Source organism: Anoplophora glabripennis, unplaced genomic scaffold (assembly GCF_000390285.2).
Source record: "Anoplophora glabripennis isolate ALB-LARVAE unplaced genomic scaffold, Agla_2.0 scaffold26, whole genome shotgun sequence".
NCBI lineage: Eukaryota > Metazoa > Arthropoda > Insecta > Coleoptera > Cerambycidae > Anoplophora > Anoplophora glabripennis.
The window spans coordinates 5518-77606 of record NW_019416261.1 but is presented as its reverse complement, the minus strand read 5'-3'; the positions used below and the strand labels follow the sequence as shown (position 1 = coordinate 77606).

Here is a 72089-nt window from a genome sequence, read left to right as displayed (position 1 = left end):
TTATTCTGTACACTATGTAGTACTTTAGGAAGTAGGAAATTACCTCTAAACTCATTGCACATTAACCTCTGTTATTTGTACTTGTACTATTATTAAACTTTCGACAGTTCCAGAAAAATTACTTAAGAACACAATTTTATATCTATTGTTATTGAATTATTAGTTACACTCCATTTAACTGTCATTTTTACTTGTACCGACGACATATTTTTGATAGTTCAGGAGATAATCTAATCGCTCACTACTTATAGTTCAGGGAAATTAGACAGAAAATGGCTATGTTAACGAAAAAAGTCTTAAATTTTTGTAACTTGACAGGAATATTCTTCTGAAAGTGAGAATTAAAGTAGAACAAATTTCTCTCACCTATCGTGGTAGGATCATCCCCTAAAAATTGAAAAATCACCCCTAAATACGATTAATCCAATTTATTTGCTGAATTTTCGGAAAATTAACGAGAATAATAAAATGTTTGCAACAAAACATGTTCTATTCATTTTTGTCGTGATATGAATAGTATTCGCGCCAGTGTGGCTGGAAGACAGGGGTAAGGAGGCGCGCATCGCCGGGCTTGTACCTATCGTAGGTTATGCACATAATTTACTCGAAAACTACTGGCACTACGTGAAAAATAGAAAGAACTTAAATTATAAAGCGGTAAATTAACTACAGAATATACATATCAATTACATTTTTATTTTTTACGTTATTCGCCGAGTTTTTTTCATCTCAAGCTCCTTTCCACCCTAGAGGTAGAGCTGTTCGCGCGTTTTTTTAAGTAGTTTTCCCTATAGACCTAAATCCACTGTAGTCCAATTCGGTTTATTTAGAATAAAGGAATTCATAATGTGTCAACATCGACGTCATCGCCGTATTCGTTAATCTTTTGACTAAAAATCATGAAGAAAACTTTTCCATTTATTCATGTAGGTATCTATTTCTTGTAGTATATTCTTAATTTCTAAATTCAAAAACTTATATCCATCACCAATTTAAGACACACTATAATCTGACATAACATAACCTTTTCTGACACTATCGGACACTGAAAAGATATTCCAATAGTGTGGAACTTGCTCCCACTAAAACCGCTCCTGTAACTATATGGTGCAATTGTTAACATAATATTGGATAATTGGATATATGTCTGAAATTGCCTCCAATTACTGTCACCTCCTCTCTTCTTCTTGCTTGTTGTGATGCGGAATCAATCACATTACACCTACATACACCACCCCTGTCTATCAATATTTCTGGCCACAAACCTTGTTCCACTTTTCTTTCCATTATCCACATATCGCAGTCAAATATAGTGTGCAACTCTGGCAATAAATAAATTCATGCTTTGATTTACTGATATGATAAAACCCGTACCCCGACTGTACCTTCCTCAAATAGCAATCAACCCATCTCTTAATATTCCTAATTAGGATCTTTCTCCATTACCCTGCACTTTCATTCTCATCCAATTCCCTTTTCCCGTTCTCTATCGTAACTCTCTTTTCCTCCTCTCTTGCAGTCCTCTTTCTCCTGCGCTGTCTGTCAAAGCGCCTCCATCTCTTCTCCACTAAAAGGTGAACTGAAATAGCCCCAAAAAAATAACTAAGCCACCACCGTTGACTCCGTCCTATAGACACACATGAGCCTAAACAAAGATTTTCTTTTGTATTCATCTATTATCTATATCTTCCGATTTTCATCCCGCTGTGCTAAACGGATGCCGCATACAAGAGAATCGACGACACGCCTTGGAGCAGCACTTTTCTCTTGTTATCCAATGAACCGCTCATATTTGGCATCAGTCCTGAAGAAATCTTCCTGTCTTTCTATTTCCTTCTCCAGTCCAGTCTTAAAACCTCAAAGGTTTTATCTCCAATATTCAGGAGACATATAGAACGAAACTTGCCAATCCTACCTTTTTCCAGGAATCTGGTACTCCCATTCCCGTGGCAACTGCTTGAAACTATCCCTCCACTACCTTTCCCGCTTCTTTCGGTGCCTCCACGGGAACTCCATAAATGCCCGAAACCCTTATCTATCTTTATATTGGCCAGCGGCTGTCTAAGCTCGTTTGCTTTGAAAACGTTATAGGTCTCTATGATGCACGTAAAGGCGTAAAATACATATGCCTCTTGCTTGCACAATAGCATGCAAGTAGCTTGCAGGAGATAGCTCTTTGTATGTGTATTTATTAAAAAGCATGCCTGTAGAAGGCGCGCTAGTAAATTGCACATCATTTGATTTTTTGGCATGCAATGTGAGACGGGGGGTTTCAGGGGAGTTCCAGCTGCATGTCGGAACGTGTCTACTTGCTACCTACTGACATGCCAATAAGCCATATACTAACGAGGCAATCCATTTTACTTGCAAATGTATCAGCAGTGTGCCATCCGCCGACATATGCCATTTCTTAGCATACAAGTTACTTACCTATTTTACTGGTATGTTTATTTCCGCCTTAACTGTTATGGCATCCCGATTAGTTAACAAAGTCTTTACCGATATCGAAAACACCGACCCTAATATTAACACTTTGAGTTGAGAAAACGTAATGACACATGAAAAAAAGGCTATAACTTTTTAGGGGAATACTCGGATGAACAAATTTTATGTGCAATTCCATAAATTTGAACTAGAATTCATTTTTCTTAACCGTTTCTAAACATCCTCTATACTTTTTAATACGATATTTTACAATTACCTAAGTAAACTGAGTGAATTAATTTAAATATTGTAGTTATTATCATAAATAGATTGTTATCGAGATATTTTAACCACAAGGCTTTCCGCATTTACAATATTAATCATGTATAATTTGTTACGATCTCGTGCTGTACGCTGATGCACTAAAGGAGAAATGAGGCAAGCGGATAGCTTTGTATTAATTTACGTACAATAATAACAGTTAATCTCCTATTTTAATACGCAAAAGTTTACCGGCTTCCGATAGTTGCGACCATTTAAAATATTACTTCCAGCTGAATAAAAGTGTAAGGACGTCATATACTGTCCCGTTGGTGTTTAATATTAACATATGCATCGCTCTGATAAACATATTATAGCAAACGCAATATCCATTAGCATGCACTGTGGCTGAAACTAATAAAGTTCTCTTTAGTTTGAATAAGCTTTAGGGATAACAGACTCATTACTAGTATGTATTTAGTGTCGGTTGATAAATATAACGTTTATAAGGTAGCCACTAACTCTATTTTCATTAGAACTGTATTTGTTTATTTTTCATCAATTTTAATAAAAATTTTATATAATTTTAACAATAAAAATAGTTCGAGTAATATTTCTATTTCTCATAGAGCGAAATTCACTATAAACAAGCAATTATTATATAACGATAACATGAAAGTTTTTTTTAAATGTGCTGATATTTTCCTATTTAAACAAAAACTATAATGTTATTTACTAGTAATTTATGCAGCAATATATTTTCCAATGATTTTCATTGTTCTTTTTCCCTGATGACAGCATAATAGCCGAAACTGGTAGGAAAGAAAATAAAATATTTGATACTGAATTGAGAAGGACTCTAATTTACCTCATGAAAATAAATTAAAATTGGTAAGTTCATTGGAAGAAAGCTGTTGCTGATCTTGAATTTGAACTTAACCGTGACTTTAAAGGTTAATTGAAGGTCAACTTCAAAATTTTAAATGGGACTCTGGGAATGGATCCGACAGAAAATTTTACGTCCGGATGTGATCTCAACTTTGACCTTGCTGTCAAGGTCAAGCTCACAGCGAGTTCAAACGATTCGTCACCCTTGAAGTAACTTCGGAACAAGACGTTTGTCCCCAAAGTCGATTGGGATTTTCATCAAGGTACTCAATCAGGACCTCTGCAAATGTTTTTAAGCATGTTCGAGGTCATGGATCAACGGTCTTGGATTTAATCTTGAAGGTCACTTAACAGTTGACTTTGTTTTACAATATGAGTACCTGTATTTTTGAGGTTCCGACATGAAATGAAACAAAGTCAAGGTTAAATACAAGATCACAGATCTACGGTCCGGAACATCCTTAACAACATTTGTAGAGGTCAGTTTCTGTAGTCGATCTTTATTTGCCCTTGAAGGTAGAGTTCAAGATCAAATTCAAAGTTATGACTGAGTAACTTGATAAAAATCCCGTCGACTCTGACACGAATCATTTGAATTCGCTGTGATCTTGACTTTGACCACAAGATCAAAGTTGAGATCATATCCTGACGTAAAATTTTCTGCCGAATCCACTCCCAGGGTAACAAATAGAGAGTCCCATTTAAAATTATAAACTTGACCTTCAATTGACCTTCAAGGTTACGATTAAAGTCAAATTCAAGGGTAGCAATCGCTTTCCAACTGAACAGCTTTCATTCAGGTCATTCTTGGATCGGAGGACACGTGGTATGTACACCATAGAAGATGTTTATGTGTGGTATAATTTTAGTACCTACTCATTGAGCCAAAAGGATTGATCAAAGGTTTTCTTTACGTTGACACTCAAATTTGAATAAACATTAGCTAATAACTAAAGAGTGTTCAAAAACTATAACTCGACAATTCGGTAGTCCAGCTGAAAAAAAAATTAGGATTGTGTAAGGAATGAAGGGCGTTTAAATGTCACACTTGTTTGGAGACCCTGTAAACACATGTCATTAATTTTAAAGCGCACTTTCACTCATTGATATATCCAAAAAGGATGTTATTCTTTTGGCGAGGGTAAATCTATGATAAAGCTTATATATTAAGGTTCAATGTAAGTAAAAAAAATGTACGTATATAGAAAAAGTTATTTGCAAGTAAATAAATTATATTAAAAACAAAAATGTGTATATTCGTTTTAGTAAAGAAAAATAATGACGCTAATGAAATACACCTTACAATCTATTCTTCTGGCATTGATTTAATCGTTCCATCTAATTGTTAAAATATTTCAGACATTTCGCGGACGTCATAGAAACCACATTCGAGTGAATGAACCATGACCATTCAAAATGAGTTTACAGTAAAAAAAGTGACAAATCTATAACAAAATTCGAAAATTAAAAAATCTCTTCAACAAACTGTTTCTTTTTTTTCTTTAACAAAGCCGTTTCCTTTTTATTTCATTGCCATAAAATAGAAGAATTTTTTTCAATTATTGAAAATTAATCAACCTACACCTACCTATTTGTATTGAATGTAATAACCTCGTTTTACAAAAGTATATGTAATCGATTTTATTAACTAATTAGATTTCTTCTATATAATCAGTAACGAAACATCAATCTTTATTACCATACATTATCTTTATTAAGGTGTTTTCAATACAATTTTTTCCCTTTAATATTCTAAATAAGATAAGATATTTGCATAAAACATATTTTTTTGCTTTTAATTTGGAAAATTATATTAATGTATCAGAAATTGTTTGATACATTTTTACAGAAACCTCAATGATTATTTCTTTAATAAAATATGTCACAAATATGATTAAAATCCAAAAAAGGCTACTTTAAAGCGATTTTCAAATTTGTGAGCAGGTAGACTAGGTATTTTACAAAGCAGAGAAACTATGGGCACAAACAATTTTTGTAAGCGTAATCTTATTTAACAATTTCTGTCATTTGATGACTCCTTGGTAAATTTGATTGGGTAACAATTTCCACAATGGCTCGTCGATTTGGGCTTCTTGATGAGGGACATATCTCTCCATTCTTCAGAAGAAACTAAGAAAGTGCAAATTCATTATAATTTAATTTCTTTTTATCGATTTATTAGTTTGCTGCTTAAAGCTAAGGAAGGAAATATTGGGTTCGAAATTAACGACGAAATATTTGGATAAATTCAATATTTTCTTTCAAAGAGTCAAAGAACTGGTGCGTGTAAATCGCCGATTGACTGGCAGAGAAATTGCAGAAGAGGTTAGCATCTCAATATTATTTTAGAGCAAAATGATCTTAATAAAAGTTGTAGAGGATCAAATTCTGAACAACTTTTTTTTATAATTTTGTTTTTATATCTAATACTTAAACGAGTTACTGCGCATTATATGAAAAAATTTGCCCCGGTTGCTTTGTTGTTTTTTTAACCTTTTTTTTACAAAGAGTTGGCAACAGTGAGAGTGGGGCAAACGGTGTTAGGCTGTCATGTGTTAGCTGACAGGTTGCATCAGTTCATGAGAGTAGATACCTTGCAGAACCAAAAAAGAGCATGCTCCAGCAGAGCTTCTAAACCTTATTTCATGCCAATTCGGTATACCCTGTAGAGCAGCTTGTGGTTGCCGAAAAGCAGATTTGCGTTGCACCGTAATGTGCAAATACTGCGCTGGAGAGAATTGCGATAACACACAATCATTGCCATTATCTGAATTTGGAAATGACGATATTGATGACGACCCTGAAGACAGTACATTACGCACGCAGGATGATAGTTCAAACATCGATCCGGAATACGTTTAGGAAGAGATGAATTCACATGAGCCTTCCAGGAAAAGAGGACGATTAAACTGAGTTGATGTTAGACCCCAATATACCTTAATAAAATCGAAAAAGAAATTTATGTGCACAAATATATCAATGCCTGTTTCTCAAAGATATCATTAATTAGTTTAATTTATTTATAATTTAATTAATTATCATTACACCACTATTACAATTAATTATTTAATCTTATAGTCTCTTCAGCAATGTTTGCCGATATTTGGAAAGTAACAAGAATATGTCCTATACTTAAAAGCGGCGATCCTGCGAATTTGAGGAATTATCGTCCTATTGCAATTTTGTCCAACTTCGCAAAGGTTTTCGAGATGTCTCTATATACTCTAATCTTTAGTATTGTCAAGGGTTATATTTCTTCAAATCAACATGGATTTGTTCCGAGACGATCACGGTAACCAATTTAGCTCAATTTACTCAGTATACAGATCATATAGATAACAAGGGGCAAGTTGATGTGGTGTAGGTATACAGATTTCTCGAAGGCCTTTGACAAAGTTAGTTATGGCACACTTCTTAATAAGTTGAGTTTATTTGGCTTAAACGATAATCTTCTCATTAAATCCTATCTTTCTCAACGTGAACTATATGTTTCATACAACGGATTTAAATCTGACAATTTTATAACGACATCTGGAGTACCCCAAGGGTTAAATTTAGGGAGACTTCTTTTTATTTTATTTACACAGGCCAACAAGGAAAAAATTCCAGAGATCAGACACTACGTTTCCGAAGGCATTTGCCGCGCTGAATCCGAATCTGGCTTCAGAATTGCTCCATCACCCTAGGTTTCCGAGATATTCTAACCTAAAAGTGCAAAAAACACGTATTTTTGCTATTTTCAAGGTTATGTAACTTGGCGAAAAATTTTTTTTCTCAAAACTGAAAATATCATTGGAAACTACTATCTTTCCCCTTCAAAACGCATTTTTTTATTTGTAAAAAGCTTTATTTTTCGCGGAGATATCGTCGATTAAAGATGATCAGTATAGCTACCTTATTACCATGGCTCGAGCTATAACACAATATCACTAAGCGCTACGAGCCTTAGAGGGCTCGCAGCGCTTAGTGTTATTGGGTAATAGGGCTTGAAGTTAACCTTCCTGACGATTAGGGCTCACAGCGCTTAGTGTTGTGGGGTTATAGGGCTTGGGATTAACCTTCCAGACATATAGGGCTTGGGGTTAACCTTCCTGACGATTAGGGCTCGCAGCGCTTAGTGTTATTGGGTTATAGGGCTTGAAGTTAACCTTCCTGACGATGAGGGCTCGCTCCGCTTAGTGTTGTGGGGTTATAGGGCTTGGGGTTAACGTTCCTAACAATTAGGGCTAGCAGCGCTCAGTGTTATGGGGTTAGCCATGATGTAATAATATAGCCATACTGGTCATCTTAAATTGACGATATCTCCGCGAAAAATAGAGCTTTTTCCAAATAAAAAAATGCGTTTTGAAGGGGAAAGATAGTCGTTTCCAATGATGTTTTCAGTTTTGAGAAAAAAAATTTTTTCGTCAAGTTACATAACCTTGAATATAGCAAAAGTACGTGTTTTTTGCACTTTTAGGTTAGAATATCTCGGAAACCTAGGGTGATGGATCAATTCTGAGGAAAGATTCGGATTCAGCGCGCCAAATTCCTTTGGAAGCGTAGTGTCTGATCTCTGGAATTTTTTTTTTTAATTTTTTTCGGCCTGTGTTATTAATGATTTATCTTTGTCTCTAAAATCTAATCATCTATTTTTTGACGACGACTTGAAGTTATTTCTGAACATATCTAATTTAGAAGATTGTTTAATACTGCAAGAGCAGGTAGGTCTTGTAAGTAGATGATGTGAGAATAATCAATTACCTATTAATATAGATAAGAGTAAGGTCTGCTCATTTACTTCCAAAAAAGAGCCGTTAATATTTAACTACACCCTTGAAAATGCGTTACTGGCACGTTGCGATAATGTTAAGGATTTAGGTGTAATATATGACAATAGACTGTCCTTCACTAATAATACAGGGTGTCCGGTAACTACGGGGAAAAATTAAAGGGTTATATAGAGCAGGTCAAACGAGTGCTAGTACTTCATATAAACTTTTTACCTAGGTGCCATTGTTGAGGAGTTATTGTCACTCAAAGTAAGAAGTTGAAAAATGAATATTGCTCATAATTTCTTAAGGGTTATTTTGATTAACTTGAAATTTGGGGGATCAAAGCAACTCATTCAAATGTATCTTTGTACATTTAAAATTGAATCAAATATATTTTATTATACAAGGACGGTCGAAATTATGTTCTAAAATTTACGCAAATTTGACAGAGCTGTCAAATTTAACATTTCGCCCTCGCAGGCTGATAGCCCTGTTACTTTTCTATAAAAAAGGTATACCTCATGACTTCTGAAAAAATTAACGGTTGTCAAGATAATGAAATTTTTGTATTTTGTGTTTTGTGTATATATTTAGTCATTCAAGGCAAACACCAGCAAAGATTCATAGTTAATGTAATGGGCAGGAGTAATCGGTAACCAATTAATAGGCCCCTTTTTCTTACCGGATAGATTAAACGGTGCCCGATATTTAATTTTTTTACAACATCTACTACTAGAAAATGTACCATTGCAAACAAGACAAGAGATGTATTTCATGCATGATGGGACACCGCCCCACTTCAGTCGTGAAGTTAGAAATTGCCTCAACGTAACATTTGGTGATAGGTGGATTGGGCGAGGCAGACCACACTTATGGGCACCTAGGTCACCAGGTCTTAACCCCCTTGACTTCTTCCTGTGGGGTTACCTAAAAGAATTGGTGTATTCAATTTCGGTTTATACAAGAGAAGAGTTGATGGCAAGAACAGAACATCATTGTAATGAAATTAAACAGAATCCACAAATACTATTTAGAGTGCAACAAAATAATCTTAAAAGAATAAGGAAGTGCATTGAACTAGATGGAGGACATATCGAGCATTTACTGAAGTAACATGTTTTAATCAATATGTTTCATTCTTAACTTGTTTTTGTTGCGTTGTGTCCCCAGTTGTGGCTATACACAAAATACAAAAATTTAATGAGTTGCTTTGATCCCCCAAATTTCAAGTTAGTCAAAATAACCCTTTAGAAATTATTCATTTTTCAACTTCTTACTTTGAGTGACAATAACTCCTCAACAATGGCACCTAGGTAAAAAGTTTATATGAAGTACTAGCACTCTCTTGACCTGTTCTATATAATCCTTTATTTTTTCCCCGTAGTTACCGGACACCCTGTATAAATGTAATTATAAATGCGGCTAATAGAGCTTTGAGTTTTATAGTAAGAAATTCAAGTTACGTTACTGCATTGAAATGTCTGTTTTACTCTTTAGTTCGTTCTAAATTAGAATACTGCAGCCTTATATGGTACCCTTACTACCATGTACATAATAACAAGCTTGAAAAAGTTCAACGGTCTTTTCTTAAATTTTTAAGCTTTCGAATTGATGGTTATTATCCAAATAGAGGATATGAACATAGGCTGCTGCTAGACCGATTCAAAATTCAGTCTTTGCAGACTAGAAGAATACTCTATCTTTCTTATTTAACCTTTTTCATGCCAGTGTTGACTCAGCATATCTATTGGGTTCCTTCAATACACCAGTTCCTAGACATGGGTCTCGTACTGATTGCATGTTCTATTGTGGAAATGCTAAAACCAATATACCTCTTAAATCTCCCATCTATGTCATGGCAAACAATTATAATTTAATATCTATGCACTGTGATATAAACCACTGTAACATAAATAATTTGTTATCTGTAGCAACTGAATTTTTTATTTACTGATATTGTAGAACCTATTTTGTAGTTCATATATCTATTTGTATTTATTTAGAATTATGATTTTTTATATTTTTAATGTTTATTCTTGAATGTCTATACTTTTTTGTCCTGTNCCGTAGTTACCGGACACCCTGTATAAATGTAATTATAAATGCGGCTAATAGAGCTTTGAGTTTTATAGTAAGAAATTCAAGTTACGTTACTGCATTGAAATGTCTGTTTTACTCTTTAGTTCGTTCTAAATTAGAATACTGCAGCCTTATATGGTACCCTTACTACCATGTACATAATAACAAGCTTGAAAAAGTTCAACGTCTTTTCTTAAATTTTTAAGCTTTCGAATTGATGGTTATTATCCAAATAGAGGATATGAACATAGGCTGCTGTTAGACCGATTCAAAATTCAGTCTTTGCAGACTAGAATAATACTCTATCTTTCTTATTTAATCTTTTTCATGGCAATGTTGACTCAGCATATCTATTGGGTTCCTTCAATACACCAGTTCCTAGACATGGGTCTCGTACTGATTGCATGTTCTATTGTGGGGATGCTAAAACCAATATACCTCTTAAATTTCCCATCTATGTCATGGCAAACAATTATAATTTAATATCTATGCAGCGTGATATAAACCACTGTACCATAAATAATTTGTTATCTGTAGCAACTGATTTTTTTATTTACTGATATTGTAGAACGTATTTTGTAGTTCATATATCTATTTGTATTTATTTAGAATTATGATTTTTTATATTTTTAATGTTTATTCTTGAATGTCTATACTTTTTTGTCCTGTAATTGGAACATTTGTTCTGTTGGGCAATAAATGCATTATTACTATTAAATTCGATGAGAAATTAAAAAACGGAAATATGTACATATGTACAATTGAGAAAGTTCGGCCTACAAAAAAATGAAACAATCTGTATAATTAAAATTGACTTTAAAATATGAGAAAATTGATTTGGTGTGACTATTATTTTTTGCATTATTGATAATTATCAGAGCTATGGAATGTAGCTATGGGTACCCTGTATAAAAAGAGAGTGTACAGAAGATATAGAAATATAGTTTTACTCCAGTGTATCTACATAATCTGATCATCGTTATACAATCCAATCGAATAATATTCTAGGATATAAAGAATAATAATTATCATATTTTTGCCGACAGAAAAGGCGAAATTCATCCTACTCTCAAATTTCACTCGGTGCATACCAATGAACCGCTTAGAAATACAATTTTATATAAGCTGTCCTTTCTCTGGACAATCGCCGTACACTTTAGATTTGGCCGGCGGTGAATAGGTTTCGAATAAATAAATTAACGAGCTGCATCAGACCGACAGCAGATCGTCCGGTAAAAATAAAAGATGCATTCCGGGTGATCAGGAGGAACAAGAGAGCCCGTTCGAGCGGTGAGAATGCAAAAAGAGGGGACCGTTCGCAGGTATACAGTCAAGTTCTTGTATATTTCCAACATATATGAGATTTAAAGTGAAAGACACAGAAGGTGGCCAGGCAGTGTTAGTGAGAAACCAGACAGTTGTGCAGCAACACGATGGCCGGGATTGGGCCCATTGTTGCATTTGTGATCGCCCTATGTTTTATCGGTGAGTGGCCAGCTTTGAGTCCTTTTACAACGGAGCTTTTGTGGCAGGATAGTGAAGTGCCTCTACTGAGACGCCGAGAGTAACGTTTTAGTGTTTCTGGGCTATTGTTTCGGGCATATTCAATACTAATGCTTCGCTGAATAGATTTTAGAAAATAAAAAAGCAAATTTAGAAAGTACAGAATAATAAAAAATTGATTTTGTTATAAATATACAGGGTGTTAATTAAGTATGTACAATAAATTCAACAGACGATCATTTGAGTGATTTTAAGACAAAAAATTCATATAAACATTGTTCCGCAGATGCTTCGTTTTCAAGATACAGGGTGTTAAACTTTTGTAAAAAAATTGCTATATCATAAATATCTTAAATACCCTTTACCCAATTTTGTTGTAATTTGGCAGTGTTACCTGCTGTGTTAAGGGGTTAAGCTAATTTAATCCTTACATGATTAGATTTGTTAAGTCCAGTGACGGTCCCGAGCGGTACCTTAACGAATATTTTTGACAAAAAAATGTACCCCATTGACTTTTTTGCCATTTTTATATATTTACTAAAAACACAACTTTTTTGCCTCTTGAATGTTTTTCGTATCTTGATTAATTTTTGGAGATAAAAAAAATAAAATCCACCTAACTGCATATCCCAGAACCACACAAGAAACATTATTAAAAATATTTGTTAAGGTACCGTTGGACTTAACAAATCTAATTAAGTTAGGGTTAAATTAGCCCCTTAACACTACAAATAACACTGCCAAATTACAACAAAATTGGGTAAAGGGTATTTAAGATATTTACGAAATAGCAACTTTTATAAAAGTTTAATGTATCTTGAAAACGAAGCATCTGAGAACCAATGTTTATATGAACTTTTTCTCTTAAAATCACTCAAATAGTCGTACATTGAATTTATTGTACATACTCAATTAATACCCTGTATATAAATAAAATACGACGATAAAAGATACATGTTGATACTATTAACGTAGTAAGTAAAAAACGAACGAAATCAAATATTTTTTATTAAATAGACACTAAGAATGTGCAGATTTAATAACTTCCAAAATTACGAATACTAAACTTATTTTGATCTTTTTCTTAGAGGTATTTTTTTTTGAAAAAATTGTTAGTTTCATGTTACTACTCTTAGCTTAGCCTTCTGCAACATTTTTTTTATTATTAAGAGCCAATTACTATGCAAGAAAGAGCGTGAGTAAATTGTCTGTGCGAAAAAAGAAGCAAAACTGACCCTTTTTCGAAATTAATTCGGAAAAAATAAATTGGGCAAACAATACAATAATTTAAATAAATTAACTTATGCCAAAAACTGTTACATATGTATATATTTGAATGAAAAATAAATAATAAATGAATCTTATAGAAATTGGTATGGATTATGAGAGGTGTAGCAAATATCAGATCAGATCCTAACAAATTCAGCCAGCTTAGTATTTGTAATTCTGAACATTTCCCAAATATGAGTATTTTTATGATCCACTTAATAAAAAAAATGTTGACCGTCATCTGTTGTTTATGTACTGTATTAATGGTATAGTTGTAAATCGGGGCACCTTGTATGTATGGACTTCAATATACCTACATTTTTTCAGACGTAAAAATATTTGTTAAACGGTATAAATGTCAAATTATTTATTTGCAGACGTTAAAGTATGGGCATTTTACTGGAATCTATTTTTTTAATTTTAATATTGATTATAAATTGTTTTTGTTCTATTGGATATTTGTGACAAACTGAAAACAACAATTTTTTAAGTAAATAAACTTTTACACCAAAAGAATCAGTCAAGAATTGATTTTATACATTAGTAACTCTAACAATATAACCACAAATATCTCACACTGAGAGATTATTTATTTGAATAAAAAATTATTTTTATATGGCAAAAACAAGCAGGCAAGAAAAAACACTAATCAAATAAATAAAAAGATAAAAGGTATGAAGATAAAAGTAAATAGAAATAGAAAAATTAACTTTTACTTACGCAAAAAGTACATGGAATATTTACGTATTTTTGAATAATACATTTTTCATATTGCTAAAGCGGCCTTCCATTTATAACACAATTTTTTTATTTTAACAGTTGTAATAAATAGCAACAGAACAATCTAAGTAAGTTCGGAAATGTTCACTGTATTGGTATATTTTTATTTTATTTATTGATAAATTACAATCAGCTTAAAAAATATTGGTGTTCAGTTTGACTTATACTAAAACTTTCTGTCTTCTTAACTACAATAAGTTAAGATCTATATTTTTAACAGTATTTGTTATAATTGTTTATAATATAACGATAGTTAGTGTTTACATTACTAATTCCCAATTTGCAAGAAATAATATAATGAAGTATGTTTTCTTAATTTTTTTACAAAGTAATTATATTTAAATCTTAGCAGATTATTATAATAGTTAAATATTTATAGAAAGTTAAATTCTAGAGATTAAAGAGAAAATTATTATGGGTATAAAATTAAATAAACATGCATTAATAATAATATTTTCTTTATTTTCCAAACTTAAATATAAAAATAAACTATAGAAATAATTACAGATTATTAAAAAGTAATTATATATTCAGTGTATGTATATAATAATAATTGTCTTAACAACATTTGCAATGTTGACAAAAACATTTTATTAATGATAATGAACAATTAGTAATCTTTAATTTAGACTCTCTCCAAAACTATTCAAATAGAAAATTAATATAAAATGATTCTATCGACAAAAATACAAAAAGTTGTTTTACCACTGTGACATTTCAACATTTAATTAAAACCTAAATTATAAATTTTGCATTTCGCACACTTATTTAAGTAGAAAATAAGATGATCTCACAAACTTTTACTGGATCTTTGATCTAAGACTAAACAGTTTTGACATATTTAAAAGCAAATTTAAAGTTACGTAACTTCAAGTATTTCCGTAGTTTTTTGCATAACACACTGCACTATTTCCCTAGTGTAGAATGCTGGCCTTCTGTATCCAAATTTTACATTCCAGCAATAAATTTACGTTAAGGAACATTATAAAAATTTTGTGTTGTTTAACTTTGTCTAACAATATTTTCTAAACATATTTAACATTTGCAACGATCTTAATTATAATATTTGCAACAATATTATTTAACAAACAACGTTTCATATTACACAAGAAATATGACTTCCTACTTTGGATACCACCTATTAGATATGTTCTATAGCATTACATAACGCCCATATGCATATGTCTAATCATATTTAACGTGGGATGATTTTAAAGATACCTATATGTATTTGTGCATGCGAATAATATTGTATAAATATTACATTATTTTAATTTGATGGTACTTTTACGATTTGATAAGAAAAAGTATTTTGTCCTTTGAAAGAATAAAAGATAAAAAAATAAGGAGAAAATTTTAAATAATATACCTACATATTTTTCGAAACAAGTTTATCCAAGTCTCAATGAACGAAAAGATAATTTTTAATACCTAAATACTTTTATTAATTTATTCAGTTAAAGCATCCTTTAGACTAAACATTCTGCGAACATCTTGTTCTATTAGAAGTTTGCCTGAAAGTCTTGGATTAATTATTATAAAAACGGAGCCTTTGAGATATACGTTCATCATGTTTTATGATTAGTAGCAGCAGTTATTAAATATTGTATCTAATTATAAACAAAGAACCAAGGACATTAAGATCATTTATCGTTCTTATAATGATTGCAAATATTTAATCTGTGCCTCACCATAAGAAATAAAACGTTAGTAACAAGTACATTATTTATTTATTAATTAATTTTTAGTGCATAATTATTGTTTCAAGGAATAGATGCTAATGAATCTAATGCATTTTTATGTTATATACTTTTTCTTTAATAAATTGATAAATTACGTAGGTAACTCAATATTAATTTTACCCTCTCGAATATATCTATTAAAACATATGAGCTACCTCAAAGTCCTAATGTGAATCAAGTACTATACACGGTGATTCATTAACAATGGGAAAATCGAAATCTGAAGATACTACACGTGAAATGGTGACCATTGGCGCAAACATGCCTTATCCGAAAGTTGATAGTTTCGGAAATACAGGGTGTTGAAAATTAAAATTTTAAATGTTTTTTTTTTGCGATTATTCTGAAAATATGCAGGTTAGGAACTTGAAAAGTTGAATAAGATGCATGTTGTAATTTTAGCATTGCTCATAGAGGGCCACTTACGACCAATTTTACCGAAAATTTAGTTAATAACTTTTTACCCTGTATGTCTAACATGAAACTTGATTCAAAACCTGAAAGAGCAATCATTTTTCCATTAATTATGTACCCTTGTTTCATTTCGGTATCTCGATCTGTTTTTGAGAAAAATCGATTTAACAAACACTATGTTTTGATAATATGAGAAATTTAAAGCGAAACAAACCAAGTGTTTCTTCGTGTTATTACAACAATTAACAATAAAACAAATAAAATACGTAATTATAATTTAAAGTAGTTATTCGAAGAATCCACCGTTGACACTGATACAGAGTTGTGGCAAAGAATACAAATCGCTGCCAACGAAGTCAAACGCAATCCCAATAAGTTGTTTCAAACTCGAAGATCTCTCAGAAAACGTTGTGTAAAGTGTGTAAATGTCAACGGTGGATTCTTCGAACACTGACTTTAAATCATTATTACGAATTTCATTTGTTTTATTGTTAATTGTTGTAATAACACGAAGAAACACTTGGTTTGTTTCGCTTTTAATTTCTCGTATTATCAAAACATAGTGTTCGTTAAATCGATTTTTCTCGAAAACGGATCGAGATACCGAAATGAAACAAGAGTACATTATTAATGGAAAAATGATAGCTTTTTCAGGTTTTGAATTTGAAGTTTTGAAATATACAGGGTAAAAAGTTATTAACTAAATTTTCGGTAAAATTGGTCGTAAGTGGCGCCCTCTATGAGCAATGCTGAAATTACAACATGCATCTTATTCGTCGCCTAGAAAAATGTAGTTTCACAAATTTTCAAGTTCCTAACCTACATATTTTCAGAATAATCGCAAAAAAAAGATTTAAAATTTTAACTTTCAACACCCTGTATTTCCAAAACTATCAACTTTCGGATAAAGCATGTTTGCGCCAATGGTCACCATTTCACGTGTAGTATCTTCAGCTCTCGACTTTCCCATTTTTAATGAATCACCCTGTACATATTCAGTATTTACTGAATTTTATTTTAAATTATACCAGTGAAACAAGAAAAGTTTCCAACAAAATTATTTTCAGAACTACTAATTTTCAATAGTCAACATGCCAGTTTTTCTTTAAGAAGAAGCATACTTTTTAGGAACCCCTTTTTGATTTTAATAAGCTTTTAAGAATCCCAGCTTGAACTTTACTACTATGGGTATTATTGAACTATACTTTAAGTTAGAAAATGGTCAATAATGTATTTTTGCATACGCTTTGTCAAACTTAAAATTATCTTTTAAAATAGAGTCAAAAGATATTTGAAATGATGTTACTCCTTTCATATTACTTAGAAAATAACTTATACAAATTTTCATGCACCCATTGTGTAATTTGTTTGTTGTTTTGATATACGATTCTACACAATACACATAGTTCTTGTTCTCTATGTACTTCATTTCAATGTCATTGCAACTTGAATAAATTATTTCAGTTTCTTTCTGTATTCTGATTAATTGTTTATTGATTAGAAATAAGATACTATTGCAGCAACATTAGAGAAATATACTTCCAAATTGGAATAAAAAAAATGAAACAAAATAAATATGCATAATTTTCTAATAGAACATGTTGGGAATCGCTATCTTCAGGGTAGCTATACGCGCAATGTAAACCAACTATGCAGTGTTGCGAGTGTTACAAAGAACTCTTAAACTGTAACTTTTTATATAAAATAAAAAGTTAAATTAAATTAAAACTTTAAGTATTTTTTTAATGTCTAAGAAACTGAGGAATGGACAACTTTTCACTATTCTTGTGAACCACCATATTATTTCACTTCAATAAATCAAAATATTTTAATAAACATTAAATCAATCAAATGAAGAAATTCCTTGAAAATAACAAATTGACACAAATACGCTAAATCATCAATTGAAACCTTCAGAGAAACAATAAATATAGCAGCAATGTTATAACATTTTGTTTTTTGTATTTTCTAATAAATACACACGTTGACTACAATTTACAAAGGTTTACGCAGAAGTATGAAACAGTTGGAAAAAATACAAAGGATGGAAATAAAAACTTAGTGAGCCAAGTACGAGGTCTGTTTAGAAAATAACCGAACTTAATTTTTTTTAACTTTATGATTAATTTTATACATTATTGGTTCCTGTATCCTTCAAAGTACTCACCTCCCCTACTCACACACTTTTCCCAGCTATGTTTTCATTTCGCGAAGCAGTCCTGGACAGCTTCATTTAAAACGGCCTTTAAAGTCTGAGGAATTTACTTTGATGTCATCAATAATCTGAAAACGGCGTCCTCTCTGCACTGATTTTTATTTTGGAAATAAGAAAAAATCACAAGGATACAGGTCTGGCGAGTAAGGAGGATGAAAGAGGACAATAATACAACACAAACCTGACGAATTGACAATGCTGAGTGTGTAGGCGCATTGTCATGGTGCAAGAACCATGAGTTGTCTCGCCACAACACTGATCTCTTTTTGCGGATTTTTTCACGTAACCATTGTAAATCGCCTTGATAATAGACACAGTTCACTACTTCACCTTGAGGCAAGATTTCAAAATGCACAAATGCAAATGCACAATTCCATTAACACAATGCATAATTCCATTAAAGTCGAAAAAACACTGAACATCAGTTTGACATTGGATCGAGACTGACGTGCTTTCTTGGGTCGTGGAGATCCTTTGCCAATCCATTGTGATAATGGAGGTCAACAACCAGCAACTTGGTCGTTCTTTCCCAGTATGCATTGGAAGCGGTGTGCAGTGGAGCTCAGCTCGATGTTATATATGCCGACTTTGCAAAGGCATTTGACAGAATTAATCATAAGATTCTCTTGCAAAAACTTTACAGCTTTGTTTTCGATTCTGATTCAATCTTACTGTTACAGTCATATTTGTCTGAAAGACAACAATATGTTTTTTATAATGGTTATGGTTCTGTCCAGTATTTAGCGAAGTCGGGAGTACCTCAAGGTTCAAATTTGGGCCCACTGTTATTTTTGTTGTTTGTTAATGATCTTACTACCAGTCTGAGCTGTCGGAAACTGATGTATACTGATGATTTAAAAATGTTTTCAAACATTACCTGCTTAAATGACTTCAAAGAGAGATAGCCAAAATTGAAGCCTAGTGTAATAATTAAAATGATTTATATCTAAATGCTAAGAAATGCGATGTTATTAGCTTTACAAAGAAGAATTCAACTTATTGTTATAAGGTGGAAGTCATCAGCTGAAGTCGAGGGCTTTCCTGGTCGAGAATCATCTTCAATTGACTGACGAGCACTTTTAAATTGTGAATTCGTAACATAGTGTAGGACCCAGAGCGTCATTGAAATTTGAAACGATTCCGTAAAAGTGTTCCCCAGTTTCACGCAAAATTTTACGTTACATCGTTGTTACAGAAAATAGTACATTGCAAAAATCGTTCACCAACACTTAAACACGTTGCACTCAAATAACAATATCACGAAAACTAAATGAGATATCAACTATCTAAGAACATATGGTTTCAGAGGAGATTATGCGCAACGCAATGCTGCTAACCGCATATCACTAAATATCTCAATTATCGCGTAATTCAAAAAGTTCGGTTATTTTCTTAACAGACCTCGTACAACGAATTGAATATCAGTTCGGTAACCAGCAGACGCAATGTTGATTTGCACAGCAGTTTTCAAAATGGCCATGTGAATCAACAGATTAAAAAAATATATATCTCTATACATATATTTATAATTTTCAAAAATTATTTTCTGCAGACTCATTTAGGTACATGACTAATTATACCCGTAGTTAAAACATTGCAGATTTACAAGAAAATCCGAGAAGTGGATGTTGTTGTACAAAAATCTTTTCTAACAACTAACTCACTGCAGGTTATAAATACCCGAAAATAAAATTATTTGCTCTAATTAATAAATTTTCACTTTCGTAATTGCTAAAAGTTAATAATGTATACTGACAGCAAATTAGGAAGTCTATTAAAAGGATGGAACGCAATTAGTTATATTTATATTATACCCCTGCTATATTTTAAAACCATATCTGAAATTGGACTTTTTACTTTTAACAGCATTAAACTTTATTTCAAAATGCTGTGACATAATTTTAATAATCCCGAAGCCAAAGCTTCTAACACATACGACAGTGATTATCACTCTAGTGCTTCTATTTTAATCAACTTGACGACTTGATGCAGCGAATGCCTATTTTTCGTAATGTAACTGATTGAAGCTCTGCAAGACGAAATTGTATAACCAATTGTATGTACGTTTCCCTGTTCCCAGTAATTCGAATCAAAATACAATGTTGGTTCAGCGAACTTCCTCACACCGTCTATTGCACGCCAATTCTTATTTGAACATGGAATTATATCGGAAAATATACGAATTTGAAAGAAATTCAATCGGTTTTTCAATATCAAATATCACGTAAAGATGAAACGGTAACAAGAACTTCGTAAAATAATTTAATACTTAGATCTCGGCATATATGGTGTTAAAAATAATGTAAACAATTATTGAAGCAAAAAAAAAAATAAGAAAAAACTTCATACAGTGTTAAAGTTTACGATAGAGATCTGAAAAATAGATATGGTCCGCACTCATCTTCATTTTTCAAATCACTATTTGCCTAATATTTAGCTACATACCTTTATAATATGTTGCCTAGTACTTTGAAATTTATTGAAAGTAGTTATTAGAGTAGAAATTACAAACTTAAATGTAAAAGTGTTTCCGGTCCTATATTCATATAAAATTTACATTTTTTAACACTGGTTTTAAAATTGAATTATTCATTCATCTTGCCAAGGAAAATATTTATACCACTTATTCTAATAGTAAATAGTGAACAGATCTCCAATCATCAAAATCTGGTGTCAAATACACCCAGATGACAACATTATATCATTTAATTACTACTCCAATTTAGAGATTTGTTAATGTCTAAATTCTTTCTTAATCAAATTTTATTTTTTACTCTGAATCCAACAATCTCCGAGAATATTCTTTAATAAAAAACTGTCTTTCAGTTTTGTAATAGGTATGGTTAATAGCCTTTTTTAGTAGTGACGTAACTTACGCCAAATAATAGGCTTATGTACTTTAGACATAAGTACCAAAAAAATGTCTTCTTTGTCATGACCCTAAATATAGCGATGTTCTAGCAATATTAGAAATATTTAAGAAGTGTCAAACCCCAAGTGACAAACTAAAAGAATTATAGAATTTACATATTTAAATTTATAGATTATTGACTTTTATAGTAATTAATACATTAAAATTATATCGATGCTGCTGAGCATGCGCATTAAAGATAATTTCATGTAAACGAAGTAGCCTCGCAACAGGAAATCATTCAAGGAATGTTTGGTATTGGTTAAGAGTACGTCTATAATAAACCACTTCACGAAAAAAAAAAACACTCGAAAACACACTGACATAGCACAACATCAAGAAAAACATTAAAAATACCTTGTAGAACTAGAAAATGCCAAGATTAAACAAATTAGGAGAAAATACACTAATGATAACAGCGATGAGATATTAACAACATCTCAACTGCGTATGAGGCTATTCTTTTCGAGCATCCGCATTAGGAATAACAAGACTAATGTTAAATTTTAACTTTACTTAAATTTAGGAATATTCTTTTATATCGTTTTTTGTAAGTTTAAGTAAAATAAAGTCATTTGTAGTTATTAATTTTTATAGTATGTAATTGTACACAAAGTTCAGATTCGGTCTGTACAATTTCAACTATGACAATTTGTTGCTAAATATGTGACGTCACACTATATATATAGTCTATATTTTCAATTTCCAAATCTTCGAAATATGTTTAAAATAACTTCGAATTTAACAAGAAATTATATTTTCTATCTTTTACAAATTTTTTGTTAAAAAATATTTTCAGCTTTTCTTTACTGCTGTTGCAGTGACAATTAGTATAGGAAAAAATAAAAAGTTAATTGCTTAGAGAATACAATAAATTTGGAGATAAAAGCAACATTTCATGTCATTGCATTTACACCTGAAATTTTATTCAGTTTTTGGTATAGGTATTTAGTGTATTCTAAAAAGTATTTGTTGACGTTTTACTGTCATAACTAATTGCAAATTTTCGAATATAATGAAAAAAAATTGTATGGTCGCATCCAGGTCCAGTGCGGTTGGTTTGGCAGAGGCAATCCATTTGCTTGGCCACCTCGTTCTCCAGACCTAATGCCATGTGATTTTTTATTTTGGGGCTTCTTAAAAACTTTAGTGTACAGAACACCAGTGGCAAATTTGAATAAATTGCAGAACCGCCTATTTCAATCAATACAGCAAATAACACCAGAGGTGATACGCAACTCCATTACAGCAGTAGCACAATGTGCTTAAGTATGTTTAACAGCAGACTGTGGAAATTTTTAACAATTGTTGTAACTCGTTTGTCGTAATTGTTTATCTAATGATTGAAAATTGAAATTTATAAATATATTATATTTTTATTATTTTTGGATATTTGATACTGCTATACCTCGAAAAATACTGGTTTGATTGAAAAATCATGAAGACACTTTTTTATCACTTTATCTAGCTTAATATGATCCCTCAGTCCGTGTCCGCGAATTTTGTAACAACCTGTATAACGACATAATGTTCCTATTTGACACACGATGAAACAAAAACTTGTATTTTATGTTGAATTGCATATGTTTGCACATTTTACACATGTTGCACATGTTTGCACGTTTTGCACATGTTTGCACATTATGCACATGTTTGCACATTTTGTACATGTTTACACATTTTACATATTTTGAATTACACATTTAGAGACATGTGCAATTCAAAATTTGCAACCATACCTCAAACATATAACGACATGATGTTCCTATTTGACACACGATAAAACAAAAACTTGCATTTTATGTTAATTGCACATGTTTGCACATGTTGCACATGTTTGCACGTTTTGCACATGTTTGCACGTTTTGCACATGTTTGCACATTTTGTACATGTTTGTACATTTTGCACATTTGGCATATTTTGAATTGCACATTTATTTAGAGACGTGCAATTCAAAATTTGCAATCATACCTCAAATATATAACGACATAATGTTCTTATTTGACACAAAATCTTGTATTTTATGGATCATATATTACCAAAATTAAGCCCAATTTTCATTGCTTCTCCACCAGTACGGTGTAAATAATTTCCTGAAATTATCAGATTGATTCTTTGACACGGTGCAATTTGAAAATTAGCAACATCTCTTTTATACGTCACGTTTAGTTCAGTCGCTCTATTTTAAGTTATTGAACTGTATCCCATCCTGCGTTTATAAACAAAAATGTATGTTATGACATTTCGTTTAAGTCTGTTAGACACGTCATGCTGTCCTTTATTCGAACTTGCAATAAGAAATTGCAATTTCTCTAATTAAATTTCTCCTGTGATTTGCAATAAGGTAATTTAACGCTATTTGCATAGAAGATAACAAAAAATATAGAGCAAAAAAGCATATCCCTTTCACGAGACAGCAATTTATCGCAGGTAATGCATCTGATCCAAGTATTACTCACAATCAGTAGTCTTTTAGATTGTTTACCAGATGAATTAAACTTCTATTTTTAGCTGTTTCATTATCTATTTAAGTATCACCAGCATCAAATAACAACTAGGTATATTAAAATTACATTTTTTTTTAACGATCGTTATTGTTAGAAGCACAGTTGTGACTTGCTTACCTTGATTCACTGCCACTAGATCTTTCTTTAAGTAAGTGGTTGCTAGAATGTTTATTTGAAATTAGCTATAAAAGTAACATGAAAATATGGATCAAGTTCACCACTTGCACATTTTACATTATAACAGTTTGATATTCATATCTGTGTAAAATGTCAATCCTAAAACAAACCCAAATAGTAACTATCATGTTTTTGTTAAAAAAAAATGGCAACAACGAAGGTAGTTGGTTTTATCTACAGAACCATCAAGCCAATTTCATTGCAACATCTTTATTATTGAAACTTTTTGCGCTATATAAACTATGCTCGATTATTGAGGCATAATTAAACAAAACGTACCTACAATAATTTATAAAATTTGTTTATATTACACGCAATTTTTTGTAAGTCAGAGAAAGTACGTTATGGTAGAATCGATGACAAAATCGAACGGTAAGAAAATGAAACAGGGTATCTAAATTTAGATGAACGGTTAAACGTCGTGGCATAAAAAATGTTATTTATAGTGTTAGAAAGCAAATATTCTCCTCACACTAAACTTGACATTTACCGTTGTCAATTTGAAACAGAATAAATTATTGCAAATTATTATTTAATCACAGTTAAGAATGACATTAATATAATTATAAAACTGGATTAAGTTATGTAAAGTTGTTCTCCCAGCAACAATGTAATTAAATTCAAGTCTTGATGGTTATTTAGCTGATTTGCTCGTTTGCTCATTCAGAAATAAATAAACCTGAATAGAACCCAACCAGATTATAAAAAGTACGTTCTTGTAATTAAATGATGATTATATTGTGCAACAGATAAAAATAGACATTCATTTTACGTCTACAAGAGTATCATTTCTAAAACACACATCTTTTGGTGTATTTATATACATTCCTCAATAAAATAGGATAAAGTGAACAATAGGTACTTCGCAAATTGGGACATTGTGTTGATTTATGTTTTAGGAAATTATAAAAACGATTCAATGGGGGAAAATTGTAATAAGTAGCTTATTAATTATAATACCGACTGTAACTTTTCTAATTTACAAAATATTTTGAAAATATATAGATTTATTTAATTATTTATTTATTTACTCATTTACATATTTATTTATCCATTATTTATTTATTCATTCATTCATTCATCCATTCATTCATTCATTCATTCACTCACTCACTCACTCGCTCGCTCCCTCACTCACTCACTCACTCACTCACTCACTCACTCACTCACTCACTCACAACTCACTCACTCATTCACTAACTCTGACTAACTCTCACTCTCTCACTCTTTTATTTATCTATTTATTTCAGAATTTTCCTTTTATGACAATAATACATTATAAATTGTATGGAAATACACAAACTTAAATCTAACAACTAATTAAGCTAAAATATTGTGTTTTATTTCTATGAATTTGATTCAGATGTCAGTTATTTTTACAACAAAATTACAAATCCTTAATTCTTTAAAAATTTCTTTGCGGGACTTATTATTTGGTATCCCAACAATACTGCTGCCTTTTATTTAAAAATGGTATAAATTTTCGAAATAAATACGTCAAAAAAGATTTTAAAAGTGGTATTTCCAATTGACATTTATACAGGGTGTTTCTTAATAACATGCTAATATTTAAGGAGGCTATTCTTGGGTCCATTTTAAGAAAAAAACTTCATATGAATATATGTCCTAAAAGTTTTAACTTTTGAACTACAGGCTGCTAAAATTTTATGAAAAAACATTTTTTTATGATAACTTTAGTATTACCTATCCTAGATATATTTTCAAATTTGGTACACGCCTTCTATTCATCGAGATGCATTTTCTGATGTACAAACAATTTTATTATTTTTGTTAGTGGCGTCTGTACAGGTTTTGTATTGAATATTTTTGAAGAAAAATATGTTACGCCACTGCGTTTTCTTAAAGTAAAAATCATTTTTGAAATCCTCATTCCTTTCTGAGCAAATGTGGTGTCTTCAATTTTTTTCGCATCAAAAAAATAAAATTCATTCATTTGCATCTCATTGGACCACTTACGAGTAAAAAAAAAAGATTTATGAAACTTTGAACAATAATTTATTTACGATAATAACTATTAAACGTTGAAATTAAGAAATTACAGTAATCTACATACATTTTGGTATGGTAAAAGAAAATACCCTGGCGTAACATATTTTTCTTCAAAAATATTCAATACAAAAACTGTACAGACGCCACTGGCAAAAATAATAAAATTGTTTGTACATCAGAAAATGCATCTCGATGAATAGAAGACATGTACCAAATTTCAAAAAATATCTAGGGTAATAGGGTGTTATCATAAAAAAATATTTTTTCATAAAACTTTAGCACCCTGTAGTTCAAAAGTTAAGACTTTTAGGACATATGTTCATATTAAGTTTTTTTCTTAAAATGGACCCAAGAATAACTTCCTTAAATATTAGCACGTTATTAAGAAACACCCTGTATATTAGGTATCTCGTATTTAGTCTAGTATTACTAAAATTAATCTTAAATTGTTACACTTTTTTGTCCGTCTTGAAATCGTATAACATCGAGATAATTATATCAGACTTTTTTCGTAAAATAGAAGAGAGTAGTAATTTATGGAAAATTTAAAGACGACTCCGAAAATATTATGGTTGCTACCGTAAAGCAGTGGCGTACTATTTTATTTAGAAAAATAATACATCGATACCCTGTATCTCCGACACTGAAGCATGTAAATTTTAGGAAAAGCCCTCAGATTTTGGACAATGTTCACATAAATACATGTGCCCAATTTCAAATTATTTCACTTACTAGTTTTTAAATTATTTAAAAAAATTAAAAATATTTTAGTTTAACACCCTGTATCTTTTTAACGAAGCGTTCTAGATAAAAACTTTGTAGGAAAGACTCCCCTTAAAATTCACCAAAGAATACCAGGTTTAATTTTTGATCACCATTTGTGAATCACCCTGTATAACTACATCAAAATTTGTAGAATTAATTCATACGATTTGTTAGAAAATATTATGGATTATCATCCACATACATAGTCAAGTGTGCTAAAGACGGTGTGTGCTGAATAGCATTTATGTATGTACAAAAGAAAAAGAATGCGACTCAAGATCAATCCTTGAGAAACGCCCATTCTCTAAACCCTCTGAGCGCTCTCTACTCTTTCCACTTGATCGAATTGCTGCAAATTCTCATTGTTGTTTGCCTTCAAGGAATGTGGTACTCAATTTAAAGGTGTTCCACTTATATAATAATCGGTTAATTTAGATAATCTTAACTTGTGACCGAATACCCTGCCCTCTCTCGTATGAAGTCTGATATTTTATTAAGATGGGAAGATACACCTGAAAACGTCAATATAGCACCCTAAAATTCAAGATGATGTTTTGCTGTTATCTAAACAACAATAGCCGATAATGTTTGATAAACCATAATAATTTTCTAAAAATTGCGGATTATATCGGGTGCCCCGAAATTAAGGCAACAAAATTTGGTCACAGATTCTTAAGACAAATTTAGGGGACCCGTATTTTTTATTTTTCTCAAGTGACCCCCTTTTTCGGAGTTACAGCCCCCTGAAATCCACCCTCGAGAAAAATATTTTTTATATCTCGGAAGCCTGTTGTACGAGAATCACTAAATTTGGTGCCATGTGAAATATGACGGTGATGTCCTTTTTGGCGGGGAACCCCTTTAAGACACTTTTTCGTGGGCCCCCTTGTCTTTGGAGCCAAAAAAATTTAGTCGCATTTTGATTTCTTAAAAATGATCAGTCCGCTAGAAGACCATTGGATTTAGAAAGAAGGGGGCACACAAAAAGTATCTTAAGGGGGTTCCTCGCCAAAAAGCGTGGCACTATCAGGTTCCACATGTCATAAAACCCCTGTGTACCAAATTTAGTGATTCTCATTCAACAGGGTTGTGACATAAAAAACAAAAAACTCCAAGACTCCTGTAACTCCAAAAGAGGGGACCATTTGGCAAAAATAAAAAATACTAATCCCATTTTGTCTTAAGAATCTGTGACCAAATTTTATTGCATTAATTTCAAGACGACAGCCATTTTTTAATGCAAAGTTCCCGATTCAAATAATAAATTTATCATAAATGTTAATGGTTCAACAGTAACACTCACTGATTGTTTATTTCTGAAACTTGCTACGTTATCAGAGACAAATATACTTTTGTTTTTATTTTTTTTTTAGTTAACGAAAAAGAGACACAAAGCAGAAACCCATTGTAACAATTTTATTTTAAAGAATTTTTGAAATCCGCATGTAAAAACTTTTCTACAGCAATTACTTGTAAAGAATTTCACCGCGGACCCAGATTTTTATTACGGCTTGGAGAAACCATTATCAACTTTCTTTTTTCTGATGGGTTTTGAGAAAAAGTTTTAATGTAATAATTATTAAAATTTCTATTATTTCGTGACACCCATTAACATGTTTTCTTGACAGTGTGGAATGTTGGCGTTATCACTAGGTATGGAAATTAAGAATTAATTTATTTCATAATGTGAATTTTATATGCCGTTTCGCCGTTTCGATGAAAATTGTTTTATGAGATATTATTTGAAACGTTTGTTTTTCAAGAAACATATTAGTATTTATCAGAATTCTCATTTCATTCAGTATAAAATTATGCATAAGAAAAAAAAGTGTTGATATAAAAATAAAAATTTGAGTCCATAATGAAATTCTTCGCAAAAATTGTTATAGAAATGTTTTTATAGATTTAAATAACACAAAAGTTACGGAGTTTTTCGGTAGATTTTCGAGACTATATTTGTTTTTTTTTTTCAAAATGTCTCGGAAAGGGAAAATACTATAACCGATCTGGCACTGTAGTAATAGCTATAGAGCCTTCATAAATGATTACAAGCCACGTGACCAACAATTTTGTTTGGAACAGTAATTTTTTTATCTTCACGTTAGTAAATAAATTTGGTAAAATTAAAAATTATTATAACAAGAAAACCAAGATTATATTAATCCACAATATTCTGTTTCGCCGGCTTGTGATTGGTGTAATTTTTCACGAATTTTTCTATCCAACGATCGTATTTCTCAAGCGTAGACGTAACGGTTTGTCATTGTTCATTGTAAACGAATCATTAATATTGCTGACGCCAAGATTAAAGGCTTTGGCATATAGGACGCGGACTGTCGCGGCGGGCAGCGTTCGCGCGATCTTTGTAGGGAGAAAGCGATCTATGATGCCACACAGGCCGTGAAATTCTCGTTCTTCCTGTTTGTGTTCACAATGATTAGCTCTGACGAGGAGCAAATTATCCTTCTCTTTGCTCTAAAAAAAAATAGAAAAAGAAAAGACGTTGTTGGGTGCATGCCATCAATAAGAAAAGAGAACAATATGCTGACCACCGTCTCTGTATTGAACTGCAGTCGCATGAAGATAGATTTTTCCAATATTTCCGCATGTCAAGATCGTGTTTGAGGAAGTACATGATCTTTTAAAGCTAAATATTGCAAAATGCACCACGAACGCTATAAAATCTGTAAATCAGTACAAATGTATCGCTTGTCGGCACGATTTAAGTAAGCCCGCCTTCAGTGTGACTGCTAAAATGCATTTCTGTGTAATATAAAATGCCCGCTTTCCGCCGCGATCCAAGATCGCTGCCCGCTGCGACATACCGCGTTCTGTGTGCCAAAGCCTTTAGGGATTTTTAATTAACAGTACCAGCCGCGCAATGTTGGTTACCTAAGCTCAGCGCCAGCGGTCACTTGGCTTGTAATCATTTATGAAGGCTCTGTAGAAAACACTTTTCCCAGTTAACAGTTTATCTATCACTCATAGTATAAAATATTTCAATAAACGCATTACTAAAGTCACCCGACAGGTGAAAATAAAACTTATAAATTTAGAACTGTTGGATAAGTTCAGGAAATGACCAATTATTGGAAACTTGAAACAAAATTGTTGGTTTTGATAAAAGCGCTACTAATGTTGCCACAGTTTTTACTTTCAATCGTGAATATTTTACAAAAATGGTTATATGAAAAAAAAAATTGTTTTGCTTTATCCTAAAGATATTAAGCTAATTTAGACAAATTCAATTTTTATCAAATGAAGTTAAATATTCTTCAATTCCAGAGAAAATAATTAAAAAAATATTTCTCTCAATATAAATTTTTTTGAACTCCATTGAAACATAAAAATGTGCTTCCTAAAAGCAGAGTAATTCTGGTCCGTACTGCATAAGAAAACCTTGACGATTTTTTGTGAACAAAAAAGGCCACTTGCCATGTGCGTGTTAATCAGCTACAGGTGTGATGTATTACTTGTACCACAAAAACACTCATTCATTACCCGGAATTTCAACCGGAATAAGTACAAAAATCCCCTAAATTCTACAAGATAATTAAAAGATAGGATATCTAAGATCCTTGTGTCAAATCTTAAACTGATCTTAATTTTAATGAGATTTGAAGGTTGACCTCAGAAAACCTTATCTTTTTTTTTTACTTACACCAAACGTTCTTGCGTCATATTATAATTAACATTTCTTTTTCTACACTTTTTTGTTCACTCACTTTCAAAGAGTCAACATATATTACACATAATATGCTACTTGATAAGAATAAAATATGTTAGGATTAAGCAAATATGCTGATATGCACAAACTGAGACTAAATTACAACTGAGAAATTTTATAAATTCACATTTGAACATCTGTAAACCCCCAATTTCTCTAAAAGGGAATACTTTTTTCTTCTGTAATAGTCAAGATTCATATTTTTAAAGACTCAAAAAAATATGTGAAAAAAAATATGAAATAGTGATAATCACCCCTTAAAACTACATTTAACCAAGAAAACTATATAGTCCTGACGGTATCTGTTTCAAACTCACCCATATTTGGGTGAATAAAAAATATTACTTTTTAGGGAATTTTTTGGGGTATTTAAATTAGGTATAGAACCTTCATAGTTGGCTCAAGAAAACTTCATGTTATGTAGAATCATCACACCAAATTTCATCAAAATCGGTTTGATAGATTTTGCATAATAATTTTGGAATCCAAATTTTGAAAAAAAATTAAACCAATGTTTAAACAAGCGCCAAAGCTCTCCTAATTGGCGGATTCGAATTTTTCAAAGTGCGTTTGAAAGCTTGAGAGCTCTTCTATATGTGATTAATTAAATTTTCAAGTATCTAAGGGCCTTGGTTTTTGCTGTGCAAAATTTTGAAAATTTGCAAATTTTTTTTCAGAATTTGTATTGCAAAATTATTATGCAAAATCTATCTAACCGATTTGATGAAATTTGGTGTGATGATTCTACATAACATGAAGTTTTCTTGAGCCAACTATGAAGGTCCTATACAAAATTTAAAGACCCCAAAAAAATTCCCTAAAAAGTAATGTTTCTTAACCCCACTTTTGACGATTTTTACAATAATAATCATGATTCATTCGATTTGGAACTAGTCATATTTTGTAAAAAATTTAATTACAAACAAATTTTTCCTCTTCCATTTTCGCCTAAAATCAACTCTTGAAATGATACATAGGAAGAAAAATATGACATTTTTCAATTTTTTTTAGCATATTATGCCGCCAAAAGTTAAGTCTAGGTTTTTTTTTCATGCGCATAGAAAAATTTTCATTTCTAGTGATACTTGAAAGTCAAAAAGCCAAAATTTTCCGTGGACATAAGATTCACCCAAACCAAAACAGATACCGCCTAGTCTAATAGAAAGAAGTGGAATTTGAACAATATTGATTAAATTAGTTTGGATTATTTCGAAGAACTTTTACGATATTGCAACAAAACATAATGTACTCTATCATCCCTTCCTTAAAAGTATATCTAACTTATCAACTTTTAGAGAAAAGTTTAGAGTGTGAAGTAAAATTCTTGTCCAAATTTTAAGTGGGTCATATGTTACAAATTAACGAAAAAAAATTGTAAAAATGTGTCCAGAAATGCTTCGATTTCTATATACAGGGTGTTCAGAATTTTAAGCTGCAAAAATCAGTCACAGGATGCCGTGTAAATTATACGTCATTTCATTCATAGATAACTTGTTATTTGGTTAAGAAAAAATTTTATTTTCAAAATAATTCGATATTTTGACACTTTTGACGTGGTGGAACAATCTGAAAACGGTGCATTCTAGCAACATGTAACAAATATAATATGTTCGTAAAGCTGCTAGTACTCTACACAGTGAGTCACATTTGATGCGACTTAGAAGAACATTGAAAGCGAAGATAACTACGTCCCCTCTTGAAATTCCACCCCTTATGTAACAAACATGTGTCACACATCAATAAAAAATTAAAGCCAAATCCGTAGTCAAATTTGAAAGAAATCGTCGTTTTTTTGTAATTGCAAAACCACCATTTTTTTTTCAAACTGCAACACCCTGTATATCGAAAACGATACGTTTCCAGAAACCTGTTTATAGAAACTTTTTTGCTGATTTGTAATATAGAATCCACCGTTAGAGTTTCGCTAAATACTTTTTTTTACACCCTATGCAAAAAGGTTCCCTTATTGGAGACGCGATTTGAAAATAATGTATTGCACTATTCATTCAGTTCTACTTATTAGGTATTAATTTATAAAAAATGTTATTTTTAAACGTTCTTCAACAAATTTATGTTTTTGTTAAACTTCATCCTCCTTATGAGGCACTCAGATAATCGGAATCAATAGCAGCAATTAACCAGATTGCGTAACAAACCATGTTATAATTAAACATTTCATATAAAGTCGGTGCATCAAAGAATTACGCAAAACCTTGTCGGATTTTAGCTCGACGGAGAGCAATTAAAAATGAAGGATGTGTTCTTTTTTTGATTGTAAATAGTGAAAGTATGTTAGCAACTCGACTACTGATCTGAACTTCTAAAGTAGGTAAATATGTTTGTATTATGCGATGTTCGCTATGTAAATAATAGTCGATTTCATGTAGCAGTTTTATGTTGGTTTCGGTCCTAATTACTCTGGATGCCAGTTTTTGTAGGTATGTAATTACTAATTACAATTCTGACATCGAATTTCACGTGAACGAAAATCTACACCGATAAATTACAAAAATGTATGCCATCTCGTACATTGTCATTGATCAATAATAAAATAAATATTTTGACTCCCATTTGAAAAAAAATAATATAGTCGTCTCGTGCTTTTTTCCAGCTTGGTTTCGTGCTATGAACAAATCTTGGTTTACTTAATTGTTTTTTAATACATAGATTATTTCTTGAAATCAGCCAATTTCTATCTGTCTCTATATCTTTTTTTTTTATTACCTTACCAATGAAGCCAATTACACAAAGACTATCTTTTGATTCTAATCTAAAATGACTCAATATAATGAATCGTTAATTTTATTCAAATTCAAAAGTCTGCCTTTCCAAAATGTACCTCTTATTAAGGGCACCATATTCATTAAATAGTGTTTTCCACAAAGACAAATAATTACAAACACAAGCTTATCAAATAATAGGAATGTTATGTCATGCCATCTGGGTATTTTCAAAGACGCCGCAGTAAAACGAATAAACAGGTGCAAAAAACGATCAAACCATCTAGGTTTTAGGTACTGAAATCTACGAAAATACTAATTGTTTTATATGCAACTCCACATGTAAATATTCTTATAACATTTACTTGCTTAGTCCTACATATAAAATTGTTTACTTTTATTTATAAGAACGTGAAAATAATTCTTAAAATGTGGGGTTAGGATAACAGTTTACTTTTTGTTTTCGTTGAAACACCAATATATTCACTTTTCATTTCACTCACAAAAAGCTTTGAGAAAACCATAATCCTTCAATTATTAATTCTTAAATTTCTATTGATGTCAAAGTTTATAAAAACTAATGCAATTTGCACACGAAGAAGAGTGAGATTTACTTCAAATTCTTCAGGCACTATTCAAATTAATTTAAATAGTGAATTTTTAAGCTTCTTAATTTTTACTGAATTTAGTAGTACTCTTGTACAAAGTACTCTTTGCGAAAGCTGATAAGTTGGTATTTCCACTAAAACAAAAAAATAACCAATATCAACTTTTTCTACAGAAATATGAAAAGAGCTGTTTATAACAAGGTCCGATAAAAGTGATGAAGAGCAAAATTTGAAATAAATAAATTCCCTCGCTAATGATACATATAGTCCGGGAGTTAACGACAGAAATTTCCGGGTTATTTTCGCGAGCTTCATTTTTTTTTATGTGTTATGTGTGTAATATACAGGGTGGTCCGAATTTTATGCAGGAAACTTCGAGGACAAATAGATCTCTTTAAAATAATAGGAGTTTGCCTTATAAACATAGGTCTGGAACGGCCTCGTTTTAGAGATACAGGGTGTTGAAATTGTTAAAAAAAATTGATTTTTTATTTGTATCTTCGGAATTTATTAACCGATCTCAATAAAATTTGGTACAGATAATATATGATAGTGGAGCTTGTATTCCCTAGAATATGAGCCCTAAAGGTTCAACCAGTGGTGTACAACTGGACAGGGGTCACCCCCTTTTTATGAAAAAAACTACGCCATTATATTTTTTACAAGTTATTGTAACGGATTTATATTCTAATGCACTAAATACGTAAAAAAGGTAGCTTGATTTTTTTCCCTAAGATTCACCATTTTCAAGTTATTCATACCAATACAATCCCCTTGTGGTAGACACTTCAATCCATAATATTACAAGCATATCTATGTTTATGCTTAAAAGTGCAATTTATAAGTACATCACAAAATTCTTTCCATATCACCTGTGAGGTAGTGTTCCTGGGGTGTTTTAGTTTCCCCTGGAAGCCTAATCTTTACAAATAACAACAATTTAAATCAAAATAATAATGAAAATTCATTTACCAAGCAACAACAATTAAACAAGAAACAAAATTAACGTTACGTATTTACAGCAATTGTTCAAAATGCGAACTACCCACATTCATACATTTCTGACATCTTCTATTAATGGAACTAATTGAAGCTAATAATTTGTGGTGGTTTTCGTTTAATTCATTGCACCTGTCTTCTATTCGCTACAGTAGTTGTAGTCTAGTATCTATTGGAGTAGAGTAAACTTTACTTTTCAGATAGGTAACCCCAAACATAGAAATCCAGGGGGTTTAGATCTGGCGATATGGCTGGCCAAGACAATGGACCCTCTCCACCATTATGGTTGACAGTGGCATTTGGTCTTCTGCTTATCCATCACCCCATATAATTGTCATTAAGCAATTCTTGTATTATTCTCCTCAAGGAGCACTATCCATTTGTATCCAGCTATTTTGTCGTATATTTAATGGAATATCCTCTAATAATTTAAATAGATGGTTTTCTAGAAAGTTTGGAAATGACTGAGAATTTAAATGGGTTGGCAAGAAGAAAGGTCCACATACTTTATTACAAATTATTCCGAGTCATACTTTCACAGAAAATTCGTATTGAAAAGATTTTGTCCGAATTTCATGAGGATTTTCTGACCAAATATGCAAATTGTGAAAATTCACCACCCCTCGCCTTGTGAACGCAGCCTCATCGGTTCAAAGTATTTCTGGTAAGAATTCTAATAACCACTGATAAAAATTCAGGCGTCTCTCTTCAGCTTCCGGAAGTAAATTTTGCACAGGTTGTAAATGCTACGGATTTCTGCCATCCTTATGTAGAACTTTTCAAATTTTCGATTTACTCACCCCAATTTGCCGAGGCGTTCGTCGTGTACTTAGCCGAGGATCGTCGTCAAATGCTCCTAAAATTTCATTTCTGCGCCTTTTATTTTTCCGTCGTGATTTTCCAAATATTGTTTTAATCCAAAAAGATTAAAGCGACGAGTGTAAAGAATTTTGTTGATATTCTTACAAATTGCACTTACTTTTAAGCATAAACATAAATATTCTTATAATATTACGGTTAGAAGTGTCTGCTAGAAGGGGATTGTGTTGGTATGTTTATCTTGAGAAGGGTGAACTTTAGGGAAAAAGTTCAAGTTACCTTTTTTACGTATTTTGTGCAATAGAATATAAATCCGTTACAATAGCATGTAAAAAATACAGTGGCGTTGTTTTTTTTATAAAAAAGGGGTGATCCTGTCCAGTTGTACACCACTGGTTGAACCTTTAAAGCTCATATTTTAGGGAATACAAGGCCTACTATCATACAATATCTGCACTAAATTTTATTGAAATCGGTTTCCGGAGATATAAGCAAAAAATCAATTTTTATTAACAACTTCAACACCCTGTATCTCTAAAACGGTGCCGTTCCAGACCTATGTTTATAAGGTAAACACCTATTATTTTAAAGAGATCTATCTGCCCTCGAAGTTTCCTGCATAAAATTCGGACCACCCTGTATACTACTAATATGAACGTCTGCCGACGCACCCGCGCGACAGGTGGTTACAGGAGGGTTACAATTACAGCAAAATATCAACAACAAAAATGTATAGCCGCATACGCGAAACTTATTGTACGTATCAGTTGAAACATAGAAGTTAAACATAAGAAAATATCGCCGTATAACAACGATCGTCTTTCAGGCCGATAAAGATTCAGCTTCATAAGCTTGGCAGACGATCTTTATTATATCTTATTAGTAACAGACTATTATTTTCGTGTTTGTTGCTATAAAAAGAAGCATTTCAATTAATTTCATCAATGCGGATATAAATTTTTTAAATATTTTTTTGCGCTTACTTATGTGGGTGGCAGACGAGTTTTGTTGTGGAATTTAGGTGGCAGACGATATTTTCTAAACTTCTTATGTTTCAACTGATACGTACAATAAGTTTCGCGTATGCTACTATACATTTTTTTGTTGATTTTTTGCTGCAATTGTAACCCTCCCATAACCCCCTGTCGCGGGGATGCGGTGGCAGACGTTTTTATTACTATTGTACGTTACACGTATAACGCATACAAAAAAAATGAAGCTTGCGGAAATGGTGTAAAGAAATCTGTCGTTAACTCCCGGACTAACAGGTCAAACATCTCTGAGATCCCACGGTGCCGGCTCGAAAAACAAACACTCAGCTATTGAAAGAAAAATGTTCTTTGTTTTTTTATAGCAAACCATGAAATTAAAATAACACCAAAAATTACATGCGTTCAAAAATAGAAGGGAGTGTTTCTCAAAGTGGAACACACTGTATAATACGGATAAATAATGAAATCTATATAAGTTACATTATTTGTAACATATAAAATAGAACTTTAAATAAGCCTATAATTTGTTATTTCTTTATTTATTTCTTCCATTTACCATACGGAAAATTAATTTACAGGGTAACAGTTGAAAAGTAAATACATACTTGTAACAAATATAAATAATATTAATAACCTAATAATAAACAAAATAATACATTAAAGAGACATATGAATAAAAGAGGAACATTTGATTAATTAATTAAGATTAAGATTAATTGATTCAATATCGGTAGACAGTGCTGATTGTTAGTTATTAATGCTGACAATAATAATAATAATTAATTTAACATCAAAAACATATGTCGACTTAACATATTGGTTCTAGGGGCTACCGAATAAAAGTTTTATATTAAAATTTTAGAATTATACGAAAGATCTACTAAACATCTCAGTCGTAGAAGATAAAAGTCTTACGTAGCCATTAGAGTGAAGAGAGTCTAAACTAGATTGAGTTTACGTTGAGTTTTACCACATATGGCGTTTCCAAGTAGGTAACATGCAATTTCAACGAAAATTGCTACATAATTTGTGTCTCGAAACTACTAGCCAAGCGGTTGCCGTACCCACATCTGTTATATCTAGGGTTTCCACATTTTAAGTCCCTCATAAATTTAATTGATTGTTAATTTTTTCTCTATGGAAATCCATATATTGAATAAGAATAATAATGAAATACGAGTACATAAAACAAAATACTTTTAATAAAGGCAAAATTATTTAGAATTAAAAGTATTTTGTTTAAGTATTTAAATTTTCTTGAAATTTTATCATATTACGATTTTATTATACACTCTGGTGGTCTATACAGTACGTCCATAAAGTGACATAAGCTCAATAACGAATTATGTTTTTTTTGTATTCCTGGAAAAAAATGCTAGAACATATTAACTTTTATTTTCAATTTTTCATTTTCCATAATGATTTCATATATCTAGTGGGTCACTTTGATGGCGCAAACTATAAGAGATAGAAAAACTGTTAACAACAAAATTGTTTAATCATTAAGATAATGACACCAACAAACCTGCTATAACTTTTACGATTTTCGACATATTTTCAACAAAAGCACACGTTGCATTATTTGAAAATCTTTAATTGCTACATTATGCAAGCTTTTATTTCAATTTTTCTAGAAACCGTCAACAACGGCTTGCTTTATGAGCACCATATTATTTCATAAGCGAAACGAAAATAATATTTTTAACTTTCCAACAACGTTTAAAACTTTAAAACTTTTTTCAGAACTTAAAACAGGTAACGTATGATTGAGGATAATAAATTTTGATACAATAATGTTGAATGTCAGCATTAATTAATTATTGTTTATTATATTATTATTTCATTAAATATCATTTAAGGTGACTCTTGTGCTAAAAAGTATGCGATATTAACAGACTTACTGGAACATAATAATTATTTGTATTATTATAAGTTTTTCCGTCGTGGTATTGATTTTCCGCTTAAGATACACTGTTGGAAAGCTAAATATGCTCTATTCGTTCCCTGTGATACCCATAAGAAAATAAGACAATTTATAATAGTTCAAAAGTTGACAAAAATTCAGATTTAAAAATATCTTGAAAACCCAAAGAACTACAATCGATGTATGAGCACCATCAAGTTAGTAACAAAATGATATCTCTTTTTTAAATATTCGTGTGAAAATTAAAATGTCTATCTCGGTAAATAGTTTTTTAGTTTTATTCATTTATTTACATACCAATATAATTTTTCTTTGTGATGTTTTTTAATAAATACCTTTTTACATATTTATTAAAGTATTGAACGCTCAGATTTTTTTAAGTCTTAAAAACAAACAATTAATAAAAGAAAAATATATAACAAATTCATTGGAACACTCTATAAAAGAGCTTTTCGGGCAGTATAAAAACATTTCTTTCTATGTAAAATAAAAATCCTCATTGATGATAGTTACATCCCGTAAACATAAAGTGATTATAAAGGAAAAGGGCAATTAAAGTATAAGTCTACAGACGTACTGTATAACTATTGCCAGTATATACAATTGGATAGTTAATCATATGTTAAATAAGCCGTCTTGTTGAAGTTGTAGATACACCTGTTCTGGTTTACATATTAAAAAAATATAATGTATACAGCGCAATCTGGTTTTACCACAAATATTTAACTTGAAAGCAATAGTAGGACATACCTACCATAGTAATATTTATAGATAATACGTAACAACATACTTATATTTGATATAAATTATTATTACAAATTAGGCAATGAATTCTAAAAATAACAACAAATTTATTATTTATGAGCAAACCATTATGGTTACTGGAAATTGAATTGATCTCGATACGACAATATAAACAGAATCATTTATTGATGATCTAATAATAGAAATAAACAAATATAGATGCACTAATGACAGAATCTCGAGTGGGTCTACATGGCATTTTGTCATTATTGTGGGACGAAAATCATATTATATATTATGGCGAATGCGTTGGTTTGAAAGGGGACTCAAATTTTGGTAATGTATATTAAATTATCGATTCGATTGGAAACCAATTTCTAATGGCACGAATCATTTGCATTTACGAAATATAATTGCCAGTAAACAAAACTGTAAAATTTTATTAGTATGATTACTTAAAAGTATTTTAACCCATTTCAATTTTTATTGTTCAAAAGGTATTTCCCGAAAACATACTTTAATCCAAGAATACATTCACTTGCATATAAAGGGTGTCCCAAAATTCACGTAAGAAGTAATTTTGATAGAAAACAGGTTTTTATTTAAAAATTGTAATTTTGTATTGAAACATAAAGTAGCAAATCAGGTAAATGATCTCCACAGACTTGTTGCCATATACGCACACTTTCGTCGAAACTTTCAATAACCGTTTTGCAAAAACACGGCTGAATTTTGTTGATACCACGCTCAATTTCCCCTTTCGAGCCGTGCATGGCGTAGGCTTATTGGCATAAACCTTAGACTTCAAATCCCAATGAAAAAAGTCCAAATACATTAAATCGCGTGATCTGGTGCCCAATTCTGATCACTGAAACGGGAAATTACAAGGCCAGGAAATAACTCATGCAGTAATTGAATTGTTTCTCGGGCTGTATGGCATGTGGCACCGTCTTATTGAAACCACATGTGGTCTACATCCATATCTTGCAATTTAGACACAAAAACTGGATTACCATATCGCGATAGCGAGCACTATTAACTGTTTATTGCTTGACCAGCCGCGTTTTCAAAGAAGAATTTTCGGAAGATATCTTCAGCAAAAAATCTGTACCAAACAGTAACATGTTGTGAATGCATTTGTTTATCAACAATCACTCGTGGATTTTGTCGATTAACGAAGTGATCAAAATGAAAATAAGCTTCATCGCTGTTTTTCTATAATCCATTCAACGAACTCTCTTCGCTCTGCGTGGTAACGTGACTTCAGTTCTCGAGTCAACTGAACTTTGTAAGCATGTAGATGCAAATCTTGTATGGGAATACGCCGTAGTGACCATAATGCCGAATTGATGTTCCTGGACTCTCAGCAACACTCTCACGAACTGCTTCGATGTTTTGTATTGAACGACTTGTTGAAGGACAACCAGAGTGTTTAAGATCACTAATTGATCCAGTCTCCCTGAATTTTTCAGTTAATCTCTTCACAGTTTATGAAGTTAAATCACTATTCCGATCATATTTTGTATGAAAATTGCGAACTGTAGCTGCCAAACCTTCATTATTTTTAAAATATTGCTCTACAATGGAAATGCAATACGTTTTTTCGTCTAGCGCCCCATTTTTAGTAACCCTGAAGTGTTAGTGTCACGCTTTCTTCTTTTTTTCTTTGGCAACAGGTTACAGCACAAATGGCGCCAAATTCAAATCTTGCGTGAATTTTAGAACACCGATATAAGTATGACATTACATACGTATACCATGTCATATATAGGGTGTCCCAGAAAACAGACGTCACACAGCAACAGATTCCTCAAGAAAAACTATTGAATTTGCATCACTTGACTTAGTCAAAAAATTCTTAATGTAAATTTTAATTAAAAATATTACATAGTATTTTTTATTTATCTCTGAGAACCCACATGTCTGATTCAAATTTGGTACACATTTAAATATTGCACTCCCTGCATCACTGAATTGATGAACATATTCATGAATTATAGGTAAATGAACTTATTCATGTACCAAAAGATATTTTGTAACAATAATAATACAGTTAGGTTAATATACATTTTGTAGTTTAAATAACTAATAAGGAAATTAAAAGGAAGAACTAAACATTTTTAACCTCAAAAACTTGTAATTTTGGACTATTGTTTATACAAGATTTCTTCCTAAAAATGGCTAAGGAACGTTTTTAAATTGATTTTAAATTTGACTTGACTGTTTGCTGTACTTAATGTTTATATAATCCGTAACTGTAATTCTATTCAACTTCAGATATTATTTATTTGACGACTCTATTTTCTCTTTAACCTCCAACAAGTTTTTGTATTGATAAGTCTGCAATAACAACAAATTCATATTTAACAACAAAAAGCATAAAATTAAAAATGACTAATAAAAATAAGAGATAAAGGAACGTTAATCGCTTTCTTCGCCACATTTCCATATCCCTCCGGATCCGCCACTGTAACGGGGCCATATCAATGCTCATAACTTGAAATTATTTATTTCTAATTAGCACGTGCAGACTCATAAGTACGTGCGTGAACGCAAGCTCGATTATAAAAGTAGGGCAACTTTAATAGTGCGTGGTATATCAGGAGGGAGAACTGTGTGCAGTTTTAATTAAATCCGTGTTCAAAGAATACGAGTCTCAATTGTATGCACCAGATAGAAAGAATTTGTTTTAAGCCAACTGTGCATATTTAAAATTCTGGTGTGCATGTTACAGTGCACTGAAAAACGTACCTACATAGTAAAAAATAGGATATGAGGAAATAGGTTAAAGACCTTAAATCTGACGTCTAAAACAACTAAAATTGATACATAATTATCCACACATGCATGGGTTTCTATTATCGAAACTTTCATAAACGGTTTTTCTTTAAATTTAATAAGATTTTCCATATGTTAGCTTGCTAATTGGTCTTTATTTGTAAAGTGCAAGGGTATTAGATCGAATAAATTTATTATAGCCTCTGGTGTTCTACACGGTTCAGTTTTGGGACCACTCTTTTTAAGTATAGCGTATAAACGATATTGTCTTTTATACGCTAATAACTTAAAATTATAATCAACTGTTAGCAGCGTATATGACTGATCAGTGCTGAGCATGACAGATCCAATAAACTAATTTTAAATATTTTTTTAAGCATAATACAATACCTTTTTAACTATACTTTGAATAATCCCTTATTTCCAAGAAGTAATAGCATTAAAATCACGGAGTTTTACTCGACTCGAAACTATCTTTCTCATTGCTTGTTTATAGAATAATTAATTGCTTGTTTTAAAACANGTAAAGCCATCGCGACAGAATTGAAAACGCGAGAGCAAATAAACGAGCGTAAAATGCATAAACGTAGTAACTCTGTTCAGGGTATCTTGAAACGCGGCGTTTTTGTCAACTCCGCGTTGAGAGGAGAAAAAGGCGTGCATAAAAGGGGTCTTAAAATCACGGAGTTTTATTCGACTCGAAACTATCTTTCTCATTGCTTGTTTATATAATAATTAATTGCTTGTTTTAAAACATTTGGTTATATTGCTTGCTTTTCTCGAGATTTCAATAACATTATGGTTTAAAAATATAATTTCTTCATTAGATCCAAACTTGAATATAAAGCTTACTTTACTGTCTATATTATAATAACTATAATAGTATAGAGGGGATTCAGACTTCTCTGCATCAGGGATAATCGGGTCTATCCTGTCATTGGATATCCCAATGAAGATCTAAATAGGTTTTCATATAGTTCACTCGAGGGTGGAAGCGACTTTTTATTTTTAAGTTGATTCAGAGCATACTACAATTGTTTAACTTTCACATACGAAGGATATCCTTCAGGATAAAGTTTCCATGCATTTCGGTCTAACAGAAATTCTCTCCTTTAGTCAAAATCTGTACTAATTGTAACAGCGTATGTGGGTTTATTGATATATTTCACTGCAGCATAGCCCCGATTAAAAAACTTTATTCTTTTGGATCAAGTTACAATTAATCATTGTTGATACTTTTATGTTATTTTAGTTAGTCACTTTTTGCCGTTTTATATAATCCTTACTCTAATTATTACTTTTCTGTTTTTCTCTTTGTAATTGTGTCCAGTCTTATATTCAATTTTTTTGTATTTTCTTTTTTTATATACCTACAAAATTATATTTATTTTTCTTCTAACTCCTGAACTGCAATTAGATTTAGTGTGATAAATAAATAAATAATAAATAATGATGTAATTAATTGTTGCATTTAATTTTTTAACAACTTTTGAGCATAGTGCATATTACACTCATAAGTGTGAATAAATATGAAGCAGTTTTAAACATTATTTCGATGCAATATTGAACATTCAATTTTTTACTGTGCAATGTAAGTAAGATTCTAACAATTACTGTCTACTCCACTCAGTTGTCCGTGTGTCTTAACAGTACGTGGGCAATGTAAGGTCAGAGAATCTTTGCACTAAAATAATATCTATAGCAATATATCAACATGTGTACAAAAGTTAACGAGTATTGAAATTTACCCAAATCGTCCCTTGAAACCATAATTTTTTCATATTTTTTCTGTTGATTGGATTTTTTGCCATCTTAGAAAAAATAAAATATTAATTAATTACGTCCTTGCGTCAAAAGGATCAGTCATTCGAATAATATGACCTTTTTCCAAAGGTGTCCGCAAATTTTTCATTTCTCAGATTCTCGCTTTTTATTTTTAAACTTTTAAATTTTATGTTCATCTAATTTAATATATGTAGGTTGATATAGATTTCTCCAATATAATCAAGTTTCACAAGTTTTACTATAAAATTATTTGATTATTATTATATCATTTTATTGACGCATCTTACAAAACCGTCCGTAAGGTATTAGTTGTTTAAAAAATTATTCTAATATTAAATTTGTAACATATTCTCCTTAATTTTTCTGATAGTATAGGAATACATGGAACTTTTATCGTGTATATACCTAGTTTCTGTTTGTTGTCTTATTGTTAGACAATCTGCTTTACTAGCAATATTCTTAAATACTGTCGACAGGACAGGACAAATAAATATTTGTAATAAAGTACGTCTTTAATTCAACATTATAATTAAAATAAAAATTTAGATAGGTAATATGTAAGTGTAAATTGTTTATGTTGTATTTTTTTTAATTTAAGATATCTGGAAAGAGTTATGTAATTATTTTCTATTTCTAAAGTGAAGTTGATCGAAGAAGTAAATATTTTCCTACATATTAATAATAAAGAACCAACAAATCAAATTTTCACAAGAGATAAAAAATTAAAAGAATGGATATTGTATTAAAAAATATAAATGAAATAGTTATAGGCATACTATAAAATAAGTTATAGGATGGTCAAAGGTGTGGCGATCCAAAAAACAAGGTTTAGGAATACGCTGAAATAAATAAAGATTCATACTACATTAATTAAGAAGTATCTGTCACAAACTGTTAACATTATATGAAGAAATATGACGTGGTGCTACACTAAGAGAGCAATATTAATTAATATATTATTTTGATCTAAGGAATCTCTGAACTTACGATGTCTTAGTATTTTAAAGACACGCTGTATATAAGTACACAAAGAAGTATAAAATAACAAAAGTGGCACTTTTCTACGTATGTGGTATTTCTGCGTATGTGGGAGATTGTACACAAAAATAATTTAGTCCAGACTGCAAATAAGTTTTATTGCTAGTAGTATGGACAGTAAAAGATTTAAATGTACTGTAATGATCTATTTGAACTAGTTACACTCGCCGTATGAAGATAAATTTCTTGTTTTATTTTCTTTCATTTCTTATAAGAGGTGCTAAAATAAACTGGTATGGATTTAAAGAAAATAAAAATATATGAAGCGAAACCATTAATTTGTGTATTATTTACACTTTTAACATTATGTGATAAAATGTTTACAGCAGAATTACAGCATAAAAATGTTTTGTTTCTTTTAATTAAACAGCACTCTTGCCTAAGAATAATGCTTATAAGGATATTAAAAGCATACAAAATTATATTTAATTTGAAAAGAATTTTAGACCACCTGAAATAAATTTTATTATAAATTAAACTAAAAAGAAAATAAAGAAAAGTATTACGCAGTAAAATAATTTAGGTTTAAGACAAAAAATCGTTTCTTCTCATCGTCATAAAATTATGCAGGATTGTTTAAAATTATTGTTTTTTTTTAAATTTTTATGAATGTACACTCTAATGTTCTGTAATGTATCGAATAAATTTAAGGCTAAGTATTCGATATATTTCAATTACGTCAGTATAAAGTACAGGAGTACTTAGTAGGGCAAAATTCAGTCGAAAACTTTGTAGCAAATATTTATGCTGATGAATTATTACATATTCTCAAATAAAATTAATACAACATGCCATAGTTATCTTCAAACCGCAAACTGGAATATAATGGAGAGCGAAAATATAAGATCCGAGGATATAGGTGGCTTCAATTATTTGTTTTGTTTACTTTCAACACCGAAACTAGAAATTACAAAAACGAAATTGAACAACGATTTATCTAAATAGTTTATGGAAGTTGTACGTTTTGTTTACATGTATTTTGAAGCTAACTTTAGCATATAGGAGCTGCAACAAAAATGACAAAGTACGAAGAAAAAGTTCATGTACTTATTTGTCTTGCTTCTGAGATTATAGAATCGGTTATCGTTATAGTTACTAAAAAATAATTCTAACAAACAAACTCTCACTAATGTCATCCAACGCGGTAATTTGAAAATGAAATATTTTGTACCGTTTTTTGCACAAAACGTTCGAAAATAGAGAAATAACAAAATACTTATTAAATAATTTAGGTAAGTTTTTTTGAACAAATATTGAAAAATAATTTTTTGTTTCTATTTTTAAGCCAGCTATAGAAGTCTAAACAAAATTAAACCCACATATACCAAATAAAATCCCTTAAAACTCATTTTTGTTCTTTTTGTTAAAACTGGAAACACTGGAATTTGTCTTAGGTTGGTTTGTTTGGTTGATTGGTTGGTTTTCCGAATTCTGAATTACTATTAATTAAAAAAAATATAATAAAAAAAAATGGTCGATTAATATCCAAATTAATGTTTACTTTGTTATAAATCTCAAATAAATTCTATTACCATTTTTTTCTGTGAGGTTATACAGGCTGTTACAAATTCTCTTCTCACTACAGGGATCTCGGAAACGATAAGTGATACGAACATTATGCCTCTAAAAAATCAAAGCTCACATGATTAGTTTTCGAAATATGTATTTGAAAACAACCGAAATTCTGGAAATCCGTTTTTGTTTAATTTCAGCCTTGTTTGAGGTGATATTAAAAAAATAACACTTTCTCATGGCAACTTTTTGTCCTCCATCGAATAGCATAATCAATTTTTATGTGTAACGTTTTATCTCTCCCGGACCATCATCAACTTAATTTTTTTAAATACGACCCTGGAAATTTTATTACATTTTTTGGAAGCCTTCATGACCCCTAATACTGTACTACCTCAGCTCGAACCAGATTCAGACGTTGTGTCCCGAAAAATTCATCTTCAATGTATTCGTTCCAAATTTACCAAATTTTTTTTTTAGATTTCTATGTTTCTTTAGTTTAGTTTAGTTTATTTATTTTGCACATATACATTAATACATGTATAGCAATAGTCAATATAATGATACAGTAAAACTGTACACTATTATTACATATAAAAAATAATAATTGTAAATATGAAAACATTAAACACAAAAACAATTCAAAAAACGAACAAAACAAAAAAAAGAAACATCCGCTACTTGAATAAAAACATTTAGCAGTTAAAGGTCATAAAATTTAAAAAAAAAACTTACAATTTAAAATATTCTGGAAGAGAATAGTAACACCTATCGATCAAAAACTTTTTTAAAATATGTTTAAAAACATGCAAGTTTTTACAAGACTTAATATTTTCCGGGAGAGAATTATAAATTTTTAAGCCAATGTGGTCAGGAGATCTTGAAGCAATCGATAATCTTGCAAATGACAAATGGAAGTGATGCCCAATTCTAGTATTAGCAGAGTGAATATCACGATTCAGCATAAACTTATTTTTGTTTTTATAAACATATACACACAATTCCAAAATATATAACGACGTAACAGTTAAAATATTGAGCTCAACAAAAATACCTCTACAACTATGCGTGCTAGAAAGGCCAGCTATTGTTCTTACTATTTTCTTTTGAACTTTAAGTATTGCTTGGGACAGAGTGGAGTCACCCCATAAACAAATACCATAACGAATATGTGAATCTACACGAGCATGATATAAACTTAACAACTGTTGTCTCGTTAAGACATCTCTAAGATTTAAAAATAAAAAGTTCATGGAACTTAAATATGAAACCACATTTTCACAGTGTGGTTTCCATGTCATGTGCTCATCGAGTAATATACCCAGAAATTTTACAGGTTCTGAGCTAGTGTTAATTGAAGAATTACCAATTTTTATGCACAGAGGCTCACACATTTTTTGTCGAGTATGAAAACGCATAATTCGTGTTTTATCGGTATTTAAATATAAGTGACTTTCAATGAACCAATCACATAAAGAATTCATAATTTGATCACATTTATTTTGCGCGTCAATATCGGACTTGTGCGATATAATTAAAGAGATGTCGTCTGCATATAACAAAAAAGAACCATTACCCAGAATATTTTCAATACTGTTCATGAACAAAACAGGGCCTAATACGGATCCCTGATTAAGTTAGATCTCACATATGTTACAAAATTATCTTCTTTATGTTGTATCGAAGTAAACTGTTTAAATTAAATTAAATTACCTTTATAAATTAAATAAAAAAGTCCTAATAATAAAATTTATGTTTTTTTAAATCCCAATTTTTACACAAAATGTTGACCAGTCTGTTTGATTGCCCTGATTTTAGCATATGCTGAATTTTATTTATACTAAATAAGAGTATTATTTTTTTCCAATTTTGTATCACAACTCGTATATATCTTTAGTTTTTTAATTTATGTATATTCTCACTCATAGAATAATTTGTCCATAGGACCACTACTTCTACTAACAAACGATCCTATCTTATACTAGATATTGCGTGATTTAATATTACATTAAAATCATCAGTATATAATATTTTCATTAATATCTGTCTCGCTAATTAATTTATTCTGCTTTCAGGTAAAGCAGACAGTGCCCAGTATTTAGGAAAGTTCTTGGGAAAACTTTCGGAATTACATCACGGTGTCTCCGGTGAAGTTTATGCGGTCGACGGACGAACTTTACATATTAAGGACTTCACGTACGACGGCCAGGGTCCAGGTAAGTTCTAACTAGTAATTAAGCAATTTTTACAAACCAAGTATTTCACGAACGTGTTGTCGTGGTAATCTAAAGTTACACGGATCAAGAACCATCCATATGTTGCAAATACCAAATTTACAAAACTAATTAAATTATAACTTTTCTTTGAAATATATCCAGACGAGTTGATTAATAGGTATTAATAATAGAAACAGTTAAATTTGAAATAAATTATATATTCAGATAGAAATATGTGTTTCATTAAAAATTTCCCTACTAGGCGATTCTTAATGAACTGATGTTTTAAAAATATGTATACACATTCATACATTATCAAAAAAAAGCCATATTAAGAAAAATATGTTTACAGATTAAAAGTAAAATAGTTCATAGCATACTTTTTGAAAGGACCTATAGTAAGATTTAAACTGATTAAACGTGTTTGTTCTTCTCGTAATGATAACTTGAATAAAAAATAATAACCACTCCCTTATTTTTTATTAAAAATAATATGTACTAGTTGGAGCCCAAAATATCCAACAGTTTTTGAAATAAAACTGGTGCCTTACCTCACTACATACTGAATTATTAAATAAATAATATGAAATATGATACCAATTAATTTAGAAATACAAGTAATTCGCAATAGTCAAGTCAAAAGATATCATAAAATTTCATTATTGAGATACTTCTGGTAGGAATGTCCTCATCAGCACAGTTTTGCCTACCTGTTTTCAAAAATTTTAATTTTCCAATATTTAGAACGAAAATTTTCTCTCAGTTTCATGTACTTTTAAATAGTTTGTATTTTAAAGATGCTGAAAACGTTTCACTTGACTCTTAAGTTTCATTATTTTTATTCAAATACAGTGCCCTTTGAATGTGGACGACTGTTATAAGCAAATTGTCTATAATTGGCTGTCATTATGTCAAATTTAATGTGTGTCTATCAAACTAATTCTAGTGAGCAAAACAAATCCAAATTAGGTAGCAAATTATTTATTTTCCTAATACTTAAATATACATTCTAACGGCCATTCATTCGCCGTCAATGAGATCTAAAAATGAAACACTTTTCGTCGTCAGAAAAACGCGATTCGAAAAGTTAGTATTTTGTCCAAGCATCATTTTTTGTCTATAACACTTTGCAGTCTACATGGCATTGATAAAATCAATGTTCTTGTATAATCCTGTGATGTTATCCCATGCGTTTTCAATTGCCTCCCTAAGTTCTTCGACGTTAGCTGGACGGAAGTTTCTGTCGTAAATTTTTTTCACCATATATCCCCAGACGTTCTTGATAGTAGTGAGGACAGGGGACTTTGAAGGCCAAGGTAAAACATCGATGTTGTTATCAATGAACCATTCTGACGCAACTCTTGAGGTGTGAATTGCACAATTATCCTGCTGGAAAGTGAAATTCTGAGGATACAGCATGGTCACAGATGGCAGCATAACTTTTTCCATTATGCGCACATAGCTCAGTCCAGTGAGGCGCTCTTCTATCCTCCAAAAAAACACCAGGACCTTGCAGCTTATCCAAACCCAAACGTTAATGAATAATCTTCCGCTGCGCTGTGTGGGTTTCACATAAGGCTCCGAATACCTTATAATCTCTAATGGCTAGACACGGACAGAACCATCGGAGCAATACTGAAAACTTTTTTCGTCCGAAAATATAATATTCGCCCAGAAGTTGTCTGGGCTTCCTACAAATTGTCTTGCAAACTCTAACCTCTGTTCTTTATACTGGGGAGTCAAAGCAACTGTATTTGCGGCCACATAATTCTTTAGCTCCGAATCATTCACCCGCTTCCTTGCAGTTCACACTGATCTAGGAAAATTCGTCTCAAAGGAAGCCGTTACTGTCATGTCAAAAGGATTTATTCTTAGGTGGTGCTTAATTTTCGACGTCCACCTCCGTGAACATAACGTACGTGACCCTCCGCAATCCATTTTTCTTTGAGTTTAAATATGCTGTTCTTGCATACATGCAGATTATCCGCAATGACCAATCATTCTGAAGTAAAGTTATAGCTCTCACTTTCTCTGGTTCCCTTAAGCGCGGCATCTTGAATTACCAAATAAAATATATAAAAACTTGTCATAATAAGAAAAGTAGACATCATCACATTAGAAAAATAAATCCTCCACTTTCAAAGGGCCGGCAGTGTACTGGTATAACTATTTTTGAAATAATCATCCTAAAAAATCTTTTCTGAAATTTTCTATTCGATGGTGCAATTTTTCCTATTTTGATATTGCCTAAGCGTTACCAGTGAAGATGTGTTCCGTACTTAATAAAACACCCTGTATAAAAGAAAACGAAAGAAGGATCATGCATATTATATAGCTACTAAATATGAGTATTTATTTTTTATTTAAACTGAAGTGAATTGTACAAGATGATCCCAAATTGTTTCCTATTTCTATTTTACAAGTAAATTATAATAGATAAAATAAACTATTTTTGCGGACTGCATCATTCATTATATAAAATAGAATTGAATATGACAACATTAAAAAGTGAAACAGGTACTTTGGTAACGGTAAATTGAAATTATTATACTAGAGAAATTGTCAAGTTTAATCACATACAATGTATTCACTCGTTTTACTTTTACTTTTTTACTTTTGCTGTCATTCGATGTTTCTTTAATTTACTGTACCTATGCATAAATAATTATTGTAAATTCAAAACCAACCTAAATGAGGGCACACAACACTAAAAACTTTAATTATATCTATAGATAATTTTATAATTATTTAAACTTCAAGTTAGTTTCATATCTTAATATCTACAGTGCATTGACGATAGAGTTTACAATGGGAAAAAAAATTGATGTCGAGCGTACGAGATAATATTATAATGCAGGGTGTTAATGAACTTATGTCAAAAATTCAAAGGAGTGAAGAAGGAGCAAAAACTGAGTTAACTGATGTCGATGTCACAAAGTTGTATCGAAAGTTCATAGAGAAAAAAAGCTAATTAAAAATGTGTTTAAAACTGTTTTAGAACTGCTGAAATACATGAATTTTATCGCGGCGAGTACTTACAAACAATTCTGTAACACTTTTTACGAGTTTGTAGGTTTCTTATGAAGCCGGACTGTATTCAAAAGTCAGTTTGTAATACATTGTTAGTTATAGTGATTGCTTTGCTGTTTTTCGAGAGTACATTTAATAGCCGTATTTTCAAGTTTTCTTTTGAAAATGGCGCATTTAGCAATCGCGAATATTATGATATGCTCATAATTTATGGCGAAGCAAACGAAAATGCCCACAGAGCTCGTCAAGTGTACAGCGCAAGATATTCTGAACCACGTGCCCCCGCACCGAAAACATTTGTTAGAATCTTAAATGTCGAGGAGATGATTTTAAATCTCGTCGAAGAAAATCCGCATCGTAGCACCAGAAAAATCGCACAGCAAGTAATATTTCGCAACCTGTTGTGTGGCGGACATTGCGAGAAGCTCAGTTGTACCCATTTCATATTACTCCTGAGGATTTTCCACTACGTCGGGGTTTTTGCGAATGGTTGCTTCAAGAACATGCAAGAAATCCTCAATTTACAGCGCAAATATTTGTTATAGATGAAGCATGTTTCAGTCGAAATGATACACGTAACGTCCACAACACTCATCACTGGACTATCGAAAATCCACACGAAACACGTCGTGGTGCCTTTCAGCAACAGTTTTCAGAGAACATGTGGACCAGTATCGTTAATGACACTTTAATAAGACCTTTTTAATTGCTTAAACGGTGCTTCATATCTAGATTTTTTGCAAATTCGCTTGCTGGTGTTATTCGAAGACATGCCATTAAATTCAAAATATGTGTATATATATTTTCTACTGAAGAGATGACCGACTGATCAAAGTCTTAGGGTTTTGCGAAGACAACTTGGGTGGGAGTGTACGCGTCTACGCGGCGCGGTACCCAAATCAACGGGTTCCAAATTACCGATTTACATTAGATTGAAAAGAGTTTGCGGGAGACTGGCCAATTTGATGTTCGAGCCGTAGACTGTGTGGGTCGTCCTCAAGTACGAAATGCAGCAGTTGAGGGAGACGTTTTAAATAGGGCCGCTGAAGATCCAAATATCAGTACTCGCTGTCTGACAGTGGAATTTGGCGTACCAGCATCTTCTCCATCCTTATCATGCGACGTCTATTCAGGAACTTTTACTATACTATTTTGAGAGAAGACTTCAATTTCGTCCCTTTATTAAGGAGGCGCCGCTTGAATAGCGAAAATTATTTCAATTTTCTGACGAATACTTTTCCGGTTCTAATGGAAGATGTCCCTCTCAATCTTCGTGCTGAGATGTGGTTCATGCACGATGGTGCTCCTCCGCAGTTTAGTGCAAATGTAACTGCACATTTAAATAATACTTTTCCACAAGTGGATCGGAAGAAGAGGGAGAGATGTTTCTGTCGAATGGCCCCCCAGGTCCCCCAACTTATCGTTGTCAGATGTTTTTCTATGGGGAGCCTTGAAGAATAAAGTTTACGCTACTCCTGTGGAATCCCAGGAAGAATTATTGTAACATTCTCCTGATATTACAAAAAACATATATTTTTTTCAAGAACTTTTAACAGTCAGTAGCAGAGGAGCCAGACATTCGTCTTCTTTTGAGCCAAAGAATATTGCAGTACGTTTTTGATCATGTGCTTATGGGACACCCTGTATTACATTTTGTCAAAAAAGTATCCGGAATTTGTCAGTAAAACAGAATATATTCAATTAATCATCGCAATACACTTTTTCCAACGAACAACTCAGTCATCAAAGCACTTTTTAAACGCATATTGTGGTATGGACTTCTACTCTTTCAACTGCTCGATGGCATTCGTTGAATTTTTGGTAGAAAATTTATTCACAATTATCGTTATGTGTGATGATCCATTATAGTGAAGCTAAATCCAAGAATTGTCCTTCCATAAATCTGATATCTCTCTCTCAAACGCCTCATAACGCCCAGATAATATTCTTTGTTGAATGTTGCTTCATCCGGAAGGAATTCTGTATGGATAACACCACGATGCGATAGTGAAACAAAACAGTCGACATGAATTTGATTTTTGATCGACTTTGACGTGGTTTGTTTGGTTTCGGCTCATTAGAATAGCGCCATTCCGAAGCTTGTTGGCTCGTTTGCATGTCAAACTCGTAAACCTATGTTTCGTCACCCGTTGTGATGTGTTGCATGAACATAGAGCCCAAATTAGTTCGTTCAAGCATGTGTTCAGCAACATGTTTGCGATACTCTTTTTGAAAACTCAGCTCTTTTGAAACCAGCCATGCTGCGACGTGTTTCATATCCAAAACATCAACTAAAATGGTGCGAACTGGTTTCTGAGATACGTTTAATTCATACGCCGCGCCAGCTCTCTCAAACTATAATGACGGTTTGTCGGCACCATTTCCGTCACTTTATCGATGTTTTCTTCAGTCGAAGATGTTGAAGAACGCCCAGAACGTGGCAAATCTTCAATTCAACCACGTCTCAACCATATTTGAATGCATTCATATTATGCTTGAGTTTTCAACAAAACTGAATTACCGCACACCTTTCCCATGATTTCCAACGATTCAACACAAGAAATTCCGTTGATAACACAAAATTTTAGGCAACCTCTGTTCAATAATATTATCGATTATAAAAATCGCGGAACATATTTTCGATGGACTAACAAAATCAACAGCTGTAAAAAACTACTTGACAGATCGCAATTAAAATTCGCGTTAGGATAGAGTACGGTGCTACCAACTATCCATCAAAAAAGATATTTAAATCTACTTTACGTGCCATTTTAAATGACATATGCCAGATACTTTTTTGATAGAATGTTAAAAAAAATTAATTAATGGAATTTTATTCATTTTTGAGTCACAGTCGTACAAGTTTTAAAATTTATCTAATATCAATTATTTTGCCAGTATTTTGTTAAAATGCTTCTTATTCGCAGTTTTTAACATCTACACTTGTAGTGTATATACCTACTTAGATAGGAAATAATAAATGAGGTGTGAAAGAAAATTGTTGTAAACGTAAAATTTTCGCAATTGTTTTCTATCTAGATCGGGAATGTATAAATTAAATATGAAAAATGAAAATTTCACAAGTTTTCTCTTTATTGGAAGTAGAGAAAGCTTTCCCCGTTTTCACAGATCTATTTAAATATTCAACAGTTTGTTGTGTAGAATGGGAGTCAATGAAAATAAAATATACTGTTCTCTTATAAACAGATTAAATTTATAGTGTTTGTGAAGGTTTTCAGTACATAGGTATAAAACACAATAATTATGACAAATATATTAACGGATTTAATTGTAATTATATTATTTAGCATAAATATAGTACTCCACTACAAAATTAATATTTTCAGAACAATAATTAGTTTTGTTTTCCTGCACGAAACTGGAATAATAAGTTTGAACGATATGTTCATAACATATTTTGTTACATAAATTTTAAAATTTATTTTACAGCAATATATATTTATTTTATCTACGTATATATGTTTTAGTGTAATAATTTTTATAACAGTTTCCTTCATTTCCATAAGAGAAACGTAATAACGCAAAACATTTCTAAGTTGTTTAAAAAATGTTTAGGCCATTCTAATTTAAGTCGGAAAATGGTTCGTAATTAATGGGATTTAGAGAATGAAACTTGTTTTATAAAAAACCAACGACTATCTAGGTTGGAAACATTTTATTGGCCATAACTATACCAACTTAGGACTGAGCATAAAAATTTCTATTAGAACTGTTAGAATAGCATACGAATTTTTATCATATTATTTCATATATTTATTTATCATATATTTCAGATCAGTACTTTTTAGTTGTATAAGCAATAGTAAAAACAATAAAAGTAGTAGGAATAGTAAAAAATATTACGGGGTTTAAATGTTTATTTTTTTAATTTTAAAAGTTTTTTGAAAGAGACTTACGTATTTCTTTTTAAAAAAAAATATATGGAACTGTTAAAAAACTTTCAAAATGGGATGTCATAAAGTTGTTAACAATAATATACGCCAATAACAATAACAATAATAATAACAATAACAATAACAATAATATATATATAATAATATATATGTGATAATAGAGACTGTACGATGTATGAGCATAATAAATAGGTTCTTACAATTTCTTAGGAAAAAATATAAATTGCAATCCAATGAAGTGTTGTTCAAAATGTAGTAAATAATTGATTATAAATAACGAATTATTTGACAGCAGACAAATATTTTATTAATAAAACTCATTTATAATTAAAAAATATGACTATTAGCACACATATTTTATGAATTGGATATAACGAAAGCTCTTTAACAAAAAAGAACAGTAATTATACAGAGTGATTCAGAACCTATCCAAAAAAATTTGGGAATAGATGCGGCATGAGAAATGGAGTCAATATCGTAAAAAAAATTTTTGTAAAATCCTTATAGTTTCCGAGAAAACAATTATTGAAGTTATAGTACATTCAATGACTACATAGCTGGACAACTGTAGTCTCTAGCGTCATTCGCAATGCACGTGGAGAGCCACGTGGCCTCAGCGACTCCGAATACTGAAATCGGATTTTGCAATCGTCGTTGCAATAGTATTTACCTGTTATCTGTTCAATAGTTGTTTTAGTAGTTAGTGTCAAAAATGAGTAGTTAGTGTCAAAAATGGTTTGCGTGTATAGCAACTCGGAGTTCATGGATATCGTTTTAATTTATGGTGAAGCATTTGTGATATGGTGAAGCAAGACAACATTTGTGTTAATTCGTAGAAACTGAGTGACGGATCCAAATGTGTTTACACGTTGGTGGATAAAATTTTGAACAATTGTTGTAACATCGGGTATGTCAAATGATTTTATTATTTAAAAACACAAATTAATTGTATTAATTAATAAAGGCAAAAGCAGTTGAATTTGCCGATATAAAATAGGTGCGATAAAATTCTATTTACATATTTCTTTTCTTGCGAAAGTTTCGCCATGCCCGTCGCATTGTGCGAGGTCAGGTTTTACAGTGGACCAGTTTCCAGTGCCGTGCAGAAGTGTATTTTTAAATCATTTTCGAACTGCCCTTTTTGATTTTTTCTTTACAAAATTGTATTTGTAAGGGTCCCCTGTACATCCAGAATTTTTTTTGATAAGTTCTGAATCACCCTGTATAGTGTAATAGGTTGTCATACTATTATTAGTATCACAATTAAAACAAAAACTTTTAAAAAATATTAAAAAAAAAAAGTCAGTATATGTAGATATAACCTATTAACAAGATTTTAATTAAATTTAAAAATTAATTAAAATAGCTCTTCGACAGCTTTGAAAAGAAATTTGTTGGTAAGCATTAATTTAAATCATACACACTGTATATGAACATTCTCCTAAACTTGTTCGCATATTCGAATAGACAAAATCCTTCACGTAAACATAAAAATAAATTGAGGAAAAAAAACAAATTATAGAACTATTACAATCGTATTCTTCAAAGTTGTAATTTCTCTGTAGGTAAAATAAAGTGAGCTTTTATACTAGATAGGCGTTTCGACTTAATATTATTTTTTTCCGGACTTGTATGCACAACTTGCTGTGAAAAAAATTAAATCGAAATGTCTACTTGGCACAGAATCTCAATTTGTTTTTCCTACAAATTAAACTAATGTTTCTGCAAACAAATAATTTCAAAAAATAACATTTATTTTAAAATTTCGAACCTTTAAATTATTAATTTAGTAATCTCAATTTGATTAATTTAATATTTGAATATCAACTATACAAATTTAAATGAAAAATATCCCAAGCCTGTTTTGATACCATGTTGACACTTTACAAACTTCAGTTTTAAATTAGGTACACAGTTGAAACATTGGGTAACTAATCTGACAGCAGGATCTATACATATTTGCGCAATGCAGCGGTAACACCTACGAGTATGATGGCTGTTAAGACAAACAATTTCAATGACACTGTTGCAGCTAAGTGAACGATATCAATATCTATCAAAAGGATTTTGTGACCTTAAGATGTTTATTTCAAGAGTGTTAGTTCAAGAGAGTTAGTAGTTAAGTGTTAGTCTGGATTTTAGGTTAACCTTATAGAAAAAAAAGCAATTTATATAATCAACATCTCGTTGTGTCATTACAATATTACGAATGCACAAATAAGAATTTTATTACAAACGGAACAATGAAATTAACTAAACTCATTTAATCATGGATTTTAGAGTTAAAAATTAATTAAGTATCAAAGTTTATTTAACTTACAATATAATATTGAGTTGGTAAATGTGACACAGGCATGTACAAGGTGATCACGTAAAATGTTCCTACCCCGTTTTTCTTAATTTTGATTCAAGATATTAAATAAAATGTAAGATTAAAAGTTATATGGAATTAAAAAAAAATGGATACATAAAAACATTTCCGAGATACAAGTCTAAATAAAACACCCCGTAGGTATATCTTTAGACCATTGAAAAAACTGCTAAAATAATTTTTCATAGATAAATTATATGTATATGATACTTATCTTTAACACTTTTTGAGTTATTATACATTTATTATTGTGTGGCATCTTGAGAAAAAATAATTGTTTTTCTGTAGGTACAGGAAAAAAACAATATAAAATGTTAAAACTAAGGGATTTTAATTAAAAGTATAATTTTCAACAAATAAACTTATTTATTATTTTTCAGTTCCCTTCTCCTTTAATATGATTATAGTTGTTTCTATTTTTTTTTTAAATATTTTGGTGCCTTTAATTTGATATTAATATTCTAAAAATACATTTTACAGGAAGACTTCTGTGGGGTTATAGTACTTATACAGGGTATAAGAAGTTTGACTGCCATTACTTCAGCATGAGATAGAGTAATCATAAATGATCAAAAAAGTTGTATATTACAGGGGCGTAAGATTAACAGTTTTCAAAATACAGCGAGTATTAATATTGGGGAGTTTCATCACAACGTGACAACAGCGTAATAACCTGCTGACCTACACACGTGGTAGACTTGTCCTACGGATAAAATGTAAATAGCTATTATTGTGAAACATTTAGTAAATTTCAAGAAAATTGTTTTCCAGTTTAACTTGTAATCAAATTACGTATTTGAAAAATATATAATTATAGTACCCAAAGATTCACGTCGTCCAAATAATCATACGTATTAAAAATAATTTAGGTACGTACCAAAAAGCAAAATTCAGTAATTTTTAAACGCACAAGTACACCACAAACTAGAACATATGCTCAAAATGTCCACCACCATTTTCGATGCACGCACGACAGCTTCAAATTCAATTTTCACGCACTCGCTGCAAAACACCTCAAGAAAACGAAATAGTGGTACGCAAAAAACACTCCGACACAGTCGAATCCAGATACCGACTGAATTACATATTGGTGGTTGCTGGACACCTTAGTACCGCGTGTTAATAAACCACCGCGACGATGTCACATTGTTCGATATGAATTTTACCGAATTTTAAATTTATTACAACGCTAATTATTTTTTAGAATTAAGCATAAAGAAGTTCAAGAAGTGATAAACATTGTATTTTATTATATTCTATGCACGCAGTTATGTGAATATCCCTTAATTAACATAAAGTTGGAGATTTTGATAATTTTTTTCTCGGAAATGGTTGAGTTTAGGACTCATGTCATATAAGCTTTTTTGTTTATTTTAGTGCATTCCATCGTCTGTTAGAATTAAGGCAGTCAAAGTTCTAACACCCTGTATATTCGTATAATGTAAAGAGTGCAGTTATAAGACGGCTATGGTTATCACTTTTTGTTTGAATAAAATTACGTAAAAGAAAATTCGGCCTACAGCCAACCCTGTACCGCATTACAATTAATATTTTCTATTGTATTATAGCAGCACATATTTAAATTATGAGTATCTCTTTTTCTGTTTATATTATATTTGTTTTTTATGTTAATCAGTTCTTTGAAAGTCGTTTTTGATTATTCTTTTGTTTACCAGTAATTTTGGTTTCATCAAATCAAACACTGTAAATATTTTAAGCATGTTCTGCAAGAACTGAATCATTATACAGGGTGTTAAAAAAAGAGTGTAAAATATTTCAGAAGGTAATAGTATGAACCAAAATAAGCAGAAAAGTCTTAATAAACGTGGGTCCGCAAAGTAACGGTTGCGGAGATATGGACCACTATTCGTTTTTCAAACATTTTATTTTATTAGGAATAAACCGACAAAGGAAGCTTTTAACAAACAAAAAACAAAGTTACAGAAGATGTTCAAAGTGCCCTCCGTCCATTTCCAAGCAGGCACAACATCTTCATCTCAACAATATTCGAACTCTTTCGAAAACACCCTCCTTGGTTTGGATTTCTTGACACTTTTGATTAATCCGTAGCTGCAGCTCTTCCAGGCTATTTACAGGAGTACCATACACTAATGTCTTCAAATATCCCCAAACAAAGAAATCTAGAGGGTTCAGATCAGGCGATCTTGGAGGCCATAAAACAGGTCCGACCCTTCCTACCCAAAAGTTTGGTGTAAATGCTCTAACGGCCATGGAAAAATGAGCTGGAGCACCATCATGCTGGAACCACATTTGTTGCCTCTGATTCAAAGGAATGTCTTCCAAAAACTCATACAGTGTGTTCTGCAGAAAGTTGAGGTAAGCAGCGCCTGTTAATCGGTTTGGTAAATCAACAGGACCTAGAAACCTGTCCCCTACAATACCCATCCAAATGTTTAATGAAAAACGTGCCTGATGTCCAGATTCTATTAGAGCATGAGGATTTTCGTCGGCCCAAATATGCGTATTGTGAAAATTAAACACTCTATTTCTTGTGAACCCGGCCTCATCAGTAAAAAAAATGTTTGCAAGAAAACGAGGGTCTTCAGCATCATGACGTAGAAACCAGCGGCAAAAAATCAAACGTGCTTGATGATCATTTATTGGATTTAAGGCCTTTACTCGTTGCACATGGTATGGATAAAGTAGTTGCTCGTGAAGGATTCTCCAAACAAGAGGACCACTAATTCCTACCTCGGCTGATATTCTCCGCACACTCGTACCTGGATTCTGCTCTACCAATGCTAGAATTTCTTCTTCTGCTCTAGGAGTGGATACCGACCTCGGTCTTCTGGATAAATGGCACTGTTTGCTCAAGGAACCGGTATCACGCAATCTTTGGTGAATTCTTCCAAACATGCGTTGTGAAGGAATCTGGCGATTTGGATAAACGTCAACATAAAGACGTCGCGCTTCGGTGGCGTTCCCATTAGCACGACCATACATGAAATGCATGTCTGTTAATTCTGCGTTAGAGTAACCAGCCATAGCGAAAGAAAACTTGTGCACTGAGAACAACTGTCAAATACGTACTGTTTATTATACTAAACATCAACCAAATATTATAAGAAAATACACAACGTTTTTGCAAAATAAAAAAGGGGCTAAAAACATAAAACATTCTATATCTCCGCAACCGTTACTTTGCGGACCCATGTTTATTGAGACTTTTCTGCTTATTTTGGTTCATACTATTACCTCCTTAAATATTTTACACTCTTTTTGAACACCCTGTATTTTTAATATTGACAAAGTACAAAGTACTTCTCTTATGTTCAAAAATCCTTTATTTTAGATATCGATTACTCACTAATATATTCCATAACAATCTGAACAATTTTCTAATTATTTTTTAGTTTAATTGAAGTTTGTTATTTTAATTTAGGTAACATTTTTGTTAACTGCTCTCATTACTATAAATAGGTATTGAAATTTTACTTAACTTTTCCGATATTTTTTCCTGAAAGACCATTATTATAATGAATCTTGAAATACTTATTTAATAAATTTCTCGATGTCTGATTTTTTGTGGGTTGTTTGAAAAGAGTATTTTTTAATACATTACATACATAATTCTTTTTTATGAGGTAAAAATGAATTAATGAAGCCTACATTTTTTCCATGAAATATAGATCGATAGATAAAAATAATAATAATAGGTCAATGTTTGAAAAAAGATTGTTATAATTTTACGAACTTATGCTTATTAAATTTTTGGATGTTACTGCTCGTTCGCTATTTCAAACTAAAGCTAGCTCAAACCGATCTTAAGTAAAATAAATAGTCCTACAGTGATCCCCTCCGTCCCAGTATTTATTCCTAACCGTTAAATAAATTACCCTCAACTGGGAACGTTAGCGAAAACGACAGCAGAAAATAAGGAAGAAAAGTATTCTCAGAAAACGTATACGAAGGCTTAATGCAATCAAGCGACGTAATAACCCGCACAATAATTGAGAAAATGTGTAATAATTTACTGCGCTGAGGAAATTTCACTTTCTCTACTGTACCAGAAAATTACACAAAAATGTGAGGTCGGTACGGCATATGATTTGCTCTGTGAAATAGTTAGAATATTTTATTATTTTCAAATTACACACACCGTCAAAAGTATTGCACACCCCTTACATAAAATAGTTAACATGAATTGTTACTTTTCGTAGCCATGGACTGTAGTTATTTAGAAAAAAAAGATCTGTTACTTTGATATAAAATTTTTGTTTTATAATCGAAGAAGAATGTCTATGTTGGTCATTCCAATCAAATATCAGATATTTTGAGCATTCCGGAGTCATCTGTTGCACGTATGGTACACAAATATCAAGAATTTGGTGTCTAGAAAACAGGCACACAGTAGACGTTCTCGAGTGTGAAGCATCAAGTGTTCATTATTTGGTTCAATATGCTCATAGAAACCGCAACGGTTCAGAGTTAGCTCTTAGGACACACTTTCAAGGTACTTTTCTTCGAGTTATTTTAACATCTACAATTAAAAGGCGACTCAAACCTATGCCAGAAGATGTTACGAAGTCCTACTGTACTCTAAAACACCGTGTTGCTCTTCTTGAAGGAACGCGATAACATAGGGATTGACTTTTGCAACAGCAACGACAAGTTTTATTTACAAATGAAACTAGATTAGTCAGTGAGATATGGACAGAGACAAATCGTCAACAGACATTAAATTTTCGCCGTTAAGTTGCTCCCTATGATGAAGGGGCTATAATGTTTTTTTTTTTTTGGGTGGGAGGAAGACTGATGTCAAATTGATATCGAAAACATCATTAAGCCCATTATTTATCATCTATGCAACAAATTGGGTGAAAATTTCATCTTTATAGACGACAAAGCGGGACCATATTACGCATGACGGAGTCAGGGAACATATCACAAGATTGGATTAGCCAATCAACTCCTCTGTTACGAATCCTATTAAACCAATTGGTTACAGCAATTCACAATCGTATTAACCCATCCTGTACTGTAGAAAAGTTAGTTGTAGAGAGGAATGAAGGAAGGGATCATCAACCGGCAGAATTTTTCAATTCACAGCCATGTGAATACATTACTCAGAAGAAAAAAAGTGCACTGACCTGGTAATCTCATAATTCTATCCATATGCATTTTGACGGACTGAACTCGATTCCATTGTTAGTTTTATTCCAGCACCAACAAGATTTGAGTAAATAACTGAAATTCCCGAAAAATTATGAAAAAAATTATTTGGACCGGATAAAGCTTGTTTTATTGGAATAAGTTTTATGTGGAGAGAATGAAACAACATAGTGTCTTCCTGAATTCAGTGCTTCTCTTGTCCTTTTGTAGTGATTGTTTCAGTTGATAGTTTCACGTGCCGTATGGCAGATGGCACCATCCTGCTGGAATGTGGATGAGGCCACAAAAAGTTAAATAGCACCTCTCGATATCGTTCGAGCCCCATTTTCAAAGAAGGACGGATCAATGAAGAATGTCTAGCGCATTAAATAGTCATCTGGTTTCTATCTATTCCTGGGTTAGCTGAATCTTGAATGGATGCAGATGCATATCATGCTTTTTGAAACGTTTAATTGCAGAGACCGACGGCGCACTGAGGTTACAGGAATTTCCGCCACACTATCACTCATCGTAACAATATTTTCAGCTGAACGGCCAGTACGTACCTGTTTTTTTTATTGTCTGCAACCGAACTTGTTTGTTCAAATTTGGCAACTAATCTTTTGACAATTGTTTTATTTGGGGTGTCATTTCTACCGAAAATTCCACATAATCTGCGCACAGTCTCAGCTACACACTCTCCGTATTTGTAATTAATCTTCACTCGTCCATCCGTTGTATAGCACATCATTTTGTCTAACCGCTACGTGTTTATTACTACATGTGACCCTGCACAATACTGCCAACACTTCGGAATAAAAATGGCGCACAATTCAAATCATGCGTTACTTTTGGAACGCCCTTTAGATATTATAGCACAAAAAGTGCGCGAAGAAGGCTATTAATTATAATGCCACGTCTATTGTCTTGTGCTTGAACTATTATGAAGCACTGGAAATACTTATAATATATTGTAATTAAAAAAATAAAATGCAATGAACTTAATAAACCACACCTTAAGTTGCATGATTTTTATGCATGTTATGTTGAAGGTCTAAATTTTGACGTAACTATTAGCACAAGTAAAAGGCGCAAGGGAAGCGCATTTTTTGTGAATACGTTTACACGGGCGCAAAACTCCTTAGTCCGCCTAACGCCTTACGCCCCTTTCATAAATCCGGCTCTATGTGTTCTATTTTTTTCACAGCTTCTTCAACGTTTTATTGTTGAAGTTATGACCATATTTTTTTACATACTGTGTTAAAAACATATTTTTTAACTATTGACGCTCTCTTTTTATATAAATAACAAAATAGTTTTGAAGATATTTTTGTTTTGTTCTACTTTTATCCATTGTTGTTCTACGTTTCTTTTAATGTTTCCTCTGTACTTTTTTTTCTCTTTACCCTGCTGTTCTGTAGTTGAATTTTACTCCTGTAGAACAGTGTATCAATAAATAACCTGTACACCTAATTTTACTTTGTTTTATGGGTATTAAAAGCTACCTAATTCAAATAAATTCAAAACGACTCCCAAATCGTCTAGTCTAACTTACTGACTCACTTATAAATCAGGACACCCTGATTTTATTAAAACTAATATTTAAAAAGTCACAGTCAGATTTTTGTCAATAATACTCAACTGTTACCAGATTTTTCAAGAAAATTAACTTTCAAGCAACATAAACAGAATACCTAGTTAACAATATAAATCATTTTGGTTTAATCATTAATTGCAAATGAATAAAAGATAACCATCTAACAAACGGAAAAAGAATTATATAGTTACCACAATTACAAAATACCAACATCACAAAAGCATTTGTTACTAAGAGATCGATAAAAAAATCGCCAAAAAAATATAAGGTAATCTAAAGATATTAAACAGTTTAAAGATAGTTCAATGGCATATAATTAGGTATATAGATATGGTTATTAAGGAAACAGAATAATCTCATAAAAAAGTAACCTTACCCCAGCTTTCAAATTATTCTATAACTAATAAATTTAAGCTTTCATTTTTATGATCTCCATTATAAATTGCCGTGAATAGTTTTTTTTTAACTAATAAATATTATTACTTATTTTTATAATCAATAATTCATCACGGTATATTTTGACGCACCATTGATTTAATGTAAAACATGAAATAATATAAATAAATTCATTAGATTAATACAGTGTTTTGCTATTTTCATTTGTTAGGCATTAATAATAGTTTAGTTTACTTTTCACGCTTATTTAAATGACACTGAGTATTAGATATTCACGCTATCATCGGCTTAACTTGAGATCATGACAAGTTTAAGACAAGTAAAATTGGTTTAATTACATGTCAAGTATGTAGTTATAGTTTCAAGTCTATAAAATCCTTTTGTTTTAATCTTATTATTATGTGAAATTAAAAATATCAGTTATCAAGTATAAAAAAAAATTGTACAAAACCCAATTCTGTATTTTAATCCAGATGTAGGTAATTACAATTTGTTAATCGTGGACAAAAATATTATAAATTATAGTAATACTAGCAACCCGCCCCGGCTTCGCACGGGCAAATATAAAATAGCCTATGTTACTCCGAGGAGATGTAGCTTTCGGTAAAATTAGTTGAGTAGTTTTTGAGTTAAATCGTAACAAACAAAAAATCAATCATCTTTCATCTAATGCGACCCTAATATTAATTTTAAAATAATTCACGATATATCTATATACCTAAAGACAACAAACGAACTCAAAACTAAAAATGCAAAACCTTTAAATTTAAAACAATATAGGTAACTACCAACAATGTGAAAACAAAACGAATTAAATTAAAGTACCTATGTTCAGGACTATCAATTTTAATTAATAAGTAAGTAGTTAGGTATCTAACTACCTAAAGAAAACAAACACGAAACAAAAATGCGACTATGAAGTTTTAAATGATTCACAATAAGAAAAAAACAAACAAATTATTAAAACTCAATGAAATAAAAGTATGTTTGCAAGTATCTATGTATGTTCCGACTACCTAAAGACAACAAATACAAAACAAAAATGTGACCTTAAAATATCGAACGCAATTATAACTTTCCAACAACACCCAGAAAGAAAACACAGTCGTCAGTCGTCACCTCCATTCGCTCCAAGTCAGTTTATTAAAGGATCACGCGCGCGTTATCGTTCGGCTTATTAGCTAAACAGTAGGCAAGACGGTGCGGGGGGAGGGTCGGCGATCGCATCAAGCGAAGCGAGGCGCTTGAATTTTATTCTCGCGTCCGTAATTTTTTTGCGATTACTCCTAAGATATTCATTTAAATTATATGGTGTAAAAGAGTAAAATAATGTGCATGAAATGCTTAAAGCCTCTAACTTATTTAAAATGATAAGGATTAATACCGTATTTGTGTAAATAGCTTTTACATTACCGCTTTATAATTGCCAATTTTTTAAAGTATTAAAATGGATATAGGTAGTATGTTATCTTTAACATATAGACATATGCCATCGCGGACTTTTCTGTAGGCATATATAAGATACACAATTCCACCATACATTGATACACTACATAAACTTTCGGACCCCCCCGGCTCGGACGCGAGGCGCGGGGTCACGGGGCGCCCGCGCGGCCCGGTCGAATCACGGCGACACGAAATTAATTTCGTTGCGCATTATTTTGGTTTTGCTATATCTCCTAAGGTATTCATTTAATTTGCATGGTGTAAAGGGAAAAAATAATCTTCATGAAATGCTCAAGCCAACTAACGTATTTAAAATGATAAGGATTAATACCGTATTTGTGTAAATAGCTTTCCAATTACCGCTTTATAATTGCCCATTTTTTAAAGTATTAAAATGGATATAGTATGTTATCCTTAAGGGATAGACATATGCCATCGCGGACTTTTCTGTAGACCTATATAAGATACACAATTCCACCATACATTATTTTGTTATATCTCAAATGGTTTAGGCAGCGTTTTCGTTGAAAGCTCCCAGACGGCTTATTTTTTTCCGACACCTCCAACAAATATCGCTAATGTATACAAAAACTTAACAAATTATATACTAAAACCTTCCTCGATAACCACTCTATCCATTGGTGAAAACAGCATGGAAATCGGTGCAGTAGTTTTTGAGTTTATCGGGAACAGACAGACAGACAGACAGACAGACAGACAGACGCGGCGGAGGACTTTGTTTTATAATATGTAGTGGTTAAGCGTATAAGAAATATGCATGTCTGACTTCATCTTTCTTTATTAAACTAGAAACCTTTTTAGCTGTTAATAATTTATTAAACATTTTTGGAATGTTTTAGAAGTAAATATTATACAATAAAACACAGATTCTTTGAGTTAAAATATTGTGACTCTTGCCATTTTTCCTTTAGCCGCTTTTTTTTTCAAGATATATCTTGCCATTTAAACAACAAGTTCCTTCCCATACTTTTGGTCAAAAAAATTGTTGTTTTCCACTATTGCAAAATTTTAATTTAGAGATCTACTTCCTGTAGCTTAAAATCCCTAAATTATCTTAGGCAATAAACTAAACTTGACAAAGATGTCCGTGAAGTTACTTTTTTGTAGGGCGCCAAGTTAACGCGAGTTAAAAGGTAATTTGCTTATTTTTTAAAAGGTCGAGTAATTTTTTTTCGATTTTCTGTCTTTATTAGGCCTTCCGAATACGTAATGTAAATTAATTACATTAAGACTGAACCACCCTGTATATGTAGAGTTCACTCTTCCCTGCCCTCTAATTGTGTTCTTCCCGTTGAGCAGGTGTACCTTTAAATAAATAAATACATACATACATACATACATAAATAAAAACGTCAAGCTATTTGGCTTGATTACTACTGAATATAATTTCTTTTAACGACATTAACACTTCTACTTCTTTCAGGTGCATACTTCTACGCCAGCACACATAAAGTTGCGGACAAAAATGGATTTAGACTGCGGGACGAAAACGGCAAAGGGGAAGTTATTAGGAGATACCGAAAAGAAGGTATAACGATCACCTTACCCGAGGGCAAGAATTTGAACAACGTAAAAATATTCTACGTATGGTGTGAAGATTTTGATGTAAGTACAAGAAAATGTAACTAACTTCCGTTTAATTTTATTTTATGAATTGTCAGCAAAACTGTGCTCTTAAAATATTACAGTTACACCTATATGTGTCACCCACATTTTTTTATTTATAGAAAATTTTTTATATTTTTCAAAACCTATGTTAGAAAGATATCTGGCCATCGGGTTACAGAGATACAAATCTATTATCTTTTTTTAATGGAATATTAAAAAATAATAAAAAAAAAGAACGATTCCCTATAATTACAGTGATACAAAATTTGACGAATCTATCTTTACCAATAAGGGAGTTGTAGATCAAAAGGAGGTACCATAAACATAACAAATAGTAATTTCTTTTTAACACATTAAATTTATGGCATATTCTTTTAGTCATATCTGCCTTACTATTCGACGAAGAATATCTACAAATACTCAGGATGTTCCATATGAAAAAACAGCTTAGTATCCCTATAAGCCGATGCTCCGTAATCATTAATTAACAGCATGTCACCCTATACCAGTATATTAAAAGGATAAAACACGTTGTGAAGTCCAAAACAAATGCCTAACTATCCCAAACAAATGCCTAACATAGGTATTGTCATGGAATACGTTGATTGCTCGGTTTGATTGGCCGCAGAGCTTTCGTATGTCGGTACTCCTTGCTGGGCAGCGCGCGCCACGTCGTGTAACTCTATTGGGCACTGGTGACGAAATCGTAGGCTGCTTTAGGAAGATTGGTCCATGCTCTATTTTGAGTCCGAAGACACACTGATGCACTTCACTTGCTTTTGAGTTCAAAATTTTTAGGGTACCAACTGACCCTAGAATGTTTTGCACTGAATTTGTTAGTTGCGCTGTGACTCTAGTGTTATTACCACTGTTTTTTTTGTGCGGGTTAGGCACTAAGGATTATTATCTGAGGACTCCATAGAGTACCTGTAAGCTCGGGAAGCAGCATTTTTCACTGCGCCTCGTAGGAGGCCTAGTGTATGGCAGCTTAACAGCTGGGTACTCATTGAGGGTCTTCGCCGTAGGCAGGTTAGACCTAGGCGAGTAGCTTGGGGACTATGGTGAGCTTGGAACTCGTGTGGGTATTTTTTAGAGAGAATATAAAATATTTTAAGAAATATTTGATTTATTGATATTTGTGATTCGCAATAACTGAGGACATGTATGTAGTGGGTATAATATAATGTATAATNAGGTTCATACTGCGAGTTTATGTTCCTGTGTCGTCTCGTAACCTTATTTTGTTACATTACGGAATGAATGATACGACCAAAACCACACATACTTTCGCAGCGAACCGTGTCACCTTGCAACAGGCCGTAACATGTTCGTTGTTACGTTACGGAGCATTGCCACAAGTGGATACCCGCCTTTAGAGTGCGCCAATTAGTGCCTGATATTTATTTCTTTCATTCCATAATAGGTACAACGTAATAAATTACTCGGTATCAGAAATTAGAACGATGTTTAATATCACATAAAGTAGATCAATAACGTTAACAAAATCACCTGCTTACGCTCCCTTAATGTTTCCTTTCTCTACTAAAGGGTATCCCAAATTTCATGCAAGAAGTGATTTTGATAGAAAACACAGGTTTTTAATTAAAAATTGTAAATTTTTTATTGAAAATATTGCTCAACAATGAAAACGCGTTGTTCTTTTGTGTAGTGCTACATTTTTAATAATCCTGAACTGTGAACTGTAATGCTATCCTGCGTGAATTGTGGGACACTCGATACATGTACTTCCATTAAAGCATGACATGCTCAAAAAAATTGTTTATATTAATATATTGAATAGGTTTTCATAAATAAACAATAATTTATTAATAATTACATGTCTTCAAAAAAATATATAAAGTGTAATATTTTGCCAAACTAGTTTACACTGGAACTTATTGCAAAACTTTAAATATTCAGGTACACAGAAAACAAGGAACATTCTCAAGAGAACGAGAAAATGAAAAAATTGAATAATTGTTGACTAAATATTATTAAAATAGTTATTACATCAGAAATGAGCCTTAAATTTAAAATAATACCATTGCGCCAGCTAGACTCTAAGAGATTTCAAAAATAAATATAAAAAAAAGGAAATGAAATCATTTGACAATTTTTTAAGAAAGCGGAAAGCAATAGTTACGGAAATGAAGTAAACTAAAATCTGCATTAATTTCGCAAAATTAAGAAACTGTTTTTATTAGACACATGCACAATAATATTTTGAAACAAAATTGGTAAACTAAAAATATTCTTCTAGTACAATTGAGAACTTAATTTATCGTATAAATTTAATTATCCTTTAATAAATCGTGTTTAATTTATTAGTTATCTAAAATTCTACACTACATCAATCAAACTAAAATATAAACATTTACCTGAACTAGACCTAAAGTAAGTAAGTAATAAAACAGACAGATTAACTGTATTTACCTGTAGGAAGTCAGTTTTACAAAGCCTATAGGATTTATTAAATCATAAAATTTTTTCCATAATTTATGCACCAATAATTTACTGAATGACTGTTAGTACATGATTTGCACATGGCTTGTCTCTATACAGATTTAACGACCTATATCAATATTAATTAAAGCTTTTGATAAATAATGCAGTAGATAATAATAAATGTTTAATAGGAGTATAACAACACTTTGTAGGCTGTGGAATTTTCTTTCTTTTTTCAGATTAGTCATATCTTAAAATGTTATCTACTTAGCACCTGTTCGTTTTATACAACAAATAGGAATAAAATAGTTTCACAATGAATGACAAGTTACACATAGTGTAACAGAAAATATGGGAAAATAATTTGGGAAAAGCTATAAACATATGTTTATCACACGGGCTGTCAAATACAATTATTGTACACTATAAAAATATGATTTCTAGTCACAGAAGTGACTCCATTTTCTGAAAAAAATTAAAATAAAATAAATAAAATTAAAACTTCATCCAGTATTTACACTAATAAAAATTTTATGCAAAATTACTCAATGAATCAAGGGTCGGCAACTGGCGGACCGCGGTCCAGGTCCGGACCGCGGAAGGTAAAATACTGGACCGCCAAAAGTATAAATTACTCAAATAAATTACCTATTTAAAAAATGTTTTTTACGTTTAAGTGCCAATCTTATCATTTTTTCTAGTATTTTACAATTGTGTGAGTGTTTTGAGTTCTTAATGGTTAGTAAGCAGATTAAATTTGAGTCCAAATTATAATAAAAAAAATAAGAAATAAAATTTTTTTTTCTGGACCTCGTTAAAAATTTTCAAAAGTATTTTCGATGCATGCACGACACCTTTCAATTTTGGCCACTTCTTGGCAACATTGAACTAAACACAAAATATAGTATAAGTAAAACAATAAGTAAAATAGGTGTCAAATAGTAAGCTACAATCTGGATGTCTGTGTGTAAAGGGTAAGCAAAGTTCAATATGGTTATTTTTTATGTTTCTCATACTCTTCAATAACTTTAAATGAAGATATACTCAAAGATATCCATGATTGGTTGAGCCAAATCAAGTGATGTAAATTCACACTTGTATTTGTATATTTACATTAAATATAGTAAAAACACATAAATGATTAGAAATAATATATTTTAAAATGTAAAAGTACAATGTAAAAGGTGAAGAATACAATCATAACAAAAAGAAAGTATAAATTCAAACATGTAATTCTACACAATATAGAATATATGTTCATTTCACTTACACATGTATAAAAATCATTACAAATATGTAAAAAATTTCTACAATTTTATCACTGTAGTACCAAATGTATTTTATTTTTTTCTTAAATATGAGTAATATAAAATTTAAATCAAGACTAAAATATTATAAATTTGTTTAATTTCTCCTTAAGAAATGGTGTGAAGTAGTATGAACGAATTAAATATATTTTGCTTATTTTCTCTTGTATTTACAAATTAATGTAGCTGCTAAGAAATTTCCAAATATTTCAGATAATTTAGTAATTATGTTAAACTTTTGGTTATTTAGAAACGAAAACGATTGGGAAAACAAATTATT

General features: G+C 31.5%; 1 protein-coding gene across 1 annotated transcript; it reads left to right on the top strand.

Moving 5' to 3' along the window:
* Window positions 1–11780: 11780 nt before the first annotated feature.
* On the top strand, window positions 11781–68054 carry LOC108905770 (protein Skeletor, isoforms B/C-like; the record flags this gene model as incomplete). Its single annotated transcript, XM_023457311.1, has 3 exons — window positions 11781–11891; window positions 48422–48562; window positions 67873–68054. Coding segments are annotated over exons 1-3 (375 nt in total), but the record flags the coding sequence as incomplete, so codon positions are not given.
* Between the last annotated feature and the right edge of the window lie 4035 nt (window positions 68055–72089).